General features: G+C 36.8%; 4 protein-coding genes across 6 annotated transcripts in view; 1 reads left to right on the top strand and 3 right to left on the bottom strand.

Moving 5' to 3' along the window:
* MS3_00003992 (uncharacterized protein) overlaps window positions 1-3,214 on the bottom strand; it is a gene marked incomplete at its 5' end in the record, with an annotated part of 19,876 nt that extends 16,662 nt beyond the window's left edge. The window contains 4 exons of the mRNA XM_035731769.2: window positions 1,224-1,412; window positions 2,855-2,945; window positions 2,979-3,062; window positions 3,107-3,214. Coding sequence (XP_035589735.1) covers window positions 1,224-1,412; window positions 2,855-2,945; window positions 2,979-3,062; window positions 3,107-3,214 — 472 coding nt within the window. The remainder of the gene's footprint in view (window positions 1-1,223; window positions 1,413-2,854; window positions 2,946-2,978; window positions 3,063-3,106) is intronic.
* A 26,353-nt stretch (window positions 3,215-29,567) lies between these two features.
* Window positions 29,568-36,506, top strand: MRPL49 (54S ribosomal protein L49, mitochondrial). The gene is made up of 5 exons (XM_051218799.1): window positions 29,568-29,608; window positions 32,323-32,433; window positions 32,468-32,687; window positions 34,272-34,423; window positions 36,299-36,506. Exons 2-5 carry the CDS (start codon window positions 32,377-32,379, stop codon window positions 36,446-36,448), a joined length of 579 nt encoding a protein of 192 aa, XP_051071983.1. The 5' UTR covers window positions 29,568-29,608; window positions 32,323-32,376; the 3' UTR covers window positions 36,449-36,506.
* Window positions 36,186-43,076, bottom strand: MS3_00003990 (uncharacterized protein). 3 transcript variants are annotated; one of them, XM_051211868.1, is made up of 7 exons: window positions 43,010-43,076; window positions 41,821-42,006; window positions 41,713-41,782; window positions 41,533-41,681; window positions 40,109-40,440; window positions 37,034-37,230; window positions 36,186-36,548 (listed from the first exon to the last, which is right to left on the bottom strand). In XM_051211868.1, the coding sequence occupies exons 2-7, from the start codon at window positions 41,930-41,932 to the stop codon at window positions 36,509-36,511; spliced, it is 900 nt and encodes a 299-aa protein (XP_051071980.1). In that variant the 5' UTR covers window positions 41,933-42,006; window positions 43,010-43,076; the 3' UTR covers window positions 36,186-36,508. The 3 variants fall into 3 exon arrangements, with proteins under 3 accessions (XP_051071980.1, XP_051071982.1, XP_051071981.1); XM_051211870.1 differs by having other exon boundaries at window positions 41,516-41,782; window positions 43,010-43,056; XM_051211869.1 differs by having other exon boundaries at window positions 41,533-41,782; window positions 43,010-43,056.
* A 19,785-nt stretch (window positions 43,077-62,861) lies between these two features.
* On the bottom strand, window positions 62,862-66,443 carry MS3_00010434 (uncharacterized protein; the record flags this gene model as incomplete). The annotated part of the gene is made up of 2 exons (XM_051218798.1): window positions 62,862-63,826; window positions 66,353-66,443. The coding sequence occupies 2 exons, from the start codon at window positions 66,441-66,443 to the stop codon at window positions 62,862-62,864; spliced, it is 1,056 nt and encodes a 351-aa protein (XP_051071979.1).
* Between the last annotated feature and the right edge of the window lie 5,646 nt (window positions 66,444-72,089).

Raw genomic sequence — 72,089 nt, 5'->3', positions numbered from 1 at the left:
TATCCAAACTTTTCAGATATATAATTCTAGAAATAACTAACTTCGTATGACTCCCGGAGAACTAATTATCAGCCCACAAACCCTCTCACAAGGGTGAGGTAGCCATATTTCTGCCTGTCAAACACGTTACCGAAATGTTTAGTATTCGAGATGAGATACGTTTTTCCTTTTTCCCGCGGAATTGAAATTTTGCTTTGGAACTAATCTGCACCGGGGTTTGGTCCAACAACACGAAGGAAAGTAGTCTGCTACATTCAGCACCTTGCTTAGAAGTTTCTTCACATTTGGCGAGCTGATAGATGAAAGACCTCAGCATAAATATAGTAAATTCAAATAAACCTCGATATTTCACATAATCAGTCAAGCGGACAAGACAAACGTTTGTATAAAAAACATTAGACATAATGCTTATCAGTTTGTTTCCCATTAGATGGCTGTGAAAGGTCATTTTGAAGCTGAAGAAATATGTTTTTATCACAACTCTATTCACACTATTGCATGCACGAGATAGAACCACTACATGTGTTATGCTGAAACTGAGTACAGGACAATAGATGTATTTAATAAGCTGGATAATAAGTCTAAAAACACCACTGACTAAAATGGTTGGGATGTTAGGGATGTAAACTCACTAAAAACCCTGGCGAACAAACCTGTCCAGCATACGCGTATGTCTAAAAATATTGAAGGCTGGGTTTAAACGCATACTTTTATCTTAGATTTTTTATTTTAATTAGTAATATTTCCGGTTCATTTGGCTATTCAACTAGTTAATTTTCCCTCACTCTGTAACGATATAAAATGTAAAAATTTTAACCCATGGACATTTGTGCTAGATTCTAGGTTGTTTATGAATTGTTGACCTAAACGCGTTGTATAGCATAACATTGCATTAGTTAGAGAGAGATTTGCCCTCCGAGTTTCGTACTTTCGAAGTTCCACTAGACTTGTTAGGTCACTTTATTGGTATAGATTTTTAAACTCAGAGTGATGAAGTTTGAAAATACCCGTATGTCCACAAATATTAGTGGATTCGCATGTGACTAGAGGATCTTTGAATTCATTGCATAGCTCATTGATAAATAAGATTATATGTGTTATTTAATATAAAAAGAGAGTTATAAAACCAAAGTTCATGTGCTAGAATGAAAAACCACAATTTTCAGTCTTAACTACCTGCTAGTTTATAGTTTAAAAGAAAAGGCAAACTTTCATTGGCTCACCTGTAGTTTCTCTGATAACATCCATATTTGTTGGAGATCCAAGACCCGACCTTAATAATAAAGCTGATATAATATTTTGATAAGTAGCCTCTAGTTCCTCCCGTAATTTTGCTCGACTCTCTATAACTTCACGTAATACAGGTTCTAAACGCTTTTCCAGTATGCGATGATGCTCGTTTAGGAATTCATCTGGAAATTATTCGGCAGTTATATTGGAATAATTTGAGCAAAGATATAGGTACGTGATTACTTTTAGGGTTCATATGACACACCAACGCTAAAATGAATCTAGCGTTCAATTGAATGACGTTACATAAACGTTTCATATATATTTGAATCAGTACTCGAGAAGAGATAAAATAATGTTCGTTTTTACCCGGTGATGGATCAAATTAATCAAACCATTCTGGGAGGGGTCGGTCCCAGTGGAGATTTATCTAGCCACAACGCCAAGTTACTCTGCTTCAAGTCATTAGAAAATAATTCGCCTCCCCAATGTCTCTCTGATCAGTGTAATATGGAACGAAATCGTGCCAAAAATTTGTATTGGATAACATTTATTCACCTTATATAATCGACTTACAAATAAATGGTCCCTAATTCTAGGTTTCAGAGCACTTGAAGTAATCATATTTTACACTATTAAGGATTAAAATAAAGGATTACCAAACAGGTCTTGAGCTTTTGCGACAGATATGGGCTAACTCGTGGAAAGCTAAAGTTAATGATGTACATAATTAGTGTAGTTGTCGCACAGTGAACATCTGTAGTTGTTAATTAACTTTGTGTGCTGTCCTATCTTATTTTACGCAATCCTAATTACAATAAATTTTCAAGTCGATTTTTCGTAATTAACTGTATTTAGCTTTCTTAATAAAGAGTTTTGACAATAAAATAGGATCAATTATGGTGGTAAAATGTGTAAATGTGACATTATAAGGATACTTTGCATAACATAATTTGTCAAGTGAATTACAATATACAGTTTACGTATTTGATACTCTTAGAGAAAAGTGGATTATAAACCAGAAATAATACATATTTTTTGCATCTGTCATTTTTAGAAAGGTGGTCACTAGTAGAGCATAAATCAATGCATAAAAGAATGTCCACACTAGTGTTTAATTGCTAAAAAAGTAGACTTCATTGTCCATTTATCATATGAATCACTATGTCTACAAAAGAAGTGTATAACAAAATAACCCCTGAGACGTCAGATTTTAATTATTCCAAAAACAAAGCAGATAAACGAGTAATTCTTCCCATATTTTGCTTCCACGTCAAAGCATGCATCAGAATGAATTAAAAATATAAAGTTTTGCTGATTTCTCTAGATTTAAAAAATTCATTTCCACTTTTTAAGAGGACTCTGTAAGAATGTAACCTAAAACTTCAGAGCCATTAATCCAATGTTTGTGCTCATATGTATATTGAAAGATGAAATTTCAAGTGAACGACCTAGTGATTCACCATTGATCCCATGACAGTCATACATGACTGATGTTGAAGAAGTTAGTGTCATGTAGATGATGTCAGGTTAACCGAGGTCATAAAATCATCAAAATCTTGCGATTTGTAATCAGTGTAAACAAACCAAAAGTTTTATAAAACAAAAGTCGATATTAACTCACCTTTTTTGAGATGATTTATTTCGAAGAATACTTGCATTTTTATTGTATCAACAGATGGTGATTCTTGATCAGTTATCCTGTTAACGCATAACTATACCGAATGATGGATTATAGATCGAGTTACTTCAATCAGTTTCTTTATATCCTCATTATCCAGTGGTTTATCGGGTAGAAATCCAGAAGCAGGATCAAGAACAACTGCTTTGACCTAGAAAATCGTTACGTCGTTGTTGAAATTCATTCACTCAATACAATAAACGCCACAAGGGTCTCAGAGACGTCATGTCCTCTTGAAATACATTGTTGTATTATTTGTTTAATTATTCTAGTAATAACACTTTCAGCTTGAACGTTTGTCATTACTGTTATTTAAATAATTTCATATAAATAAGCACTATAGCAAATACGAAGTTAAACAACAACTATACGTAACCATTTAAGTCTCTGAAGGACTAATTAATAGATGACATGAGTTAGTCCTGGAAATAGACATCTCTCAAATGACCCGACTTTATTTTAAACGCATAAGAAAATGGTGATTCAACCACGTATTGAGGTAAACAGTTCCATTTGTTGATAATTCATTGGTAAAATCAACAGACAAGCAATTCACTTTGGGTTTTTATTCATTTTTATAATGACTTTATAGATACCCTGTTTTTTTACAGACAAGAAAAGTGAGTGGATATCAGATGCATAATTATTGACACATAATTTAATCCGCGCATTATTTAAATAGAACTGTGGTACTTTACCTCACCGAGTTAATTTTACCGTGTCGAATGTTTATTAAGCATCAAGACTACTGTTTTCGCTTTAGTTGGATTTATTTCAGTCAAAGTGATCTCCAAGAGTATCGTATTTCCTTAAAATAATTCATCATCTGTACTTTTTATATACAGTGACAGAAAAGGCAGTGATGTTTTTTCTCTTTGAGTAAATCTTTTATTATTGATTGTAACAGAAGGTGTAAGGGCTTTTTTGCTTTTTTGTGTTAGGTTTTCGTTTTCAACTACGGTAACATATAACCTTAGCGTTTTGTGCCCAGTGAAAATTGCTTTTTAAGACACTTTAAAAACACTTATACTCGAGATCAATTTCTTTGTTGTTCTCTCTGTAAGATCAATGGATAAAGCATCGTCGTGGTGGGTTCGCATGCTTTTTCACGGTGGAGAATGGAATGCAACGTGAGAACTGCAATATGTGTTATCACACAGTGTACGACGGGCTCATACTAGCTTAATACAAACGGTGCTGTAAGCCACTATCACGTTCATTGTGCAAAAGCATGTTGCGCTACAAAGTCTCTGTTGATTCCTGAGGCGATTGAGCTGCTCAATTGTGATGTCTGAATGAACCACTGATTCCTTTGTATATGTTGAATGCTTGATTTCGAACCCCAAATACAGTACATTCGTTTGTGCTTATCTAGTACCTCTTGATCCAATTACATTATTTCTGGGATTCTTAGTTGGTACTATATTTCAAATATCAACATCGCTAGGAAGATGCTTTCAGATCAACGGCTATCAGCAGATGAGCGTTTTCCAGTTTTCGAGCATGTAGCGAGCGTTATCTGGATTCCAGCTATGGATTTCAATAAGACAATCAAAGTGGACCCCATTAGAGAGGTGGGTAAAAAGCACAGTGATATGGGTGTGGTTACAAGAAGAAATAACAAGCACGTGAAGGAGAAAAAATGTTGTAGGAAGCACCAAGGTATATGAATCTACGGATTCAGTTCCGGATATACATATTGCCACAAAACAGACTATGTGGGCGCTAAGCATTAGCGGTGTAGATGTGATCACGACAATAATAATAATAGTAATAACATATTTCTGCAAGGGCAGATATACGTCATTTTTGCAGGCATGATAAGGTAATAATAAGGCAACCGATTGGTTTAGTTTCACCCAGGAAAACAAAATTAAGAAAACAGAGTGAGACCTCCGTGTCTGACAACAAGTCGGACTGCAGGGAGATCATTTCACGAAATAAAACTCCACAGAGTGTTAAGACGCACCTCAATGACAGGTCAGTTATTTTTTATAAGTTAATGGAATCTTCCGAAAAGGATCCAAAGGCTAGATTTGAGCACGACCTCAGCCACATTAAGTCCTTAATAAGCAGGCTACTTCCAGAAACATTTTCAGAAGTTTGCATCTGTCAGCTTTATAGAATAGGACAAAACTGGACCCTGAAAGTACTCGGAAAAACCGCTTCTCAAATATTACCTTTGCTTCCGCTGAAGAAAGAAATCTAATACTGGGAAGGTAACGCTATGTGATCACATCCTGAATATACATCCGTGAGCATCTCAACATAACTAACCGTATTAAGAGACGATCGACAGACGTAGAAATAAATGGGGACCGTCAAAACGGTGAAAAAAACCTCGTACTTAAGGGTCTCTAAATTGTAAACGTTCGAAGCGAAACGATCCCTGAACCATTTTGGGTGGTAAGAGAAAGTTCTCCCCAGAATTAATGGTGCGCCACATAAATGCTCAGAGCCTACAAAATAGGATTGCGGACTTAAGATAATGTTGGACATAGAAAATTCGGATGTCATCGCTCTATCAGAAACCTAGTTAACCTCAGAAGTGTACGATAATGAAGTTCAGTTGGTTGCTTTTTATCCAGTAGAGCTGATACATTAAAGGATAAGGGAGGTGGGATTATCCTGTACAAAACAAATACATTAACCATACGAGCAAACATAAGTCTTGGTGTAATAGCGGTAAAGACGTTGTATTAGGCGACCTTATATTTATTCCCGAACACTTGTAATAGCTCAGGTTGGTTGGTTAAGAGTTGACCCCAAACAACCAAGCTTATGCCGAAACAGTATTGTTCAAGTATTCATTCACTTCCTTATTTTTTATAAGCGTTATATTCCCTAATATCTTATATTGAATGTTGAGAGCCTTTGTTTGTCTGAACAGATAATCCCACGCTCCACTGTGACTGCGCGAAGATCGAAATAAAGACATATTCACTACTTCTCTGGTTTCTTCTATCAATAGCACGAGGGTTACCTTAAGGCACGAAATTGGTGAGCCCTTTTGAACACAAATTCAACCTCATTTCTGTTATTAACATTTTTTTTTACTCAATCGTAAAAGTAGACCTGATTATCCGTAAACTAATTTGAGTATATAACTAGTTTATTCCGTATTATCTTAAGTTATTCGTGTCATAGTAACCACTTTTTGTGCTAACTTTATTGCTATATTTGTCACATACCTCATGTCAGACTCAATAGAAACCCATAATATGGAGGATTTGTCACCAGTGGAGATAGACACTGTTATGACTACGAAATCCCGACTTCCAGAATTTGATCGTAGTGATCCTGAGTTGTGGTTTGCTCAACTAGAGCATTATTTCACGAGACACAATATCAAATCTGAAGGGATTCGCTATAGAGACTTGTGTTCTATCCTTCCTCCTTCAGTCGCCAAAGAAGTCCGTGACTTGATTTTAGATCCACCATCACCACAACCATACACCATCTTAAGACGAGAGATAATGAACCGTTTATCATTATCAGATAGTCAAAGAATCCAAAGACTTTTTCAAGGTGAAACACTAGGTGATCGGTCGCCGTCACAGTTTTTACATCACCTCCAAGTCTTAGTGGGTGCTAACACAGTGGGTGAAGCAGTCCTAAAACAAGGATGGATACAAGCTCTCCCATGCTACGTCCAACACTGTTTGGATGCACAAGATCCTGAAACCTCATTATCTCATTTAGCGCGTATAGCCGATAGAATAATGGAAAGAGGTCCTCCAACTGGATCAGGCACAATAAATCACACACAAAAAGTAGAATCAGCAAAAGACCCCGTAATAGAAGGACTCATTGTGAGTGTTAAGAGTCTCACTGAGGCTGTCACCAGAATGCAAATGGGTCATAGAAACAGGAGCAGGTCACCACAACGACCACGATCCAAGTCACAAAACAGGTCACGAACGTCCAGACAATCTGGGCAGTTTTGTTGGTACCACTGGAAGTTTGGTGTCAACTCAACCAAGTGCATGCAACCATGCGCCTGGCCTAAGCATAATTCTGAGACAGCGGGAAACGAGTAACCCCTCCCCAGGTCGCGACGACTGAGGAGGGGCGCCTAAACAATCGCTTGTTTTATGTTAGAGACAGAAACTCTGGCTTGAATTTCTTGGTGGATACTGGCGCTGCTCTTAGCATCATCCCTCAAAATAAAACTGAGATTAGTCGAGAAACATCATCAATTACACTTCAAGCTGCAAATAAGACTAAAATTGCGACATTTGGGCAGAAAACTTTAACCCTAGATTTGGTGTTCAGGAGGCAATTCCCTTGGGTTTTCACGGTAGCCAACTTAGATCTGGCAATACTGGGGATGGACTTTCTAGAGAGATACGAATTTCTAGTTGACACCAAGAAACGGCGATTAACACTAAAAGAAACTTCGTATTACACAAAAGGCAAAGAAAGTCACATCAGCTCTCTTAACTTGATTCAAACTCCCCAGTAACAACAGCGAAATTCCAAGATATACTCGCGGAATTTCCAAACTTAACTAAACCAAACCCACAGCCTTCTAAAGACAAACTAAAAGTAAGTCACACTATCAAAACCGAAGGTGCACCGGTTTTTGCAAAACCCAGGAGACTAGCACCAGATAAGCTCAAAATCGCTAGGGCCGAGTTTGATTATATGCTACAACTGGGTATTATCCGTCCCTCTGATAGTCAATGGGCATCCCCTTTGCATATGGTCCCAAAGAAGAATGAAGGTGACTGGCGACCGTGCGGGGATTACAGAGCCCTAAACCGTCAAACCGTACCTGATAGGTACCCAATACCTCATATCCAAGATTTCACCAACGGTTTACAGGGTATGAACATATTCACTAAAATTGATTTAGTCAGGGCATATCACAATATCCCGGTGGCTGATGAAGATATTCCCAAGACAGCTATTACTACACCCTTTGGCTTATTCGAGTTTGTACGCATGCCATTCGGCCTGAGAAATGCGGCACAGACATTTCAAAGATTCATAGATAACCTACTTCGAGATATGCCATTTGCGCAGGGGTATATAGACGACTTGTTAATTGCCAGCCCCGATTTGCAATCACACGAACAGCATGTACAAGCAGTGTTGAAAAGACTGGATGAACATGGAATAAACATACATCAAAGTAAGTGTGTTTTCGGTGTTCAAACTTTAGAATTTCTCGGTCACACAATAAGCCCAGAAGGGATTAAACCTATAAAAAAAGAAGTGGATACTATCAAACAATACCCCGTACCTAGTTCTCTAACACAACTGAGAAGTTTTCTAGGCCTAATTAACTTTTATCGCAGATTCATACCAGGTTGTGCACAATTAATGCAACCTTTGACAGATTCACTTAAAGGAAAACCAAAAGAATTCAAACTGTCTTCTGACGCCATCGAAGCTATTAAACAGCTTAAAGACAAACTGGCTCAAGCAACTACGTTGATATATCCGAATTCTCTTTCCCCACTTGCTTTGATGGTGGATGCTTCAGATAAAGCAGTAGGCGGTACCCTTAACCAACTGGTTAAAAACGCCTGGAAACCAATTGTTTTCTTCTCGAAAAGACTCGCTCCAGCCGAAACAAGGTATTCTACCTTCGGGCGAGAACTTCTTGCAATCTACCTGACCATTAAACACTTCCGACACATGTTAGAAGGTAGGGAATTTATAGTCTTTACGGATCACAAACCTCTGACGAATGCTTTAAAAGCGAGAGCCGATAAATACTCACCTCGAGAAGTCCGACACCTTGACTATATATCACAGTTCACAAGCGATATCCGACATGTCAAAGGTCAGGACAATCAGGCGGCAGATGCTTTATCCAGACTAGAAATGAACGTGCTACAGCAGTCCACAGTAAACTTCGAGACGTTGAGAAACGAACAAGAGCAGGATGTAGAATTACAAAACCTGCTAAAAACAAACAATTCAAGTCTTAATTTAAAACAATTCCCATCACCTATCGATGGTATTCTAATTTATTGTGACACAACCAAGGCAATGCCGCGACCTTTCGTTCCCAAAAATATGCGAAAGTTGATATATAATAACTTTCATTCTTTGTCTCATCCTGGCGCGAAAGCTTCAACAAAACTAATCAATGCCAGATATATATGGCCGAATTTACAGAAGGATGTACACAAATGGGTTAGAGAGTGTTCAGCATGCCAACAATCAAAGATTAATCGTCACACAAATTCACCCATAGGTGTTTTCTCGCAACCAGATGCACGTTTTGCCCATGTGCATATCGACTTGGTAGGTCCTTTACCACGTTCAAACGGTTTCAATTATCTTTTTACATGCATTGATCGATTTACCAGATTCCCTATAGCCATCCCGATAGCGGACATCACAGCGGAAACAGTAGCCAAAGTTTTCATGCAGAACTGGGTAACCATTTTTGGTACACCCATAACAATAACGACTGATAGAGGAGCGCAATTCAAATCCGAACTATTTAATAACTTGGCTAAACTTCTAGGCTCCAATAGGATACGCTGCACTGCATATCATCCTCAGGCTAATGGGATGGTAGAACGTTTTCACCGTCAGCTAAAAACCGCCCTTATATCTCACTCAAACCCCAATCAGTGGACAGAATTCCTACCATTAGTTATGTTGGGAATACGAACATCTGTCAAAACTGACGCACAGTGTTCAGCTGCGGAACTGGTTTTCGGAACAACTCTGAGACTACCCGGTGAATTTGTTAACCCTAATACTAACAGTCAAAAACTTAATTTAGAAAATTATGTAGATCAACTACGGGACCACATGTCTAAAATTAAGCCGATTAATACTCGTGAACAATCGCGTGCCGTATATGTACCTAAAGACCTAAGCAATTGCACGCACGTCTGGATAAAATGTGACAAAATAAAAGCACCACTCAGTCCTCCATTTGAAGGTCCTTTCAAAGTCGTCTCAAGAAAATCTAAATATTTCGTGATAGAAAAACACGGAAACATCGACACAGTAAGTATTGATAGGCTAAAGCCGGCTTATCTAGATCATGAACCACCATACGTGTCGTTAGATCGTTTAACTGACAAATCCATTACGGAATCGAAATGCAAAAACGATAAATCTTTACAAATGACTAAAACGGTTCGCTGGGCACATCCGATTAGCCAATCAAGGATGTTGACAGTTTCAGCTGCAGGATAAAATCTAACCACGTAGCTAATCACACCCTGCATCTACTTAAAAATAACTTTTCTCCTCATTCCGCCTCACCTACAACTCCCCAGACCTTTTGCCTTTGATATATAAGTGTTATGTTAAATTTTTTTTAAATACTGGACACAAGCTAGGTATTCCGAAACGATGGCTGCGGATTTTAATCAAATTCATACAACTAACACTGGCAAATACAACGAATTCAAAAAGCAACCCAGGCGAGTTTTATAATTTCTTTTTCTGGTTAATTAACTATGTTGGCTGTACTTCTTATATATCTATATACATTTTTCACGTAGACTGGCTATACATATATACCATATGAACTAATTCTAAAAGTTTTCGGTCGAAGATGTGTTCAGTAGCTTGATACGCTTAATACTACTATTATTAAGTGGTTTTCTAGACAAAACATTTTGGATTAAACCATGGTCAAATACTTATTAAAGTTCTCATCATTTTTTTTCATGTTTAGGAAACTTACATAATGACTTAACCAGTTTTCCTACAGCATGCTTTTTAGTGTGATCATATAACCCATCATTATTGGCAATATTCAAATTTTTTTAAATTTCTGACATTTAAGAATCAATAACCGTGAAGATATAGTACAGTGCGTTATTGTAAGGTTACTATGTTAGCCGCATTGATTCCACATACCTAATTTTAAACACAACTTATAAGGGAACTGTTAAGTAATCACAACATTGAACTAATATGAATATCACAGCTATGCTAACGTTAAACCAATTATTATTAGTGGTCCATACAAAATCCTGGAACTTAACACTAGCGTTATAAAAAAACATGTTATGTCAATAACTTATATATATATATATACCTTTTTTTCTCGTTGGTTTAATTATAACGTAAAATGGAAATCTACCACACTTGTAGTTTTTTTCTATAGCATTATTATTAATAAAAACAAAGAACTTGTACTATTCCAATATGGCACTTTGACATATCAATCTGTCCTCCTGTTATCTTTCTCTCATATCTGAGCAACATATGGCCAACAAACATCGTATTGAAGGGGTTTTGGTGAACGAAAACACTAGCCCCACACGCACTCGAACCTCTGCCCTCCTGGATGCTAGACCGTGTGCCTAGCCATTAGACCACATCAAACCACGGGCGAATGACTGCAATCTTTCCTTTTACCGATTAATCATATATAATACTAACGAGTAATAGGACTTACACATTTCTAAGGTGCAGACAAATTCGTTACTTGGATGAATTGACGAAATATTGCTTCAATATATCATACATACTTAGATCAAACCAGAAAAGAGTATTTGACACAATTGTACTTAATCCTCATAATCTACACAATTTTTTCTCCTCCTTAACCGTATATTCTTTTCCGTTTTGTGGAGTACAACTATGCACCCTTGGTTACGTACCTGGTTATAAAAGGCGGTCGTCATAGGCCCAAGGTCATACATTTGATCGGGTTTGACAATGAGTCCAACTTCTAGCAAGTTTACACTTTTACATATATGCATTATAAAAAATTTTTTTTGTGTTCATACCTTTTCGTACATAAGATGGCTACACTATGTCTATTTTCTTCCAGAATACCAATCCTTTCTGGAGACCAATCACTTACGTGGAACCGAACAATTATAAATTATATTTTTGTATTTCCATTTTGTATCTTATTATTTTTATGCAGGCAGTGGAGCAGTTCTTCAGGTGTGATTGGTTTTCACCATTACCTTTGAAGTAGATTCTTCTTTACTTTTTACTTGAGGGCGACTCAAGAGGCAGGTGAGTAAACACCTGATAGCCGGTCTGAGCATGGAAAAATCGTACGTCACCAACATGGTGTTGGGTAGCCCGCTCGCGGCACTTCCTCAGATATTCTTGTTCCACATTCTCACACTTTCTCTTGAAAGCACGCAGCAAACCGTCAGAGATATTTGTAGAAGAAACCACATGCTACAAAATAAGATGACAAGCTAGTAAATGAGGAGACATCCATGGACTATCGTTGACAGCGTTAGTCGTCACTGATTGTAAGTCAAATAGTGAGCGAGTTGATAATTTTCCCTTGGCATGAGAAATCGAAATAAAGTGTTTTCGATAGATAGGTTAATCGAACCGACGTTCCTACGGAAGTCGATTCTAGGGGGAAGCTAATGTAACAGCTCAGGTTGGTTGGTTAAGAGTTGACCCCAAACAACCAAGCATATACCAAAACAGTATTGTTCAAGTATTCATTCACTTCCTTATTTTGTATAAGCGTTATATTCCCTAATATCTTATATTGAATGTTGAGAGCCTTTGTTTGTCTGAACAGATAATCCCACGCTCCACTGTGACTGCGCGAAGATCGAAATAAAGACATATTCACTACTTCTCTGGTTTCTTCTATCAATAGCACGAGGGTTACCTTAAGGCACGAAACAGTAAAGATCCTACGAGATATGACCTAAAACACTCGTCTCTTAGACCCAGTCTTCACACACGGTGATGGTGCCACTCAAATAATTTACCTCCTAACTTTAAGAAGCACTTATGCGGTTATGCAGTTGTAAAAAAAATAGCCCATCCTTTTATACCCTGAACAGCCCCTATGAATGAGAAACAAGGCTAATCTGGGATAGCCCGGGTTATTTGACGTTTACTAAAACAAAGGATAAAATGTTGGAAAATCGCCATCACCCTTGGAACAACAGACATAACGGGACACTTTAGGTTGGTACGAGATACAGGCGTAATTACTATCCGGCAAGTTCAGTGAACAATTGAAATGAACTTGGCTCAATATGTAATCAAGCCCTCTAAAGGAATATTCCCGTTTATACATTAGAGAACAAGGACGTAGAGTTAGATTCTTAACCTGATTACGGGAAAGATTGGATCTGAAATAACAGAGGATGACCAGGAAACGCAGAGTCTATTGAAGTCTACTTTGGATATACTGTCAGATCTACAGAATGCAGCTGTTCGTGTAATTCTAAAACTACGGGGTTCGCCATAAAAAGAGCGGTATGAAAAGATAGACCTCTTTACTTTGTTCTATCCCAAAATAAGATGTGATCTAGTTTTGTTGTATAGAATACTAAGAAATGATTTCGGACTTAATATACCTTCTTATTTTTCTTTTCAACAGGTCGAGACACACCAGAACACACAATAGGTAAGTAGAAAATCCAAGAACGAACAACATACCCGTGGCATACTGATACTAATATCGGGTAATCAATTGCTGGAATCTGTTACCCGAAACGATGGTGTCCGCATTTTCAATCGACTCATTTAAGAAAAGATTAAGCACTCCTAGAAACCTACAAGAAAAGTAATAATATAAGCTGCAGGCTCTCTGTCCTTATGACACAAATCCGACTCTGAATCTTTTGTATTACAAGACGAATAAATTTGGTTTGGTCAGTGTCTTTCCATAGTGCAACTTCAAGATTCCAGAACTCAACTTGAGAAGAATATTGAGTTGACTTTAAGGGAGGAAAAGGAGAAAACAGAAAAGACGCGCAATACGGTAATATTTTAATAAGCGTGTTTATGTATGCATCGCCGAATGAGTAACAAAGATAAAATAATACGAAATAAATAAAACAAAAAATAACTAAGAAAATAACTTAATAATGCAGTAAGATATGACTGTAGAATGAGTGTTTTTGCAGTCGTAGTTTGGAGTGATGCTATGGAAGTCTCAATTAATTGCAAGCAGTAACCAAATATCAATATGTATGAGTCATTCATACACAGTGAACATAAAAAGAGTGTGAGGAGTTAAATTAAATGTAACACAAGTTATTGTCTTAATTACAAGCTTCTGAATCTTAAGAATAATATTTATTCAGAAGGAAAATGGTGAGAGAGTAAAGGAATGGACAACTAATGAAAGGGTTCAACCATGATAATGATAATTGTGTTGTAATGAACATTGACCTCTGAAGTAAACCAACAATTTAAAAAATAAAAGTAAAATCCTTTAGTGCACTCGGATAAATACGTGTGGATTTATGTAATAGTATACAGAGTGAAACCGGATGTAAGCATAAACATTTGTTCAATAATAATTTGGAATGATATTATGAGAGTCATAGTTAATTGCAATGGATAATCAAATATAAATTTCTATGCGTTATATATATGTAGTGAAGATAAAATTAGTCTGAAAAGTTAATTTGGTTGAGTGTAACATGGGATAGTTTTTTGTTTTCGGTCAAAGACTTTGGACGTTTAGGAATAAAATATGTTTAGAAGGAGAAGAAGAGATGAAAAGAATATCTAATGTGTTGAGGGACCAATAATGATACGCAAGTATATCTTCACCTCGATGACCAGATAGTCATCATATACTTAGAAGAACCTATTCGCAACTGTCAAACTCTAGATAATTCTGTTAGTTTTGGTAAGGCGGCAATAATAATAATATCAATTTATTCCCAAATAGCAGTTCGTGATATTTTCGTGCCTTAAGGTAACCCTCGTGCTATTGATAGAAGAAACCAGAGAAGTAGTGAATATGTCTTTATTTCGATCTTCGCGCAGTCACAGTGGAGCGTGGGATTATCTGTTCAGACAAACAAAGGCTCTCAACATTCAATATAAGATATTAGGGAATATAACGCTTATACAAAATAAGGAAGTGAATGAATACTTGAACAATACTGTTTTGGCATATGCTTGGTTGTTTGGGGTCAACTCTTAACCAACCAACCTGAGCTGTTACATTAGCTTCCCCTAGAATCGACTTCCGTAGGAACGTCGGTTCGATTAACCTATCTATCGAAAACACTTTATTTCGATTTCTCATGCCAAGGGAAAATTATCAACTCGCTCACTATTTGACTTACAATCAGTGACGACTAACGCTGTCAACGATAGTCCATGGATGTCTCCTCATTTACTAGCTTGTCATCTTATTTTGTAGCATGTGATTTCTTCTACAAATATCTCTGACGGTTTGCTGCGTGCTTTCAAGAGAAAGTGTGAGAATGTGGAACAAGAATATCTGAGGAAGTGCCGCGAGCGGGCTACCCAACACCATGTTGGTGACGTACGATTTTTCCATGCTCAGACCGGCTATCAGGTGTTTACTCACCTGCCTCTTGAGTCGCCCTCAAGTAAAAAGTAAAGAAGAATCTACTTCAAAGGTAATGGTGAAAACCAATCACACCTGAAGAACTGCTCCACTGCCTGCATAAAAATAATAAGATACAAAATGGAAATACAAAAATATAATTTATAATTGTTCGGTTCCACGTAAGTGATTGGTCTCCAGAAAGGATTGGTATTCTGGAAGAAAATAGACATAGTGTAGCCATCTTATGTACGAAAAGGTATGAACACAAAAAAAATTTTTTATAATGCATATATGTAAAAGTGTAAACTTGCTAGAAGTTGGACTCATTGTCAAACCCGATCAAATGTATGACCTTGGGCCTATGACGACCGCCTTTTATAACCAGGTACGTAACCAAGGGTGCATAGTTGTACTCCACAAAACGGAAAAGAATATACGGTTAAGGAGGAGAAAAAATTGTGTAGATTATGAGGATTAAGTACAATTGTGTCAAATACTCTTTTCTGGTTTGATCTAAGTATGTATGATATATTGAAGCAATATTTCGTCAATTCATCCAAGTAACGAATTGGTTTGCACCTCAGAAGTGTGTAAGTCCTATTACTCATTAGTATTATGAGTGATTAATTGGTGTAAGGAAATATTCAGTCACTCCCTCCGTGGTCTGATGTGGCTTAACGGCTAAGCACGCGGTCTAGCATCCAGGAGGGCAGAGGTTCGAGTGCGTGTAGGGCCTGCGTTTTTGTTCACCAGACACACCTTCAATACGATGTTTGTTGCCCGTAAGTCGCTCACATGTGAGAGAAAAAATGACAAGAGGACAGATTGATATATCAAAGTGCCATATTGGAAAAGTATAAGTTCTTTGTTTACATTAATATTATTACTATAGAAGAAAAACTACAAGTTTAGTAAATTTCCATTTTACGTTATATTTAAACCAACGAATATATATATATATCAGTTATTGACATAAAATGTCTTTTTATTACGCTAATGTTAAGTTCCAGGACTTTGTATGGACCACTAATAATAATTGGTTAACGTTAACATAGCCATGATAGTCGTATCATCAGTTCAATGTCATGATTACTAAACAGTTCCCTTATAAGTTGTGTTTAAAATTAGGTATGTGGAATCAATGCGGCTAACATAGTAACCTTACAGTAACGCACTGTACTATATCTTCACGGTTATTGATTCTTAAATGTCAGAAATTTAAAAAAATCTGAATACTGCCAATAAAGATGGGTTATATGATCACACTAAAAAGCATGCTGCAGGAAAACTGGTTAAGTCATTACGTAAGTTTCCTAAACATGAAAAAAGATGAGAACTTTAATAAGTATTTGACCATGGTTTAATCCAAAATGTTTTGTCTAGAAAACTACTTATTAATAGTAGTATTAATCGTATCAAGCTACTAAACATATCCTCACCCGAAAACTTTTAGAAGTAGTTCATATGGTATATATGTATAGCCAGTCTACGTGAAAAATGTATATAAATATATAAGAAGTACAGCCAACATAGTTAATTAACCAGAAAAAGAAATTATAAAACTCGCCTGGGTTGCTTTTTGAATTCGTTGTATTTGCCAGTGTTAGTTGTATGAATTTGATTAAAATCCGCAGCCATCGTTTCGGAATACCTAGCTTGTGTCCAGTATTTAAAAAAAATTTAACATAACACTTATATATCAAAGGCAAAAGGTCTGGGGAGTTGTAGGTGAGGCGGAATGAGGAGAAAAGTTATTTTTAAGTAGATGCAGGGTGTGATTAGCTACGTGGTTAGATTTTATCCTGCAGCTGAAACTGTCAACATCCTTGATTGGCTAATCGGATGTGCCCAGCGAACCGTTTTAGTCATTTGTAAAGATTTATCGTTTTTGCATTTCGATTCCGTAATGGATTTGTCAGTTAAACGATCTAACGACACGTATGGTGGTTCATGATCTAGATAAGCCGGCTTTAGCCTATCAATACTTACTGTGTCGATGTTTCCGTGTTTTTCTATCACGAAATATTTAGATTTTCTTGAGACGACTTTGAAAGGACCTTCAAATGGAGGACTGAGTGGTGCTTTTATTTTGTCACATCTTATCCAGACGTGCGTGCAATTGCTTAGGTCTTTAGGCATATATACGGCGCGCGATTGTTCACGAGTATTAATCGGCTTAATTTTAGACATGTGGTCCCGTAGTTGATCTACATAATTTTCTAAATTAAGTTTTTGACTGTTAGTATTAGGGTTAACAAATTCACCGGGTAGTCTCAGAGTTGTTCCGAAAACCAGTTCCGCAGCTGAACACTGTGCGTCAGTTTTGACAGATGTTCGTATTCCCAACATAACTAATGGTAGGAATTCTGTCCACTGATTGGGGTTTGAGTGAGATATAAGGGCGGTTTTTAGCTGACGGTGAAAACGTTCTACCATCCCATTAGCCTGAGGATGATATGCAGTGCAGCGTATCCTGTTGGAGCCTAGAAGTTTAGCCAAGTTATTAAATAGTTCGGATTCGAATAGCGCTCCTCTATCAGTCGTTATTGTTATGGGTGTACCAAAAATGGTTACCCAGTTCTGCATGAAAACCTTGGCTACTGTTTCCGCTGTGATATCCGCTATCGGGATGGCTATAGGGAATCTGGTAAATCGATCAATGCATGTAAAAAGATAATTGAAACCGTTTGAACGTGGTAAAGGACCTACCAAGTCGATATGCACATGGGCAAAACGTGCATCTGGTTGCGAGAAAACACCTATGGGTGAATTTGTGTGACGATTAATCTTTGATTGTTGGCATGCTGAACACTCTCTAACCCATTTGTGTACATCCTTCTGTAAATTCGGCCATATATATCTGGCATTGATTAGTTTTGTTGAAGCTTTTGCGCCTGGATGAGACAAAGAATGAAAGTTATTATATATCAACTTTCGCATACTTTTGGGAACGAAAGGTCGCGGCATTGCCTTGGTCGTGTCACAGTAGATTAGAATACCATCGACAGGTGATGGGAACTGTTTTAAATTAAGACTTGAATTGTTTGTTTTTAGCAGGTTTTGTAATTCTACATCCTGCTCTTGTTCGTTTCTCAACGTCTCGAAGTTTACTGTGGACTGCTGTAGCACGTTCATTTCTAGCCTAGATAAAGCATCTGCCGCCTGATTGTCCTGACCTTTGACATGTCGGATATCGCTTGTGAACTGTGATATATAGTCAAGGTGTCGGACTTCTCGAGGTGAGTATTTATCGGCTCTCGCTTTTAAAGCATTCGTCAGAGGTTTGTGATCCGTAAAGACTATAAATTCCCTACCTTCTAACATGTGTCGGAAGTGTTTAATGGTCAGGTAGATTGCAAGAAGTTCTCGCCCGAAGGTAGAATACCTTGTTTCGGCTGGAGCGAGTCTTTTTGAGAAGAAAACAATTGGTTTCCAGGCGTTTTTAACCAGTTGGTTAAGGGTACCGCCTACTGCTTTATCTGAAGCATCCACCATCAAAGCAAGTGGGGAAAGAGAATTCGGATATATCAACGTAGTTGCTTGAGCCAGTTTGTCTTTAAGCTGTTTAATAGCTTCGATGGCGTCAGAAGACAGTTTGAATTCTTTTGGTTTTCCTTTAAGTGAATCTGTCAAAGGTTGCATTAATTGTGCACAACCTGGTATGAATCTGCGATAAAAGTTAATTAGGCCTAGAAAACTTCTCAGTTGTGTTAGAGAACTAGGTACGGGGTATTGTTTGATAGTATCCACTTCTTTTTTTATAGGTTTAATCCCTTCTGGGCTTATTGTGTGACCGAGAAATTCTAAAGTTTGAACACCGAAAACACACTTACTTTGATGTATGTTTATTCCATGTTCATCCAGTCTTTTCAACACTGCTTGTACATGCTGTTCGTGTGATTGCAAATCGGGGCTGGCAATTAACAAGTCGTCTATATACCCCTGCGCAAATGGCATATCTCGAAGTAGGTTATCTATGAATCTTTGAAATGTCTGTGCCGCATTTCTCAGGCCGAATGGCATGCGTACAAACTCGAATAAGCCAAAGGGTGTAGTAATAGCTGTCTTGGGAATATCTTCATCAGCCACCGGGATATTGTGATATGCCCTGACTAAATCAATTTTAGTGAATATGTTCATACCCTGTAAACCGTTGGTGAAATCTTGGATATGAGGTATTGGGTACCTATCAGGTACGGTTTGACGGTTTAGGGCTCTGTAATCCCCGCACGGTCGCCAGTCACCTTCATTCTTCTTTGGGACCATATGCAAAGGGGATGCCCATTGACTATCAGAGGGACGGATAATACCCAGTTGTAGCATATAATCAAACTCGGCCCTAGCGATTTTGAGCTTATCTGGTGCTAGTCTCCTGGGTTTTGCAAAAACCGGTGCACCTTCGGTTTTGATAGTGTGACTTACTTTTAGTTTGTCTTTAGAAGGCTGTGGGTTTGGTTTAGTTAAGTTTGGAAATTCCGCGAGTATATCTTGGAATTTCGCTGTTGTTACTGGGGGAGTTTGAATCAAGTTAAGAGAGCTGATGTGACTTTCTTTGCCTTTTGTGTAATACGAAGTTTCTTTTAGTGTTAATCGCCGTTTCTTGGTGTCAACTAGAAATTCGTATCTCTCTAGAAAGTCCATCCCCAGTATTGCCAGATCTAAGTTGGCTACCGTGAAAACCCAAGGGAATTGCCTCCTGAACACCAAATCTAGGGTTAAAGTTTTCTGCCCAAATGTCGCAATTTTAGTCTTATTTGCAGCTTGAAGTGTAATTGATGATGTTTCTCGACTAATCTCAGTTTTATTTTGAGGGATGATGCTAAGAGCAGCGCCAGTATCCACCAAGAAATTCAAGCCAGAGTTTCTGTCTCTAACATAAAACAAGCGATTGTTTAGGCGCCCCTCCTCAGTCGTCGCGACCTGGGGAGGGGTTACTCGTTTCCCGCTGTCTCAGAATTATGCTTAGGCCAGGCGCATGGTTGCATGCACTTGGTTGAGTTGACACCAAACTTCCAGTGGTACCAACAAAGCTGCCCAGATTGTCTGGACGTTCGTGACCTGTTTTGTGACTTGGATCGTGGTCGTTGTGGTGACCTGCTCCTGTTTCTATGACCCATTTGCATTCTGGTGACAGCCTCAGTGAGACTCTTAACACTCACAATGAGTCCTTCTATTACGGGGTCTTTTGCTGATTCTACTTTTTGTGTGTGATTTATTGTGCCTGATCCAGTTGGAGGACCTCTTTCCATTATTCTATCGGCTATACGCGCTAAATGAGATAATGAGGTTTCAGGATCTTGTGCATCCAAACAGTGTTGGACGTAGCATGGGAGAGCTTGTATCCATCCTTGTTTTAGGACTGCTTCACCCACTGTGTTAGCACCCACTAAGACTTGGAGGTGATGTAAAAACTGTGACGGCGACCGATCACCTAGTGTTTCACCTTGAAAAAGTCTTTGGATTCTTTGACTATCTGATAATGATAAACGGTTCATTATCTCTCGTCTTAAGATGGTGTATGGTTGTGGTGATGGTGGATCTAAAATCAAGTCACGGACTTCTTTGGCGACTGAAGGAGGAAGGATAGAACACAAGTCTCTATAGCGAATCCCTTCAGATTTGATATTGTGTCTCGTGAAATAATGCTCTAGTTGAGCAAACCACAACTCAGAATCACTACGATCAAATTCCGGAAGTCGAGATTTCGTAGTCATAACAGTGTCTATCTCCACTGGTGAGAAATCATCCAGATTATGGGTTTCTATTGAGTCTGACATGAGGTATGTGACAAATATAGCAATGAAGTTAGCACGAAAAATGGTTACTATAACACGAATACTTAAGATAATACGGAATAAACTAGTTATATACTCAACTTAGTTTACGGATAATCAGGTCTACTTTTACGATTAAGTAAAAAAAATGTTAACAACAGAAATGAGGTTGAATTTGTGTTCAAAAAGGGCTCACCACTTTCGTGCCTTAAGGTAACCCTCGTGCTATTGATAGAAGAAACCAGAGAAGTAGTGAATATGTCTTTATTTCGATCTTCGCGCAGTCACAGTGGAGCGTTGGATTATCTGTTCAGACAAACAAAGGCTCTCGACATTCAATATAAGATATTAGGGAATATAACGCTTATACAAAATAAGGAAGTGAATGAATACTTGAACAATGCTGTTTTGGTATATGCTTGGTTGTTTGGGGTCAACTCTTAACCAACCAACCTAAGCTGTTACAATATGACGCATGCCAATTTGCAGGCAGGATGGAACTGTTACAAAAGATACAATTTTCACTCTAGTAAATTACTTAGTTGGGTTAATATTTTATAAGACACGAAAGTAGGCGTTTTTATTAAGACCAGTACTGTCAATATCAAAATTTACAAGCTTTATGAAGGTTGCGTTGCGACGTGCAACTGATGGTCGAGGAATGAAACATGTGGAGTAAGATGCACTTGAGTAACAGTTTTGTGTTTTATCACTATACAAATGTTGGTACCGTCGAAATAAAAAATCGATGACGATATAGGACTGAGAAGGTAAACTTACATATGGCGAGAATGAGAACGTCCCCAAATTTAACCTTCTGGCATTCCATTAAATACTGTTTTCTAGCTAGAATATTTCGAGGTGACAATGTGCTATTTGTTGACACCCAACCTGGAAATCCTTTATTTACATAAAAATTATAATAATTATAATAATAGGTTTGAGAAGTTACTCGAAATTTAATCTTCGCTACTGGTACGTTGCTCGCCTAGACGTCCAGTTGAGTCCAGAATTTCAATAACAGCCTCCACTATGAGAATAATTTACATCGACAGACACAAATGGTTTGTAACACCAATAAGGAGTGGAATGCCTGGCAGCAGAAGGTTGAGGAGTTCGAACTAAAGAGAACAGGAATGTAAACAGAGAATAATTATAATATCAACTCCAATGAAGGAACGATAAAATTTGCGAGAGAGAACTGATGGATGATGTGGAAATCAAGTAGTTAATGTATAGTTTTTGTTGTCTTTATGGCCCTCAAGTTATTACGTAATTTCTTCGCCAATCAAATATGACTTATTCGCACTTGTACTGTACTAAACCAATGACGTTCGTCCGGTTTGATCAGCCTACCGTCCTACTGGTCCATTGCTCGCCTAGCCCGTCCAGTTGAGTCCAGAATTCCAATAACAGCCTCCACTATGAGAATAATTTATTTCAGATATACTTGGTGTGTATACCAGAAAAACAGACAGCACCACACCATAAAATAGGTAATAACATTTATACACAATAAAGCCAAAATGTGGCTGTGAACGTGGGAGACAGTAGTCAGTGAACTGAACATAACTTAGGAAGAGTAAATCGTACAATGATAATCTATAGATCAAAATAAAGCTTATAATATAGGGAATATAGAAATGTATAATCTAATTACTGAATAGATATACCATAAGAATATATAGATGATATTAGTCCAATAATAGGTTTGAGAAGTTACTTGAAATTTAATCTTCGCTAGGATATAACAGTTTCCTTATTTTGCCAAAGCACTATGTAATTGTACATCAAACAATAAATAGGTCTTCCCCACCGAGTCTTTGTTCACTATATCAGCATCGCACGATTTTACCATATCATATGATATCACCCGAAAAACTAAAATTTAGGTTGTCTGCAAGTGAGTGTCCGAGGGAACTGTTCAAATCTGGTTCTGAAAGTTCGACTCAAACGCATAATTAGAAGCCTATCGATGGAGGAAACATGTATCTAGTTTTCTTGACATTCTCGGTCTTTACTGTCTTCCCACTTATTTTGTTTTATATATATGTTTATACTACTTTTCAATGTTCAGTAACCAGTTTCATTTCCAATAATTTCTGAACGTACAGTGCACTGTACGTTTATTTGTCGTGTAATATTCCAAAGTATTTACATAAACTAATCATATTTATCATATGCATTATAAAGATTGCATTATCTTCGCCCTTGTAACAGTTTCTGACAGTTGTTTCTGCATTCCCCAAATGTTTGTTTGGGCAAGGCTTCCATATTCTTGTGCTCCTTGTCCTTATTATAAATACTGATTGCTGGCTTTGGACACAGCTACCACCTCTAATTTGTGTTATTCCATGTTACGATTAACCCTTATATCATTGCTGCTGTAGGCCTTTCTTTTCGCAGACGTACAGATACCTTAGGAGTTGAATTTTGTACCCGATCTATGCATACTTCGTGATAATAAAACCGTCTTTTAAATACATAATTCTTGTGTTGTTAGAGATTTCGGTAGATTTGGCACTAATCGTGAATTTCAATAATGACTACACCGACTTATTTTAACTTTTGAGCACACTAATGAGCAGTAAATATGTCTTATGATACATTTTTACCTTCCTAATTATATCAACGTAATATGCATATGCGTCTTTAATGTATGTCTCTGTTATTCGTAGTGCAATTATTTCCATGAGATGTAATTATTCACCTTCACATGCTTACCTTGGAAGATTAAAACATGCCTGTCTGTTTATCATGTGTCCATCTACTAGCCTCCGCTTCACTTTAACCGTTTGAAACATATAATCTGTGGCACAAAATTGATATTGATGTGTTGCCGACCCGAGAGCTCTATCTTCAGTGTCTTCCCTGCGTGTTAGCCTATTTTGAATGAACGTGTAACGGAAAAACAAGCTGAAAATTCCTCCAGGGCATTTTATTACACAGTACTGTCAGTAATTTGTCACTTCTCCCTGTCTGCTATTTTAACCTTTATTCGGGACTTTCCTAACCGCACTTTATATTCTTCAGTCTTCTTCATCTGAGCTCTTATTATGTGGCTTTTGTTAAAGACATGCCTTTTGTTACCTAATTCAACTGTTGAATGTTGCCGACCTGTTGATAATAAGGCCGTGTTTGACGAAACTGAAGGTCAGGTCATGGTTCAGTGTATGACGGTCAAACTTTGACGGTCTGCTAGAATCCTTGTACATAGATATCTGATCCCATATTGTTGGTAGTATTTTTATTGATTCTCAGGTATCTAACTCTTGTATTTTACCTACTTCTTTTGTTGATCAGCACGTTAGTTTGTATTAGAGAAACCCTTGACTAAATAGCTCAGGTTTTGTCGTTCGAGGTATTCTACACTTTTGATATAGTTTATTCTCGTTCTTAAATTAGAACTGTCTAAATTGAAAAAAGGGTTTGTGTTTGAATATAATTTAATGTGATTCGCTCGAAAACGCTTCGTAATCTATACAGAAGAACGTCATCTGACCTAACCGAATAAACTTTCGTTCGTTAGTTCTACGTTCAAACCGGCTATTGTTATTTCGGTTGTTACAACACGTGTCCAAAATACTACTGGCGTTTTATTTCTTACTTCCCGTCGTTATCAATGAGACAGATCTATAGAATAATGATAAAGATAAGTTATGGTCTGTGTTAAGTAAGCACTATTCCATCTATTCATACAGCAGTTGATTCAATGTGCCAAATATTTCAAGCCTACATTCTAAGTTTATTGCTGTCTTAAGGAAGATAGTTTTTCTAAGCACTCATGTAAGATAAAAATGGATGTGGAAATGCACCATAAAATCTTAAACTCATTAACAATAATTGGATCTCAGCTTCTCGTTTGACATGGTTGAAAACAATGTACGTGAACTTTATGAGATGTAAGTACAATCTTTGCATGATTTACATGCATCAAATTTAACTGTGTTCAAACGAAAAAGAGTATCCTTTTTAACACAAAAATCTACACTGATCTCAATATTCAGTAGAATATTTTCTTCTTAATCTTGTTCAAGTTATTAGTTAGCCAAACTTGCCTAAGCTTACTATCCAATATCTTAGATTTTTACTATAAGAGGCTAACATCAGTGTACTTTAAGCTTTTATGCTACCCATTTTTATCCATTTTGATAGCACTGTCTTTTTGCGGCTATTAAATTTCATTTCAATTCAGTTAACAACTTATGTTTAAACATGGACACGAATAACACATGAAGGCGACCAGTCCGCCGTTAAGCCCTCATCTGTGGTGTGTAATGTGACAAATGCAATTGCTGCTTTCGCAATATAGAATAAACTTCACGCAAACTGCTTACTAACTTCTCAGCAAGCCAAATAGCGAAAACGTATGTAGTGCATGTTATGTTAATGCTAAAAACATGCTGACGAATAATATTTGTCTTCTGACAGGTTTACGAAAACGATTGCATGCAACTCTGCAAGAAAAAAGCTTGGAAACGGATAAACAATCAGAGGCTTGCACCTGGGTAAGGAACAAGATATTCGACAATACTAGAATCGGTAGAGCAGGCACCAACACCGATGAGGATACATAGAAAATTAAAACGGCCATAAAATCGATGGCGTTAGACCATTCCAACATTCCTCTCAGTTTGTGGAACAAAAATGGCAAAATTCTTAGTGGAAGTCAGGGGGAAGGCTAAAACGTGTGGAGATAGGCCTGACAACCTTATTTTGTAAATAGTTTTCAATGCTATTTGTATTTATTTTGTCAACCTTCCACTGTATGTATATTTAACAATAAATGACTGTCACTGTTGTTTTAGTAAATGACCTTGAACACACTTTCCGTTGTTATTCTAACATAGCGTGACATATTCTTGCTGGCTAACATTTCTACTCACACATCCCTCGTTCTATTTTCGTTTGTGATTGAGTTAGCTGAAGTCTAAATCAAATATTATCATTATTTATAGACTGTAATTGGAATATATCACATTCTACGTGGGATTATATCACTAGAGAGTTCGTCAACCTGCTCAGAATCACCAAGCATTTATAATTGTGGATTTACATTACCGGACCTAATCAGAACACGCAACGTTTGGTCAATTTAAATAACGTCCCAAATTTTTATTGTATTTGTAACAATTAACTGTATATATTAATATTACTATTGATCTTTAGTAACTTTGTTTATACTTTTCGCGTTCATATCTATCAGGTCCACCACAAACGTTTGGAAGTCGAACCTTCGAGGGTCACATGATTTAAACGGTTAGAAGACACAAACCATCAAACTCAACCAAAATTCGTTCATGTAAACTTCACTAGTGCTGTTGCCGTGGAGGGTTATCTAACATCCAGTCACTTGAAGAAATTTGGGAACGCTATGTGGATAATGCAGAATTTTCTACATTCAGAAGGCAGTCTCACAAGATAATCCTCAAGGAATCTCGCGAGATGTGCTTGCACGGAATGAACATTACTGTCCAAGTTATTCCAAGAAACATGAGCCACAATAATGCAGTTTAAAGTAGTTGGGAGTCGAAGTTGAGAAAACAGTCATTAAGGCTTGAGAATATCTTGGTCCCAAAAGTGGTGCAGTCAAACCTCCCTTTCATGCTGGAATCCTTAAACATCTGAACAGGCCACATAATGCAAGGACCAAGCAGAAAAGCAAGTTGACAAAACGTGCAATAGACAGAAACTACATATTCGGAAAATCTTGTATGGGAAGTTTTCCTGGTCATATGAGCAAGTTCCATTCAGGCGAACAGCACGATGACACACATGCATTTTGAATCGAAAGCGTTAACTGCTTATATGTGAGCACTGAGAGTTTACAACAGAAAAACGATGGATTGCGTGAAATGAGTAATGCTAATAATACTAACATGATGGAAATGTCTGAAACATAGGCATCGCAAGTGTTCTAATGGGGTTCATCCACGGCTCAGTACAAGGATCTCTTTTATTTTTTAACCTAAATGACATTACTTCGCAGGCATCGCCTGAGCTATTGCGTATAGATGACGATGCGACACTGTGGCGAGGAGTTTACAACCAGGATCATGAGCCAGCAGGCCAACAGGATATGACTCGATTTCAGAGTTGAGCGGATGACAGTTAGCTTCCTTTCTAAACTTCAAAGTGTAAAGTGGTCCATCTGGGACATGTTGCGGATTACGCGAACAACTCAGATAACTATTATCTAGAGGTTTATAGAGTAGAAAAAGATTTAGTAGTTTTTCCATCCTATATTCCAAACTCTTATAATGAATGCGACAAAAAATGCTCCCGGGAAAAGGTTGAAGAGACTTTTTGACCAACTTTATAGCAAAACTTCACATTCAATCTTCAGTAGTTTTGTTCGGTTCCACTTAGAGCATGGAAGCATTCCTGAGCACCCCCTCGACCACTTATCTAAGTTCAGTTCCAACGGTAACCTTAAGGGCATATAACAGTTAAAAAGGACTACGCTATACGAATGATGAAATTCCGCAATTTCCTGAAGGTTGAAACGGTTCGAGTGACTTCCCAGGAGTTCTTCGTGAAGAAACTTGTCAGAGTGTTAAGGACTCGGCAAAGTATTTTGCCATAATACTCTCCTCAATATGTTGAAACTTCCTAGGTTCCTACCTGAAGGCATTGGCGATACACTGATACTAGGTGAGGAAGTTTGTTAAATAAAAGCTTTTTCTATTATCTGCATGACCACTTGTAGAATTTGCTCATGGGAGGATTAAAAGATCATCTGCTTGGCCTAAGAAACTAAATAGAGGCTGACAGTCAAATTAATAAGACATTGGAAAGTGAGTGTCATTCACTGGTTCTTCTGAGTCTCATTGAATTTTAATAATCTTTACAAGGTCCCGTACCTATTTGACTGACTGTAGATCAAAATGGAGCATCTAGATTTTTCAACCCAGTATCCGAATTCCGCTTGCGTTCGCATAATCATCATAGGTACTTTCATGATTGGTCTCGTCGTACATCTTTTATATTGCTACATATTTTCATACTTAATCTTCCAGTATTTCTAAATAAGGGATCTGAAGCTTTTTATTTCACCTATTTACACAAATTGGATTTTCAGACTCATTTTTATTTTCATTGTTTAAATATAATGACTCCTAAATACTGCCTTTATTCTACTCTTAATAAAGGGCTTAATTGGATTATTCATAGCTCTTACTACGCGAAATCTTATTCTAATGTCAAGTCGTACTTTATATCTTATTAAATAAATTCATGTATTTTCGTCAAGACACTCAGACTTGTAGTGGTGTTCGTTCCTAACCACAAGATCTTTGGAGCTGAGCATATAATTGCTGAGAAGATTTGCTTCCAACATGTAACGCTTAGAGAAGGTCAACGATGGTGAACGCGGGAGGTTTAGTAAGTAAATAAGGACTGGACACACATGGCATTGACCACCACCCAGTGATCAATCAATTGTGAAAATTCTCTTCATACTCACTTTTATGTAACCACTTATATAATCTACTACAAATGCTTATTTTGCATCCTATGAGAAGTTGAGAACCAATTTTCGTGAGGCTTAGGACACATACAAAGCTCTGATAAGCAAGACCGCATTATCATTGAAGAAAAAACAGGTCCTGGATTCGCAAAATGGTTCCAAAAGGTTGCCATGAGATGAACTCAGAGAAATGATTGAGTCCCACAACTTCTAAATCAGTTAAACAAACTGAAATTCGAAAATAATGTTGTTGATAAAGCTAATACTTTACCATAATATTTCGGTGTTCTCCACCGACGAAGGCGAAACGACAAACATCTATTCCAAAAATAGTGCATCGTCTCGTGTCTATTGAGAACGAAGTTTATTTATGACTACCTCACGAGTACAGAGACCCTGACGATATCCATCTTTGAATCGTGGGAGCATCAACAAGTTTGATTGCCGGACCACCGCCAATACTGTAGATGTCTTTTGAGCAGTCGAAACTGCCAAGATATTGGGAGGAAGCATTAATGAGTCCGACTATGAAACTGGGTGTAAAGATTTGATCACTAACTATTGATCAGTCAGCGCAACTGTTGCTGAAGTCCTATTGGACTTGTGTTAGGACCGTTTCACGCTACTTGATTTTGAACGAAAATGGACTTGCAGCGTGGCGTCGAGTCCCAATTGACTATGAACACCGCTACCAAGGAACACGTGCCAAAGAAATCAGAAGGCGTAGGTTGAACGTAACCAGATTTATTTCGTTGGCGATCTCGTGGTATCGAACGAATAGCAAGATCGTGCCAAGAAATGGTACAAGCGGAAACAGGAAAGTGGAGTACGTGCGAACGAAGCTAAGAACCGCGGAATAATGATGGAAGGTAATGGAAGCACAAAATGGCTGTAATTAGCACGGTTAAACAAAAGCACGTTTAAACAAGTACTGGTATAGTTGGTTATAATAATGATTGTTTTCATTAAACCAGTCGTGTTCTCGTGATAAAAGTGAGTCACAACAGACTGATGACCGTGGTCAAACTAATGAAGAAGATTACTGGGGCTGTCATTTTTCGTCGACTTGAAGGGGTATTAAATCTTCACAGTGATGGGAATCGGAAAGTTTAACACAGGTCACTTGATATGCCATTCCTATCTTTAATGACTGAAGGTTGAAACACCATAAAGCGCCAGATCCGACCTGTGCGTTGCGTCTAGTATTCGTAAGGGTAAAACATTATTCCGTTTCATATTCATACGTCAGATATAATAATGCATAATTCTTATTAAAATTACAGCAGTGCAACTTCTGTTTTTCAAACCATAATCGGATACTTGACATTGTTTTGATTGCTGGATTTGTAGTGAGATATTGAACCCTCATAACACTGAAATCTCATGCAAAAAGAATAGGTAAATGAAGTCAAACTTTTGGGAAATATGCGAGACACTGATTAAAAATTCTGATGTCGATTCTCTGATGTTGCCACCGAGATTCACTCTTTTCAACCAGGATGATGAGACAATGAGGTATTTCGCCTAAATATCCATTGTGTGGCGATCATTCGACTGATGTCGTAAGCGTAAAAATCCGACTTTGATAGTTTAATCGTGTTATACGAATTTCATCCCAGCGACTTTTGGGTCGTGCTTTACTTGTCGATAGTAAGACTGGTTGAAAAAGTAAAGTGATTTATTCATAACAGGACATCGGAGTATGAAAGAAGGCTGTAAGAGAGTGGCATCCGTCAAATCACCACGGCTTTCAGATCGAGGTCTTATACGCGGTCCAACTGGGTGGCTTCAAGCGGTGTCAGACATGGCTCAGAATAATAACCAGTGGCAGTTCTGGTGTAGTTCTTTAATAATTTTAAAATGAACTCACCTGACTGAACGAAACTTTTTTCGGCCGTATTTTTAAATGAACTATATCCTTCGTCAAATACTATTTTCGTTTATCCAATTATTGACTGAATGACTCACTTCGTTATTTCGTAATATCAGTTCATTTTTGTTGGACATCATTTTCGGTGCCCAAATTTATCCGAAAACACATACTATAAATAAGCAAGAAAAGTGGTGGAAGCTCACGTGTAAAGTATGGTTTACGGCTTTCTACCTAATTATGTTTACAGACATCCAAAGTGATGTCCCTTGCGTTTCTCAATTGACGCTGGGTGAAACTATAATTTATGGACGAACCAATTATATTTACGATAACAGATCTTGGATTTCGACGTTAAATGCGACGACGTGTTTCTTTATTCTCTCGCGACCTTACGGAGCCGTTTGGCCGAACAGCACATAGACGACTGTTAACGGGGATCAATTCTAAAAGTGATTGTTCTCATACTTGGTGCTTTGCCTACACCTGTCAGTCTACAAGAACTTACCGTTGGGTCGCCAGAAAATTGGAGGGTTTACCGACGGCTTCCCGTTTCGGCTTGTTGAGGTCAAGTGGATGGTCATACTAGGATCCTGTATGTGTTTCAGAGACACAGCATACATCAATGGTACGAGATTCTAGGGTCTTAGCCAAGAAGGCCTGTTGTTCGACTTGAATTAGGGTGCGCACGTTGGAGGCTCCAAAGTATAGTTTAGAGTGAGGTGCTAGTTGACCTGGGGCAGTGTTTTGCGCATTAGAACCATTGGTTCTGGAGACACTTGAAGAGGAAGCCAAAAGGGGAATTTTAGTGTTGAAAGTCGATGTAAGAGAAATAATGGGAATTGATTGTGAATACAGTGATCTTGAGTGCTGTTAGAGGTATGAGAGCGGTTGCCACTTCCCGATTGCTCACACTGTGGGGGGGGGTCCTTCTAGAGATAAATGAAAAAAATGGGGTCGGAGTTGCTCTTAGTGACCCGAGAGCGTGTCCAAGGGACAACTGTTTGAAGCTGGTCACGCACGACTTTTTTGTGGGTGATTTTTGCGTTAGATTCGTACTTGTTGAGACCTTACCGCCGGAGACGGAAATCCGTGAGATAAAACGAGCTGTGCATTTCTAGGGTCGGGGTTTTCTAACCCCACCCTTTGTAGGAAGGCAGCATCGCTGTCATGCTGGTTACCTGAGGAAATACTCTTCTGCCGTCACACCTATGTACAGTCAGCAGTATAGCTTCTCCCTCGGAACTTGAATTTGCTGCTTCTGGTCTTACCGCACTTCAACCGATCTGCTTAACATAGTAGGACCTTGAGGGACGATTGTTCCAACCGATATGGCCCGATTGGTTCATCACGATAGGCGAACCCGACCACCACGTCAAGATAGCAGCAATGGTCGGGAGGTTACAGAATAAAAAACATCTTCGTTCATTGCAAAATATTTTGTTGAGACCTGTTTTAGAGGTCATGTCAAGTCAGCCTTTATAATGTTATACAAAAGTGTTCCAGTGCTTATGCTAAGATTGACTGTAGCCTTGACCATGCGAAAACTAAAACTCACTTCATGTGTTCAAAACAATATGTTCTTACTCTTACCCTACCTTGGTAGTATTGATTTATGCAGTGCGGTTTTCATATTATGTTCTTTATTATTATCTTTGTCTTCGTTCACCTTCTAATTTGTCCAGCTGACCTTTTATTCTTTCATAGGCAATGCTTTATTAAGTAGTAGGTGTTGTCAGATTGTTCGAAATGCATTTGGCAAGTACATCGCGTATTTCTGATTACCTTCGTCCTCATTTGTTTATCAAAAAGTAGTCTATTTTGTTGATTGATTTCCTTCTCCTTTCACAGTAACTGCGATTGAAAATTTGGGTTATTCATACCTATCTTAGAAATCATGGTGATTCCATTCTTTAGGTTAAATAATACATATGTTGTCTCATTGTGCTAGTAAAGTTATTTGTAATTTTTGGTATCACTTGTATTTTTGGTACTAAGCAAACTTCTAACGCTGATTCATTTTGATACTATAATTACGTATGTATCTTACAGGTGGGTATTTTACTCACAGGACTTAAGTACAATACGTAACGTGCAGCAGGAAATATGCTTTCTGGAATTATCTTGTGCAGGAGAATGTTCAAATATGCTTCAACCATCCAAGTTAGTTTTTTAGAAACTTGAGTCATTAATTCAGGTCTGCAATAGACATGTAAGAGTTCAATGGTGGCCGACGTTAGAAAATCCATGGGTCGAAGACTCTTTGACTGATGATGATCTACTGAAGAGAAAACCAGTGGATTATGAGATTAGTCAAGCAGAATATGTATGGGTAGAAAAAATTTTGAAGAACACTAAAATCCCGTTTCCCAAAAATATTGTGGCTCCTACTCCTAGTGGCTGGATACCCCCAATCCGTATGCAAGCATTACTTTATTTTTAATGCTTTAACTTAATTCTTCTCACAAAACAGATTGCAACGAATTTCAAAGTCTAGATGATTATTTCCAAGTTCTTTTTGTCGTAGCAATAGTTTTTCGAATTATTTTTACTGCCTACTAAAGTCGAGTAATGGACATAAATTTACATAAATAAGTAGGCGGTATCACGTGTCAGTCAGTTAATAGGAAATGTTTTGCAAGGTTCATAATAACAGTTGAAACACCTAAAACAAAATAAATTCCATTTATTCATTGATAAGTTATTGATTATCAATTCTGTCGTATTGATGAAGTGTGAAAAGATACTACAAAATGATGTCTGTTACAAATGACTACTCAGATTTCCACCAAGTGTGACAAAAGCCATCGTGATTTGCATTGTGCCTAAAATATGTTTACGTCTAGGTGCCATCTAAAATCTTCAGACGTTGGAATATAGTTGTGAATCGGACTTTCCATGCTATATAATTCGACCCATCCCCAATCGCAGTTCTTCAGTCCCACGATCGTTCATTCATAAACATAAGCTAGCTGTCTAAATCAATTTTGAGATTGCCAAAACCTAATAATGTTAATTGTTTTAAAGCTATACGTCCTCAAGAGTTGTCAGGAAACAATTGCACTGATACCATGTTAGATTACACTTGATCATATACATATTTAGTCTAGACATTAATTTTTGTGATGATTACTGATATTTCACAGTTCCTTGAAATCGGGAAATATTATCGGGACTTACCAGCTTTTTATTTGAAACTACTTCATCCAAGTATTTTAACTTTAATAAACGTATACTGTAAAAGTTCAGATATTTTCTGCTAGATGATGAGTCATCCGTACAGAATTCGTAGTAGCAACCACTTATCCCCCGCTCTATGATGTTGAGATTTAGATCAATCAATCAACTAATTTAATCTGATGACTGACATCAGCTAAGTGGGTCACAAGAGCCCGACTCCTTGATCGGTTATAGCAATACAAATAAGAAATTCAAATACTGGTGACTAAAACGTCTGTATTTGTGCGTAGTTTAGTGGACCTTCCGGACGTTGACAACACGTAATGCCTACTTTAGAGGCTTGAATGCATATCCACGCAATCCTGACTGACCATACTGTGTCATTCATTGATCCTCAGTAAGGCCTTCCGTTTGTGATAGCATCGAGGATTGGTAGTTCATGCTAGCATCCGTTGGTTCATCTGGATCCTTCAAATGAAGCCATATGGATCCTACAGTTCATTGGCGAGCCAATATCAAACATGAAGCAAAATCGTATTCCCGTTTATAAGGATTACTTCGAAAAAAATCAACCTAAACATGATCGTGCTTTCATTTAAACCGTATCATCTAACAACTTTATCACCCGATTTACCACTTCCTGACAGAAATATCATTTTGTTTTATGTAAAGCACATCATAGTTTTTTTTATCAATCATCTTGTAGGAAGTATATGCGATAAACGCTAAATGGTATAGATTTTAGGATTGATATTGTTTTTTCCTCCATTGTATTTTATTGGTAAATATTGTACACTTCCTCTTATGCTTTTTTCTGCTAGCTGAACTATCAAAGGATGTACCCTATTCTGTCCGAAGGTCGAAAAATCACATGCTACCTGTTTATTACACAGAAAAACAGAGAAAGAAAAAAGAGCATACACATGGGACTCGACAGCTGACAGTCATTAGGCATGTTGATGGAGATATGCAAGTAAGTTACACCTACATTCCAAAGTAATAAAAGTAGAGTTCAATAAATACATGAGTTATTGTAAAATGCTTATTATGCACTATACTCTCTATTTGACCAAGTGGTAAACTTATAAATTACAAACGACTATCAACCTATAACCTTAGGGTAGGATTTTATTCTGTAGACTGCAGGCATTATGGCATTGCAGTCTGTCATTGAAAGGTGTATTAAAAAAGTATATTACCCTTGAATAGGTTTGTTACTCGAGCACTACTGGTTGAGTCAGAGCTTACGGTGAACTTTTATCAGAATTGTCAATTTAAAGTGGTTTTTTCAGGGCTGTCCACTTTTATTTAACATTGTAATAGACATTCTTTTGGAAATAACGCTCTCACTGTCCAACTTTTCAGGGGATGGTTTTGTATCAGGAGATTCACTTCACTTGGAATTCGCAGATATATTTCTGTTTGGTGAAAATGCTGACAAAATATGGAACCTTCGAACCATCTTAAGCAACAAGGCAAAGATGTTTGGGGTGTGATTCTCTTCCTTCAAATGCAAAATTTTACTTCAGGATTGACCTATTCCAGCGCTTGGATTAGTAATAGGAAGTAAAGTGATTAAGTGCGTCTCACCTATCTTAAAATTCTCATCGATGCTGATGGGCTGGTGTCTGATGAAATCTCGGTGCAGATTCAGAAGCCTCGATTGACTTTTGCTAACTTTTGGCGTCGGTGTGACATCCGTCTACCAAACAGAGGATGAGTTTATTGCTTATCAGTTCGTTCTGTTCTACGTCATTGGTGTGGAACACTGTCACTAAGCGGATACTCGTAGTTTGCCAGTATATGACCTTCGAAGCATCGTTTGTGTGTTTTTGGACAACTGAGTGGATAATGCCGAGATGGGAAATTGGTTGATGTGGTGAATATTTATCTACGGAGGTAGTTGGAACATGTGCCCAACCAATGTCTATCTCTATGGGCGACGTTGTTTAGTATAAGGGTAGGTTGGGAGAAACGCAGGGTAGCACCATTCCATGAAGTCGTTGGCGTATGGACTCAGCAGTATCTGCTTCGGTCTGGGCACCCGGGTAGTATCATAGCCCTCACACAATTAAAATGAAATGACAGTGGACTCAGCCATGTTAGTAGGTGTAAACCACTTGGTTGGGGTCTGTGTGGTTGTGGTAACCAATGGATAAAGATTTTAGGTGACTACTCAGAATCGTTTGCAATGCGCAAATGCCTTCACTCCCTTTTTTCCTGAAACCCCCTTATGACTTTTTCTCGATACCCAATCTTTTCTACCACTACTCCTGGATTTGTCTTGAAATAATCTTATCTCGCTGTGCTAACAGAATATGACAACTTGAACCGATGACCATATGTGTAAGGTTATACATTGAGTATGACTAAGGTATTTCACATTTTCTTATTAAATAAAATGGATATTTTACAGCACGTTTTTAAGAGGAATTCACCTCAAAAAATATATACGAATTCTCCAGCATACTAAACATTACAAGCGCTTTACGAAAATTGGTCTAATTTACTTGTGTTTTTGTTATCACAAGGACATCTACTTGCATACTTCTTAAATTATAGATAATAAAAAACTACGGTATCTTTACATTAACTCAGGACAACATAAAATAGCTCAGGTTTTGCCACAGATACCTAATATCACATTACATAGTTAAAACAAGTTGTATGAATTCCTTAGCATCCAATCGTTTTAAGAAAAAACGGTTTTTGAAGTAAATCAATAAGTCAACCCATTTACTATAAACGTAATAAATCATTTATTCAGTGATAAGCTTAGGGAATCGAAGTGGATTCTTTTGTTTACATGTTTATGAAAGAATGACAACCATTTTTTACAATATTACAGGCTCTGGCTGATGATCTCCGGACGCTTCTTCAACCGAAATGCGAAGCTGGGTTGTTTCTTTGCCAAGTAGATGAAGTAACACGTTGTATAAAAATTGAAGGGTTATTTCAAGAAGAGGTAGCTAAATTTCTTCTTAGTAAGGGGTTTTGAGAGTTGTACAAAAGTAATCATGTATATACTAAATAAACAATGTTCTCGCTATACAAAATTTTATTCTATGACAGCTTCATCCCACGGTCCATGGATAGTCCTGTTAGGAAGAAACAAAATCGAAAATTTGTGAGGGATTGTGATCACACAATATTAAATTTTTTTCAGGGTCTATATCGTTTATTGTGCTCGTGTCAGTGCAGTTTTTAATGGAGCACTTATTTTAAACAGTAGCTTGTTTATATAAACAAACCGACCCTAAACACACACAAGCATCATTGTGGAAACTAATGGTACTAGAATCATAATGTACACAATAAAGGTCTCAAACATCTACAATGACGTGACATTTTCTACCAAAGACTACTAAGTTTCTATTCAACCGATGTCAAATGATAGATTGTTTGTAACTGGTGCAGGATCATATGATAAAAAAACTCATGTTTTGACATGGAAAGTCTCTAGAAGATTAAAATACTGAATTTTACAACGGCTTAACAAGTTATGAGTATTTAGAACTTGTAAGAAAAATAAGTTACAATGAAAAATGCAACTTGGAATTCGACATTTGATTGACTCACAAACCTTTTAATTTTTTGCATTCTTAATAAGTAGCACGGTCCAACAAAATTAATACACAGAGTAGATGTTATGAGTGCGCAAAGGAAGATGCATCTATATTCGAATGATACTCCACTGTAAACTATCGGCCAGGCAGTCAGAAGAATTGTAGAACCAGATAATATGGTTAAGCATATTTGTGCTCCATCACCTCCATTATTCTGAAATGCGAATAAAAGTCAATAACAATATAAAAGTATTTTAGAGAACGTCTTTTTGTGCTATCTTTATGTATTTTGTAGATTAATTAGCTTCAGTGAATTAGAAACTACATTTAGGTTGGTGTCACATGAATTATGGAATAAATGTATGTAATTGATTGCCCTGTATACTGTTTTTTTGTATAATAAATGACGTTGTCTTTTGAGACATGAAATTGATTTGCCTAATATTGAGTTGAGTAACTGTGAGGTTGACCCATGGGTGAACTCGAGGAAGCTCAGAAAGTGCCGAAGACATTCCATCTAGTCATCCTTTGGAAGAACATTCCAGGATCTCTGCGTATACCTTCCCTATTAGACAAATAATAAAAACCACTGTTCACTGACTGGATAACTATAATGATGATTTCGCCTTCACTAAAAACTATAAATACCTGGGAGTTTTGTACTATATTTGACACTTTGGAATGGCATTCTTCTCACTCGTCTTCTCATTTGCAGCTTGGAGGGTTCTAGCGTTCGAGTGCTCAAGTTGTACGTGGTATATCAAAGAATCTAAGTTCTAGACATAATAGTATCCAAACTTTTAACAATGTTAGTCAAACACTTCGATTATCTTCATTTTAGTATTTGTAGTATGATTAATTCTTCGTCTACCACGTCGTACCTGTTGTTAAGCAGAATTATTGAAACAGGACGATTAAGTGGCTTTCTCAATCTAGGATTTATAGTCTTCTTACATGTCAGCGCTAAGAAACTTATTCTACTGCAGTATGAACAAATTTGTACAGATTTTCTAATACTTAAACGATGTACACAATTTGCTTCACATAAAAACGCGTGAGACAACGTTTTGGACCTTCACTGTTTTGATTCGGTTATGCAACTGTCTATTGTACTATACGTATTAATATTTGTACACAAACTTCATTAAGTTAAACTAAAACTACAGCTCTAACTAAACTCACTACACGAAAAATGCTCTTAAATTCTCCTAATTTACTGGATTTCGAAAACATTGAAAGCTGTATCCCTACACTGGGATGTGTCGAAATTATCTTTGATAGACTATACAACAAAACCATATAGCAACTCTTACAATCAATCTCGATTATGATTAATTTTGTTTAAGCCCTTTTATTAACTCAACAGACAATGGTATTCGAACAGTAACAATTCGCATATTTCTTTCTACTATTATGATCACTATCTTATCTGTATAAACGTGTACGCTTGATCACATGACAGCCTACACACATATCTCTTTCTAGCTTAAATGTTGATCGCTTACATATCACTCGATGATTCGTTCTCTTTCCTCATGTATATATGTACTCAAATCATATTATTAGCCTTCGCCTTACCTAGCTGCGCCCTATTAGATTTGACTATAAATTTGCCTCTGTATTTGCTCGCATACACAAATTCGCTCAGTGTGCTTATAGGTTTGTGATCCGTGCTATCCGCTAATAAATTGTAGTTGCCGCTTCTCATTGCCTTCTGATTTCAAACACCGTTAGGATTTATATAATAACAGTTGCATAGATGATTGATATACGAGGCAAAGGCGCTACAACCATACTTACCGATCCCATACAACTGTAATCCTTGGTTTGAAAATTGGGATTCACTATGTCAAATAGGAAACCTTATGGAATTCTGAGGATGCGTACCTTGCTACTAAAGACGCTTCAGTCATGATCACACAGATGAATAGATGCTTTTATAAAACACATTGGGGCCTACAGACAACATAATTCTACAAGACTATCGTGAAAAATATGGCTTTCCGAATATCGGGGTAAGATGTGAAAATATTAACTATGGCGTTAGCAATTGAGTAATGCCACATTTACATTATCCACCACTTTGCGCTGATGCCAGTTTTAGAGTGGAGAATGAAGTGGACGAATTTATGAGCCAGTTATAGCAGACTTATTGTGCGCGAAATCTGCATACAGAGACCTTTGGTGTTCACTAACATACCGTAGTTGTGCTACCCGCTAGATATTCTCTTGCTAATGAAAGGAAAATTATACTGTCCAGTGACTGGCTGTGCTCTGTTCTATGAATATGAAGCGCAGCATTTAAGGGTAAAAATAATTAAGCGTATACTGCCTATTTGATTAAAAGGTTTCTTTGGAGGACCAATCGTGTGGTGGGTCTACTGGATAAAATTATTTAATTTAATAATAAAATTTCGGGTAAACCGTTCAGTCGTTTGGTACCGACTGCAGTGAACGAATCATGTGTTAGTATGACATTCTGGAAGTCTAAAAAAGGGAGTAACAAGATTAGGAAATGATGACTGTAAGGATGGTCAAATAAGGCTAAGAGATATTAGCCCACCAAATCGGTTATTAGTTTTATTCGTTTACACAAGTGTAAACACTAGATATTTCAGACTATAGGAATTGTTGATGCAAAATTTTAAAAAATATAGGTTAAAATTATCAGCAGAGTTAGATGGTAGTTAGCAGTGCAATCTAGAGCGTGTTTCTCCACACTTGGAGCTCGTCAGTTGGATGTACCTGCATCAGAGTTGATGTTCACCTCGGGACTTGAACCCAGCACAATTCACTTCAAACGCCACCGCATTATCCATCTAGATACCTTGTAAATCTGCTTATAATGCTTATGACTCAACGGCAATATTGAGGTGAACCGGACATATGCCAGAACAGACTGATCGGTTACCCTAAAGTTTATTTACCTGTGAAATCAATAATAGAAGTAATTTGGATTAGTCTATGCTGTCCAATGCTCCACACACAGTTTCATCTGCTTAACCTATCAACATTTGCATTGAAATGAAAAACATTGAAAATATACAATATAAACAGTAGCAATCATTTGAAACAAAGGTAGCTGTACTTACGCGAAACCTTCTTGTTAATGCTGGCCATAATGCTAGTAAAGTGACGGCAGTGGAAAGCAATGCGAAAGTATGATAAGGGTCAGGTAAACGACTAGCCAAGCAGAGAGCAGCTAACAAAGCAGAACTCAGAGAAATAGTATTCGACCCAGGCTTTCGAGGATGACCTTTCCAATGAGTCTTATAATCAAAACATGTCCAATACACAAGAAGAAAAAAAGTACACATGGCGTATATAGAGTCCGTGCTTACGCTCGATAGGAGAGAGTGCAGAACAGGAGCAAGCAGAAAGCAAAATGTAAAAAATACCATGCCCGACTTGATTTCAGGTATGACTGAAAATAAAAATCATAAGTGATATATAACAACAGAAGGAAACTTCAGTACTCATATACGAAAGTATCAAGTGTAGTGATGATACTGTTAGGTTAGCAGTAAGGATATATCTCGAAATATCCTATGATTCACATCAGCTGTCTACTTAGATTAGACAATGGTTGACGCAAAAGCAGAGGAAATCGGTAAACTTCACTGAGTCACTTTTACGTGTAGTCGACTCTTTTGCATAACCAAGTAGAATTTCAAAAGATCATGTATAATTTTTAGCATTATAGTCCAATATGTCTATTTTCAATTTAAAAGCTGAGATAATGCCGAAGATTTGACCTAATAACTACCTTAATCGAGTGATGTACAAAGTGGTTCCGTTCAATTACCTGTGAAATTTTATTTATTTAATATTGATATCTCATATGTATGGATATCGACTTACTATGCAAATGGCCTACTCATTTGCATAGTGGTCTTATCTTTGATCTTAAATTAATCAGGGACTTATGTCAATAACTCAATCTCGTGAGCAGCCATCACTCACCCATGTCATATATTGCTCATTAACTATCAGTCAAGATTCTTTTCCGTCGACTGACAATCGATGACTTATTGGTCAGATCACTGAGGATCTTCTAGATAAGAGTGTACTCAGACTTGCAGATTGCTTTTGTGTTCATAACTAGATATTTGCTCATCTTTCCACAGGTAGGCTACTTGTCACTCAGTAAATTAAACGCTAAAAGCTGAACAGATTTCTGACTTGTAATCATATGTAGATCATCTGCTATTATTATCTATTACATTAATATTCCCTTATCAACAGGAAGTTTATGTACAAACTAAGGTCACAAGGGGTAGAAATGTCGGATTGTTAGTCCCAATTAAACTTAACCCCCATAATATTATAGATATTGAAGCACCAAGAATGTAGTGTTTCTCATCACCATGAACTGTTTAAGCCTTATTAAAAAGCTACAATATTCCAGAGTAACATGTGGGTAATTAGTTAAATTCTAATTTGTCTTACAGTTTATAAGTATTTATTCATAAAACCTTAACATATAAAATCGAACTTACGTGAAGCTTATAGTTACCTTTATGAAATTGTCTTTCATTTTCCTCTTTCATTGACCAAAACAAGGCATATCCAATAGTTATAAACAAGAAAAGGTAAAGATTGAGATACTGTGGAGAAATCCAGCCGAACAGTAGATAAAAGTAGATAATTACAAACAAAGACAAACTGTACTAAAGTAGAGATGAATAAAACATACCAACAGAGTTGTTGATAAATGCTGCCAGCAGCGATTATAACATCACGTGCTCGAAGTTTGGGTAGAAACACTATTTCTTGATAACCAGATAAATTAATTGCAACTAACGGTTCTCTTTTAATTCAGACAAGAAATCTGAATCTACATAATTATCAGGTAGACCACGATTGTTGTATAGACAGTAGTTCCACTTTTTTGTGGGAGGAGAGTTCTCAAACATAGCTGTTTACTCACCAATCTTCGCACACCAGAAAATCACTAACCGATACATGTATTTTAATCACTCGGAGAATGCTAGAAGTGGAGTGGAAAGTATTTAAACAATAAAATTAGGTTTACGAATAAAACCAATTTATAAGATTGAAACAACCGCATAAAGAACTTATTATCTGTAAACATGAAAAGGTATAAAGCCGTAAACCATACTTTACACGTGAGCTTCCACCACTTTTCTTACTTATTTATAGTATATGTGTTTTCGGATAAATTTGGGCACCGAAAATGATGTCCAACAAAAATGAACTGATATTACGAAATAACGAAGTGAGTCATTCAGTCAATAATTGGATAAACGAAAATAGTATTTGACGAAGGATATAGTTCATTTAAAAATACGGCCGAAAAAAGTTTCGTTCAGTCAGGTGAGTTCATTTTAAAATTATTAAAGAACTACACCAGAACTGCCACTGGTTATTATTCTGAGCCATGTCTGACACCGCTTGAAGCCACCCAGTTGGACCGCGTATAAGACCTCGATCTGAAAGCCGTGGTGATTTGACGGATGCCACTCTCTTACAGCCTTCTTTCATACTCCGATGTCCTGTTGTGAATAAATCACTTTACTTTTTCAACCAGTCTTACTATCGACAAGTAAAGCACGACCCAAAAGTCGCTGGGATGAAATTCGTATAACACGATTAAACTATCAAAGTCGGATTTTTACGCTTACGACATCAGTCGAATGATCGCCACACAATGGATATTTAGGCGAAATACCTCATTGTCTCATCATCCTGGTTGAAAAGAGTGAATCTCGGTGGCAACATCAGAGAATCGACATCAGAATTTTTAATCAGTGTCTCGCATATTTCCCAAAAGTTTGACTTCATTTACCTATTCTTTTTGCATGAGATTTTAGTGTTATGAGGGTTCAATATCTCACTACAAATCCAGCAATCAAAACAATGTCAAGTATCCGATTATGGTTTGAAAAACAGAAGTTGCACTGCTGTAATTTTAATAAGAATTATGCATTATTATATCTGACGTATGAATATGAAACGGAATAATGTTTTACCCTTACGAATACTAGACGCAACGCACAGGTCGGATCTGGCGCTTTATGGTGTTTCAACCTTCAGTCATTAAAGATAGGAATGGCATATCAAGTGACCTGTGTTAAACTTTCCGATTCCCATCACTGTGAAGATTTAATACCCCTTCAAGTCGACGAAAAATGACAGCCCCAGTAATCTTCTTCATTAGTTTGACCACGGTCATCAGTCTGTTGTGACTCACTTTTATCACGAGAACACGACTGGTTTAATGAAAACAATCATTATTATAACCAACTATACCAGTACTTGTTTAAACGTGCTTTTGTTTAACCGTGCTAATTACAGCCATTTTGTGCTTCCATTACCTTCCATCATTATTCCGCGGTTCTTAGCTTCGTTCGCACGTACTCCACTTTCCTGTTTCCGCTTGTACCATTTCTTGGCACGATCTTGCTATTCGTTCGATACCACGAGATCGCCAACGAAATAAATCTGGTTACGTTCAACCTACGCCTTCTGATTTCTTTGGCACGTGTTCCTTGGTAGCGGTGTTCATAGTCAACTGGGACTCGACGCCACGCTACAACTGGTGAGCCAAATTTTGGAACACGCTCCAACCTCTGGTCTAAGCTTCCAAAGAAGTCAATTCGGCGAGTCTATAGTTTATCTATCCACGTCTGTCGTATATTTTCATTTTATCTTTTGATATATAATATACTCGACATGACGGATAGCGACAAGAATAGTATTAATGTCATAGACTCAGACGTACAGGCCATTCACTTTCGACCTGTATCATTCATTCCCTACGACCCAGAGGTTTGGTTTGCTGCATTAGAGTCTCAGTTTGAGACTCGTCGCATTACGAGCCAAAGGCAAAAGTACGCCTTCGCTCTCCAATCACTACCCGGGGACCATTTAGTAGCTGTACGTAAGGTTTTCCTCAATTCCAACGTGCCTAATGTTCACGATCGCCTCAAAGAGGTAATTCTCCGACACTTCCTCCCATCGAGGGAGGAACGATTGAGGACATTGTTAGCACGTCACCCCCCGGGTGATGCTAAACCAAGCCACCACCTCACGCGCCTGCAATCTCTTGCAGGATCAACAGCATCTGACTCGGAGATAGTAAAGGAATTGTGGCTCGAGTCATTACCAGCCCACATCCAACCTACTGTGACGGCCCTGCTCGAGGACTCACCGCTTAACCAGGTAGTCCTCATAGCAGACAGAATTTTGGCGAGGACTAGTAACAGACACAGCTATGTAGTTGCTTCAACGGCACGTCCTAAAGTAGACATGGACGCCGGTCACTCTTCAGCTCATGGCGACAGGGACGGGTGTATTCACACACGTCTTAGTTTTCGAGACCGTTGTAACGTACCCCAACCCTACGTCCCCCAAGCTCGCTCAAGTTCTCGCAAACCCGTCACCACTCGCCCAAAAAGGCATCTTCCAAGCCACGCCGAAAGGCGGCTTCGGAAGCGAATGAAAGTTGGTGCTGGTTCCATAGGTCCATCGGGTCTGGCGCCCGCCGAGGCGGGAAACGCCAACGCTGGCGAGTTAAAGCGGCCTTACTCACCGGTCTTTCACCCCAGGTTGGTTGCTTATTCTATGTGCACGACACAGGAGCCCAAGTTTCTGTCGTATCACGGGGTTGCAGCAAGTCACAAGCCACAGTGCTTCGACTACGTGCTGCGAATGGCTCAGTCATTCCTACCTACGGTACACGACAACTCGCGGTCAACCTGGGCAACCGACGACGGTATCTGTGGGCGTTCATCATTGCTGATGTTCCTACAGCACTATGAATTGCTTGTCGATTCACGTAGGCTGCAGCTAATCGATACTTCGTCGAACAGTAAATTCATGGGCTGCAAAGCCCACATGAACGTGTACCGAACCCTCAGCACTTTTTACTCGCGTGACGATAAATTCCACGCTTTATTCGAGAAATTCCCTGTACTCACTAAACCGCTCGAGGAGCTTCCATCGGTGACCAATCATGTGGTGCACCACATAGTCACCCGCGGACCGCCAGTCACGGCACGATCTCACGGATTTTGCACCGGACAAATTAGCTTTCGCCAAACGTGAGTTTGACAATTTACTAGCTACTGGTATTATTCGTCCTTCTCACAGTCCATGGGTCTCTCCTCTTCACATGGTGAGCAAAAAAGACGGCGTTAGTTGGAGACCATGAGGCGACTACCGAGCTCTAAACGTAGTTACGCGCTTTGATAGCTACCCCATCCCCCACATACACGACATCACGGCATCGCTCAAGGGCACGACTATCTTTTCTAAGATCGACCTGGTACGAGCATATCATCAGATCCCAGTAGCTCTTGAAGATATCGAAAAAACTGGTATCACGACTCCTTTCGGTTTGTTTGAGTTCCTACGAATACCTTTTGGATTACGGAATGCTGCTCAAACTTTTCAAAGGTTTATCGATAGCACTGTACGAGACCTAGATTTTGTTCACGTCTATATTGATGACCTGCTAATAGCATCATCAAACGTAGATGAACATTATCAACATCTTACGCTATTATTCCAACGCCTTTCGGATAATGGAACAGTAGTTAACCCGGACAAGTGCGAGTTGGGTAAACGAGAACTAATATTTCTGGGTCACGTTATCAAGCAAGAGGGTATTCTACCTTGCGAGGACAAAGTGCAAGCAGTAAAGGAGTACAACGTGCCGTCCTAACTCAAGGAACTGAAGGCTTTTCTCGGTTTGGTTGACTTCTACCATCGTCTCATCTTACACGCGGCAGAACGGTTACGACCACTAACCGACTTACTTCACGGCAACCCACGCAGATTAGAAATGAACGATTCTGTACGTACTGCATTCACAAAGATCAAAACGGCTCTTCTGCAAGCCACTCTTCTCGCCTATCACGATCCATCAGCCACGCTTAGTATAGCGGTTGATGCATCCGATGTTGCTATAGGAGCAGCCATGCAACAAAACATCTCCGGTAGTTGGCAACCCTTCGAGTTTTCCTCACGATGCCTTACTCCCACGGAGACGAGATATAGCGCTTTTGGTCGCGAGCTGCTAGCAGCCTGCTGCGCCATCAAGCATTTCCGGCACACAGAAGGTCGCAATTTCATTTTATTCACCGACCATAAGCCCTTAACGTATGCTTTGCATACCAAGTCTGACCGCTACTCACCCGAGAGTGCAGACATTTGGACTATATCTCCCAGTTCACGACAGACCTTCGTCACATCAAAGGCAAGTCGAACTGTGTTGCCGATGCTCTATCACGAATCTAAACGAATGCAGTTACTCTACCGGTGCTCGATCTTCCTGCTATGGCCGCCGCGCAAGTAAACGATCCCAGCTGTACAAAAGCACCACACTCTACGTCCCTCCAGTATCAGGAAGCACCCCTAGCCACGACTTCTGGCACCATCCTATGAGATACTCCTACCGGTCTTCCTCGACCCATCGTACCGCTTCACCAGATGGCCCGAAGCTATACCCATCACGGCGGAGACAGTTGCTCACTGCTTTGTAGAATGATGGATAGCTCTATATGGTTGCCCTCGACGGTCACGACTGACCGAGGACAACAACTTGAGTCCGCATTATTCTCCTCACTTACTCGGCTGCTTGGTACGGAACGCATACGCATTACCACCTACCATCCAGCTTCTAATGGTTTAGTTGAAAGGTTTCACCGCCAACTTAAAAGTGCTCTTCGAGCACAAGAAAATGACAATTGGTACGAAACCTTACCACTCTCCCTCTTGAGTATTCGAACGAGCTTGAAGGCAGATATCCAATGTTCCGCCGCTGAACTGGTGTACGGCACGACAAGCTGGTCAAAAAGTCTCTTCAACGTTACTATTACGAGGTTTTCCCTGGAGTATTTTTTGTCGCATTCATTATAAGAGTTTGGAATATAGGATGGAAAAACTACTAAATCTTTTTCTACTCTATAAACCTCTAGATAATAGTTACCTGAGTTGTTCGCGTAATCCGCAACATGTCTCAGATGGACCACTTTACACTTTGAAGTGTAGAAAGGAAGCTAACTGTCATCCGCTCAACTCTGAAATCGAGTCATATCCTGTTGGCCTGCTGGCTCATGATCCTGGTTGTAAACTCCTCGCCACAGTGTCGCATCGTCATCTATACGCAATAGCTCAGGCGATGCCTGCGAAGTAATGTCATTTAGGTTAAAAAATAAAAGAGATCCTTGTACTGAGCCGTGGATGAACCCCATTAGAACACTTGCGATGCCTATGTTTCAGACATTTCCATCATGTTAGTATTATTAGCATTACTCATTTCACGCAATCCATCGTTTTTCTGTTGTAAACTCTCAGTGCTCACATATAAGCAGTTAACGCTTTCGATTCAAAATGCATGTGTGTCATCGTGCTGTTCGCCTGAATGGAACTTGCTCATATGACCAGGAAAACTTCCCATACAAGATTTTCCGAATATGTAGTTTCTGTCTATTGCACGTTTTGTCAACTTGCTTTTCTGCTTGGTCCTTGCATTATGTGGCCTGTTCAGATGTTTAAGGATTCCAGCATGAAAGGGAGGTTTGACTGCACCACTTTTGGGACCAAGATATTCTCAAGCCTTAATGACTGTTTTCTCAACTTCGACTCCCAACTACTTTAAACTGCATTATTGTGGCTCATGTTTCTTGGAATAACTTGGACAGTAATGTTCATTCCGTGCAAGCACATCTCGCGAGATTCCTTGAGGATTATCTTGTGAGACTGCCTTCTGAATGTAGAAAATTCTGCATTATCCACATAGCGTTCCCAAATTTCTTCAAGTGACTGGATGTTAGATAACCCTCCACGGCAACAGCACTAGTGAAGTTTACATGAACGAATTTTGGTTGAGTTTGATGGTTTGTGTCTTCTAACCGTTTAAATCATGTGACCCTCGAAGGTTCGACTTCCAAACGTTTGTGGTGGACCTGATAGATATGAACGCGAAAAGTATAAACAAAGTTACTAAAGATCAATAGTAATATTAATATATACAGTTAATTGTTACAAATACAATAAAAATTTGGGACGTTATTTAAATTGACCAAACGTTGCGTGTTCTGATTAGGTCCGGTAATGTAAATCCACAATTATAAATGCTTGGTGATTCTGAGCAGGTTGACGAACTCTCTAGTGATATAATCCCACGTAGAATGTGATATATTCCAATTACAGTCTATAAATAATGATAATATTTGATTTAGACTTCAGCTAACTCAATCACAAACGAAAATAGAACGAGGGATGTGTGAGTAGAAATGTTAGCCAGCAAGAATATGTCACGCTATGTTAGAATAACAACGGAAAGTGTGTTCAAGGTCATTTACTAAAACAACAGTGACAGTCATTTATTGTTAAATATACATACAGTGGAAGGTTGACAAAATAAATACAAATAGCATTGAAAACTATTTACAAAATAAGGTTGTCAGGCCTATCTCCACACGTTTTAGCCTTCCCCCAGAGTGTCCGGAGGTAACACTGGTTATGTTAAAAAAATGTAAGGATATGATATATACATGTATAGAAAAATAATATTTACAGTTGTAGCTAACAAAAATGTGGAGATGAGTATGAAATGTAGCAGAGATGTAGTATAGCATAATAAACACACACACAAAAAATCAAGACCCTGTCATTTAATGTCTTGGTTGGCTAACAATGATAATAATAATGTGCAAAACTGCTAATGACCCAAAAAAATGAACTGTTTATTTTTGTGTGCAATAAACGAGTAATTAAATAGGGTTTACTCGTGTATTATAGTAACAAAATTTTTTTTATTTATAAAAATAATAAATGTGACAAAACGAATAATTGTGGAAAAATGTGATTATGTACACTGTGGAAAGGAAGAAAATTTCTTTTCTTAGATGGGATTGATAGTGTAGGTCCTCGCTGATTACTTGCTTTGATTGTTTTAGTTTTTTTATATGGCAAAATGTACGTAACGCTTTGGTTTTTTTATAAGTCTCCCAGAACGTGTTAAACAAGAGGGTATATTGCTAAGTTTGTCCTCTTCCTCTTGTTTCTTAGCAATTGATGGAAGTGATTGTTTGTTCGCAATATTGTCTTCTGTGGCTTGAGGGACTTCGCAGAAAGCTGGTTTTATTCGGTCTATGGAAATTGTCTCATTGTTCCCATTTTTGTTGATAATGAAATATTTGTGAGTGCGTTTTATTACTTTATAAGGGCCTTCATATGGTGGTGTCAGTGGCTTTTTCACCGCGTCTACTCGAACAAAAACAAATTTGCACGTTTCTAAATGTTTATCGAGATGGACTCGGTTGTTGTGTTCTCTAGGTGGTATTGCTCTGATGTTCTGCATCATTTGTAGTAATCTGCTTACAAAACGAGAAGGGTCTCCTGGCGTTGTGGGTTCATTCTTGACCAGTTGTCCTGGTAACGTTAATGTCGTGCCATAGACTAGTTCAGCGGCCGTGCATCCGATGTCTTCCTTTACTGACGAGCGAATCCCAAGGAGAACGAGCGGTAAAGCATCGCTCCATCTTGAAGAGTCCGGTTGTGCCATCAGAGAGCTTTTTAGTTGGCGATGGAATCTTTCGACCATGCCATTAGCTGCCGGATGATAAGCTGTCGTTTTAACACGATTTACTCCAAGAAGTTTGGTGAACTCGTGAAATAGGACGGATTGTAATTGGGGACCGCGATCTGTTGTGATTGTTGATGGTACGCCAAAGTTGGATATCCAGTGGTCGAGGAAAACTGAAGCCACTGTCTCTGCCGATGTGTCTTTAATGGGGCATGCTATGGCCCATCTTGTGAACCTATCTATTGCTGTGAGGATATGTGTGAAAGAGTTTGATGGTGGCAGAGGCCCAACTAAATCTAAATGCACGTGCTGGAAGCGTTTGTCAGGGATAGGGAACTTCCCAATTGGACTGGAGGTGTGTTTCTGTGTTTTACTGCGTTGTCATTGGAGGCAGCTACGTGTCCATCGTTTAACATCCGAGTTAATTTTAGGCCACACAAAACGTTCGGTAATGAGCTTTCTTGTTGCTCGGATGTCTGGATGTGAAAGACCGTGCAAGTGCTGAAATATTTTTCGTCGGTAAGCGTGTGGGACAAACGGACGATTGTTGCCTGTTGAAGTGTCGCACATGATGAATGCATCTGAAAGAGGAATTGGTACAGGTTTGAGATCTAAGCTAGACTTTTCCTTGCAGACTTTCAATTCTGCATCGTCTGCTTGTAATTTAGCCAAGGTTTCAAGGCTGATGTCATGATTGAGTACCATCGTATTGATATCCCTCCTAGATAGTGCATCTGCAACAATGTTCGTATGACCTTTGATAAACCTGATGTCTGTGGCAAATTGGGAGATATAATCAAGTTGTCTTGCTTCTCGTGGGGAGTGTTTGTCATACGATGTGCTAAAAGAATGGCAAAGGGGTTTGCGATCTGTCATAATGATTAAATCACGAACCTGCAGCGAAAAGTTGAAATGTTTTACTGCTAAATACATAGCTAAGAGTTCGCGTCCAAAAGTACTATAACGTTCCTGGGCTGGTGACAGTCTTTTGGAGAAAAACGCTATGGGAGTAGTCATGTTGTTTACCTGTTGTTGTAATACTGCCCCGACGGCTTTTTGAGATGCATCCGTAGACAAAATTAAGTGGGTTGTGGGGTCAGTATTTAGATGATGTAGCATGGTGGCATTAGCTTCCATCAACTTTGCTTTTTCGAATGCTGTTTTGGCGTCAGGGGGCAGGTTGAATGTTTGATTCTTCTCTCTCTTCGTACTTTTTTTGTCGGCTTTCAGCAGATCGGTTAATGGCTGTAACACTTCAGCACAACGTGGTAAGAAGCGGCGATAAAAATCACACGTACCGAGGAAGCGTCGTAATGGCTTCACAGAGGTTGGTTCGGGGTAGTTAGTGATAGCTTCAACTTTCGTCTGAAGTGGTGTGATACCTTGTGAGTCGACGTAATGTCCCAAAAACTCCAAGGCTGGGACTGCGAATATGCATTTCGAAGGATTGATGACAACACCATGTTCTTTAAAACGATCAAAAAGGATCTGGACATGTTGGATGTGCTCCTCTAAAGATGAGCTTGCAATCAGAACATCGTCGATGTAGGCAAACACGAAATCAAGGCCTCTTGTTACGTCATCCATGAAGCGTTGGGATGTCTGCGCAGCGTTTTTCAGTCCGAATGGCATCCTTAGAAACTCAAACAAACCAAAAGGTGTTATTATGGCTGTTTTCTCAATGTCTTCCGGTGCCATTGGAATTTGGTGATATGCTCGCACTAGGTCGAGCTTCGAAAAAATGCATTGACCGTGTAGGTTTAATGAAAAATCGTGTATATGTGGAATTGGGTACTTGTCGGGAATGGTTTGATTGTTTAATCGTCGATAGTCACCACACGGACGCCAATCTTGGTCTTTCTTTGGTACCATATGTAACGGCGAGGCCCAAGGACTGTTGGGTGGTCTGATAATACCAAGTTGCGTCATGTGTTCGAATTCTCTTTTAGCTACTTGCAACTTGCTTGGCGGTAGTCTACTCGCCCTGGCGCTAATAGGTGGACCGGTGGTAATGATGTGGTGTTGCACCTGATGTGGATTACATTCCTTTTGATAATCTGATTTCGTGATGCATTCGTATTCTGACAGAATGTCGTTGAAAACGTTGTTCGCAGGTTTCATTACCCGTACACCATGGGTTTCATAGTCGTTGGAAGGTGTACCATCTACCTGTAAACGTGTATTTGCGTCGATTAATCTCTTCTTGGTCATATCTACTAACAAATTGTAGGCACTGAGGAAATCGGCTCCGAGGATGGGTCGTTTGACTTGGGCAACTATGAAAACCCATATGAATCGTCTTCGGAGTCCGAGGTCTAATATAAGAGATTGCTCTCCGTAAGTTTTGATAATTGATTCGTTAGTCACAATGAGAGACAGCTTGGTGTTTGTTGTCTTCGGGAGAGGTGAAGTGGGATAATGCTAATTTCTGCTCCTGTATCGACTAAAAAGTCCGAGCCAGAAACGCGATCCCTGATGTGAAAGAGGCGGCTAACTTGTTGGCCAGTAACAGACGCCGCCATTACTGTCTGGCCGGCTCGTTTCCCTGATAATCTGGCTTGTTTGTCGTAAAGTTGCACGGTTTAGTGCAACGACGTGCCTTATCCCCGAAAGTCGCATGATACCAGCGAGTGTCCGCTGCCCGTTTGGATGACCTTGTGCGAGGTCTGGACCTTGATCGCTTTCTCGAGATCGATCTGGAAGGACGAGAGTGGATCGTGGCAATTGTCGCCTGCAACGATGCTACTTGCTGAGTTAAGTGTGCTATTTGCTGCTGAATGTCCAGAGGGGGGTTCATAGAATCTCTACTAGAGGTTTGTACCGCGTTGATTCCGCGACTATCGGGATATATTTCCGTCATCTTATCAGCCATGTCAGCTAGATCGTCGAGGATGACAGAGGTTCCTGAAATACTGAGAATTTGTCTAACACTATGTGGTAACCTTTGTAACCACATTTGCTTAAGTAGTGTCTCGTCTAATTTGTATGGGCCGGCTAGCTGTCGCATGTGTCGGAGCAACTGTGAAGGTCTCTTATCCCCTAGTTCGCACGAGGTAAGCAGTTGTTGTAAACGTTTTTTGTCTGACAGCGATGTGCGTTGGGTTACTGCAGCTTTTATCTTGTCATAAGGGTCAGTTTCTGGTACGTTGTCAATCAGGTCACCGACTTCCGTTGCTACTTCTATAGGTAGTGCACCGACGACGTGGGCATATTGGGTAGCTTGCGAACGTATACCCCTCGCCAAAAATAGTGCCTCAACTTGTGCAAACCGAATTCTAAGGTTGTTGACACCGTATGTTGGTAATCTTAGTTCAGAAATAACGTTGATTGAGTTTAAAACATTATCTTCTGACTGTGATGAATTAAAGGGGTTGGTTGATGGGCTATCTATATCAATAAGTTTATTAGGAGAGTTCATAATGTCAAAAACAAAAATGGTGTGTCGTGCCAAATAATAATAATAAAAAAAATGTAGATGTATATATAGTAGATGTTTATAAAAAAAATCGAGGCTCACCAAATAATTGTGGTGGACCTGACAGATATGAACGCGAAAAGTATAAACAAAGTTACTAAAGATCAATAGTAATATTAATATATACAGTTAATTGTTACAAATACAATAAAAATTTGGGACGTTATTTAAATTGACCAAACGTTGCGTGTTCTGATTAGGTCCGGTAATGTAAATCCACAATTATAAATGCTTGGTGATTCTGAGCAGGTTGACGAACTCTCTAGTGATATAATCCCACGTAGAATGTGATATATTCCAATTACAGTCTATAAATAATGATAATATTTGATTTAGACTTCAGCTAACTCAATCACAAACGAAAATAGAACGAGGGATGTGTGAGTAGAAATGTTAGCCAGCAAGAATATGTCACGCTATGTTAGAATAACAACGGAAAGTGTGTTCAAGGTCATTTACTAAAACAACAGTGACAGTCATTTATTGTTAAATATACATACAGTGGAAGGTTGACAAAATAAATACAAATAGCATTGAAAACTATTTACAAAATAAGGTTGTCAGGCCTATCTCCACACGTTTTAGCCTTCCCCCTGACTTCCACTAAGAATTTTGCCATTTTTGTTCCACAAACTGAGAGGAATGTTGGAATGGTCTAACGCCATCGATTTTATGGCCGTTTTAATTTTCTATGTATCCTCATCGGTGTTGGTGCCTGCTCTACCGATTCTAGTATTGTCGAATATCTTGTTCCTTACCCAGGTGCAAGCCTCTGATTGTTTATCCGTTTCCAAGCTTTTTCTTGCAGAGTTGCATGCAATCGTTTTCGTAAACCTGTCAGAAGACAAATATTATTCGTCAGCATGTTTTTAGCATTAACATAACATGCACTACATACGTTTTCGCTATTTGGCTTGCTGAGAAGTTAGTAAGCAGTTTGCGTGAAGTTTATTCTATATTGCGAAAGCAGCAATTGCATTTGTCACATTACACACCACAGATGAGGGCTTAACGGCGGACTGGTCGCCTTCATGTGTTATTCGTGTCCATGTTTAAACATAAGTTGTTAACTGAATTGAAATGAAATTTAATAGCCGCAAAAAGACAGTGCTATCAAAATGGATAAAAATGGGTAGCATAAAAGCTTAAAGTACACTGATGTTAGCCTCTTATAGTAAAAATCTAAGATATTGGATAGTAAGCTTAGGCAAGTTTGGCTAACTAATAACTTGAACAAGATTAAGAAGAAAATATTCTACTGAATATTGAGATCAGTGTAGATTTTTGTGTTAAAAAGGATACTCTTTTTCGTTTGAACACAGTTAAATTTGATGCATGTAAATCATGCAAAGATTGTACTTACATCTCATAAAGTTCACGTACATTGTTTTCAACCATGTCAAACGAGAAGCTGAGATCCAATTATTGTTAATGAGTTTAAGATTTTATGGTGCATTTCCACATCCATTTTTATCTTACATGAGTGCTTAGAAAAACTATCTTCCTTAAGACAGCAATAAACTTAGAATGTAGGCTTGAAATATTTGGCACATTGAATCAACTGCTGTATGAATAGATGGAATAGTGCTTACTTAACACAGACCATAACTTATCTTTATCATTATTCTATAGATCTGTCTCATTGATAACGACGGGAAGTAAGAAATAAAACGCCAGTAGTATTTTGGACACGTGTTGTAACAACCGAAATAACAATAGCCGGTTTGAACGTAGAACTAACGAACGAAAGTTTATTCGGTTAGGTCAGATGACGTTCTTCTGTATAGATTACGAAGCGTTTTCGAGCGAATCACATTAAATTATATTCAAACACAAACCCTTTTTCAATTTAGACAGTTCTAATTTAAGAACGAGAATAAACTATATCAAAAGTGTAGAATACCTCGAACGACAAAACCTGAGCTATTTAGTCAAGGGTTTCTCTAATACAAACTAACGTGCTGATCAACAAAAGAAGTAGGTAAAATACAAGAGTTAGATACCTGAGAATCAATAAAAATACTACCAACAATATGGGATCAGATATCTATGTACAAGGATTCTAGCAGACCGTCAAAGTTTGACCGTCATACACTGAACCATGACCTGACCTTCAGTTTCGTCAAACACGGCCTTATTATCAACAGGTCGGCAACATTCAACAGTTGAATTAGGTAACAAAAGGCATGTCTTTAACAAAAGCCACATAATAAGAGCTCAGATGAAGAAGACTGAAGAATATAAAGTGCGGTTAGGAAAGTCCCGAATAAAGGTTAAAATAGCAGACAGGGAGAAGTGACAAATTACTGACAGTACTGTGTAATAAAATGCCCTGGAGGAATTTTCAGCTTGTTTTTTCCGTTACACGTTCATTCAAAATAGGCTAACACGCAGGGAAGACACTGAAGATAGAGCTCTCGGGTCGGCAACACATCAATATCAATTTTGTGCCACAGATTATATGTTTCAAACGGTTAAAGTGAAGCGGAGGCTAGTAGATGGACACATGATAAACAGACAGGCATGTTTTAATCTTCCAAGGTAAGCATGTGAAGGTGAATAATTACATCTCATGGAAATAATTGCACTACGAATAACAGAGACATACATTAAAGACGCATATGCATATTACGTTGATATAATTAGGAAGGTAAAAATGTATCATAAGACATATTTACTGCTCATTAGTGTGCTCAAAAGTTAAAATAAGTCGGTGTAGTCATTATTGAAATTCACGATTAGTGCCAAATCTACCGAAATCTCTAACAACACAAGAATTATGTATTTAAAAGACGGTTTTATTATCACGAAGTATGCATAGATCGGGTACAAAATTCAACTCCTAAGGTATCTGTACGTCTGCGAAAAGAAAGGCCTACAGCAGTAATGATATAAGGGTTAATCGTAACATGGAATAACACAAATTAGAGGTGGTAGCTGTGTCCAAAGCCAGCAATCAGTATTTATAATAAGGACAAGGAGCACAAGAATATGGAAGCCTTGCCCAAACAAACATTTGGGGAATGCAGAAACAACTGTCAGAAACTGTTACAAGGGCGAAGATAATGCAATCTTTATAATGCATATGATAAATATGATTAGTTTATGTAAATACTTTGGAATATTACACGACAAATAAACGTACAGTGCACTGTACGTTCAGAAATTATTGGAAATGAAACTGGTTACTGAACATTGAAAAGTAGTATAAACATATATATAAAACAAAATAAGTGGGAAGACAGTAAAGACCGAGAATGTCAAGAAAACTAGATACATGTTTCCTCCATCGATAGGCTTCTAATTATGCGTTTGAGTCGAACTTTCAGAACCAGATTTGAACAGTTCCCTCGGACACTCACTTGCAGACAACCTAAATTTTAGTTTTTTCGGGTGATATCATATGATATGGTAAAATCGTGCGATGCTGATATAGTGAACAAAGACTCGGTGGGGAAGACCTATTTATTGTTTGATGTACAATTACATAGTGCTTTGGCAAAATAAGGAAACTGTTATATCCTAGCGAAGATTAAATTTCAAGTAACTTCTCAAACCTATTATTGGACTAATATCATCTATATATTCTTATGGTATATCTATTCAGTAATTAGATTATACATTTCTATATTCCCTATATTATAAGCTTTATTTTGATCTATAGATTATCATTGTACGATTTACTCTTCCTAAGTTATGTTCAGTTCACTGACTACTGTCTCCCACGTTCACAGCCACATTTTGGCTTTATTGTGTATAAATGTTATTACCTATTTTATGGTGTGGTGCTGTCTGTTTTTCTGGTATACACACCAAGTATATCTGAAATAAATTATTCTCATAGTGGAGGCTGTTATTGGAATTCTGGACTCAACTGGACGGGCTAGGCGAGCAATGGACCAGTAGGACGGTAGGCTGATCAAACCGGACGAACGTCATTGGTTTAGTACAGTACAAGTGCGAATAAGTCATATTTGATTGGCGAAGAAATTACGTAATAACTTGAGGGCCATAAAGACAACAAAAACTATACATTAACTACTTGATTTCCACATCATCCATCAGTTCTCTCTCGCAAATTTTATCGTTCCTTCATTGGAGTTGATATTATAATTATTCTCTGTTTACATTCCTGTTCTCTTTAGTTCGAACTCCTCAACCTTCTGCTGCCAGGCATTCCACTCCTTATTGGTGTTACAAACCATTTGTGTCTGTCGATGTAAATAGCATGCACCACACTGATACCCCAGCCTTGAACATATACGTATAATAAATTTTCCCTTGCCTCAAATACAGAAACCATCAGAGATAAGAGTCATGCATAGCGAAAAGGGATTATGAGTTCACCAGGTTGTCTATCAGATAAATCCGAGAAGTATCACATGCACAAGATAACAGTTTTTGATGATAATTTCTGATTTATGGCAGTCACTTTGTTTACTTCTTTGATTAAGTAGATTAGGTATCACTAGCTAGCGCCTGCAGAATCATATATTTTAAGGAAATTGATTATGATAACACATACTTAATTCATGCTTCAAATAAGAGAAAGTTTGTTTTCGATTTTTCATGTTGTGAGATAATGTATGATGCACAGAATGCAAATAGCAGATATTTGACTAGGTCCTAATACATTTTACTCACTGAAGGGTGTTACATATTAGATCTACGCAATCATTGTCAAACTAATCTCATAATTTTTGTTAATGAGTGCTAGAAATAACTTGGCAGCAAGGTAATCAAGAACACATTTTTAAGTCCATGAAAATCTTGGCTATTATAAGATTCAAGCTATTTTTATAACCTTAAATCGTTCTCGGTAATCTTCAATCTATTTCAGTATTAGAGGTTACGTGACAAATTGTCCATATATATATATATATATATATATATATATATATATATATATATATATATCAAAATGCATTGAGCACATGCATCACACTTTTCTGATTAGATCAGTCTTCTTATGACCTTGTCAAATTATACTTATTGGTGGCACAAACAGGCTAGTATACAGTAGTATAATAGGTACATTTACTTAAAAATTACTTATTTTGTGTTAATGACTGAAGTAGAATTCCAAATTTCGGTGAATTATCAGAAAAAGTTACTAAACTAAAATTTCTGAATTGAGCAAACTCGTGAACGAGAACCCAGTGAACTGATAAAAACGGAGAAAAAGGTGTGTTTTTCCCTTCAGAGTTGCCCTTTTATATTCAGTGAACAACAACGACAATGAACAGAAGAGTTCAAATTGAAGCAATCATTACCAACTCCTGATAAACTATTAAAGCAGCTCAAAATTACTTATTTACGCCTGTTACCTCTCGTGGAGGAGAATAGGCCGCTCACCACCATTCTCCATCCATCCCTGTCCTGGGCTATCCTTTCCAGTTCTTTCTAGTTGCTATTCATCCTTTTCATGTCTGCATTCAATTTTCGATGCAGTATTTTCTTCGGTCTTCCTCTTTTCTGTTTCCCTTAACGATTCCAAGTTAGGGCTTGCTTAGTGATGCGGTTAGATGATTTCCTCAATGTGTATCGTATCCACTTCTAACGTCATTTCCTAATTTCCCCTTCATTTGGAAACTGGTTTATAGTCTCTCAAAGCAGAGTATTACTGATGGTATCCAGCCAATGGATATTGAGTATCTTACGTAGAAAATAGTTTATAAATACTTGTTCTAATTTGATAATGGTTCTAGTGGTTCTCCACGCTTCAACTCCGTACGATAGAACTGTATTTATGTTCGTATTGAAGATTGTGACTTTGGTATTGGTTGACAGTTTTTTTAAGTTCTATATGTTCTTCAATTGTGGGGATGCGGCATTTGCTTTGCCAGTTCTCACCTTTACATCTGCATCCGATCCTCCACGTTCATCGATGATGATGTCTAGGTACGTGAATATTTCCACCTCTTCCATAGTTTCGCCATCTAGTGTGATTGTGTTGGTATTCTCCGTGTTGTACTTTAGGATGTTGCTTTTTCCCTTGTGTATGTTGGGGCTTAGTGATACAGAGGCTGCTGCTACACTGATAATCTTCACCTGCATTTGTTTTGCGTATGGGAGAGAAGGGTCAGGTCATCTGCGAAGTCTAAATCTTTTAATTGATGTGGAAATAGGAGTTTATCAATGTCCAGTCTCTCTATAAATAGATTTCCAAAAAGCTTGAAATTCTTATGTTTAGTTTGAAAGTTAACAATAACAATACTAACTTTTATACGATAAGGTCGTTAGTTAGAAATTATCTATTATATAGCTCATAATATAACCCATTGGTCTCACTCGGTTTAAGTGCATATCAGTACTATTGTCCGAGAGTTAACTGCTACTCTAAAGCAAAATAATCACAAAAGAGAAGATCATCGTATGGGAATAAACAGATTTTTTTAAACAACATTTCGAAAGATTACTATCTTCTTAGATCAAACGTATTGTTCAATAATGAGAAAATATGGTCGCTCGAAGTAAAACTTTCATGTGGAGTGTAAATTGCTGAAAGATTGTTTTCAATACTATTAAAATCAGTGATCTTAAAGAGTAAGTGATAAGTAATTTCCTAAATTGAGTAGTTATGTAAGCATTTTAAATTGATACTGGTCATATTAGTCATGCAATAGCATTTAATCACGTTGTAGCCTACTGTGGAAGGTTTCGCCTGTTCTAGCTCGTCGGTTCAGAAGTCATAGTTTTTGTTACATCTGCATACGGTTAAATGCATTCTTTATCCAAGCCATCATTTTCTTCTTCCTTTAATAGCTTTAGATTGTTCCGTTAGAAGATACACGGTTATCAGTATTTTCCGATTCTGCCATATCCAAGTTATTTTCTCGAGTTTTAATTTTAAAGAGAAGTTTGTTGTCATGCCAAAGAAATTGGTTCAATTATCTATAAAATGTAGTTTATTATCTCCAAATATAGTATTATTGGTATCAGATATGTAACTAAATATAAGAGTATGCATTTGTTTATATGCATGAAACTACACAGAAACTACCATACTGATTTAAGCTTTAACATATTAAAGGAGAAAGGCGAAATAAAAAGGGATATATTTAACTGTGATTTCCAACTTCAAAAAAAGACAACAAAAGTGAGTTTAACTGTACTGATTTACTTTGATTTCAAATATACTACCCAGTTAATGCATTTATTAATCACTGCTTTGTTTGGTATCCAAGTTAACAAGTCTATAATATCATCAATAGATCTGGATATGTCGTCAATGGCTCAAGTATTTCATACTATATTTTTTAATTCGGTGTTTCTTGTTCGTCATTGACTTTATATTATATTAAAATTGGTGTATTTCGTGAATGACTATGTCCTAATGATGTTCAAACTATCATAATTGCAAGTTTAATGAAACTACAGTACAAAATATTAACAAGAGAGGCCGTTAAGTAGAACTAAAACACCGAATATGAAAAAATTGCTAACACCCAAGCATGTACTACGTTAGAATAAAGTTTAAAATTGTAGTGCAATATAACAGAATGTACTATCAATCTGTATGTTAGTTTTATCGTAGATACTCGGTGTGGGGTGGCATGTCAGGCTACTGAATAACTCAGAGGAGTTAGGGTATTTTGGTAGCGTGGAATGACTGAACTGTGATTATCCTTAATTCATTGAACGTACAGACACAGCCATGACACAAATAAAGACAGCACTTGCGACAAAACAACAACACTTAGTACAAAATGTGAAGAATTAACATTTGGAAGTATTATTGATAGCACTAAATAGACAAATAAAATAGTACCTGCAGACGGACCGTAATTTTGACGGAGGATTTCCTAATGAGAATCACACACTATGAATCCCTATGGAAGTTATGGAGGGAATTTAATTGTTTGATCACATATACTACGTTTTCTTTATCATTATCAACAAAGTCGATGAGTGTTATTAAAATAATGTTAAGATCAATGCCAAACAATATTACCAAAACTTTCAGAAGCTACTACGTACTTTATGAGGCGGAAACTTGGAGAAAAACGAAAGCAATCATCCAGAAGATGCAAGTGTTTATTAACAGTTGTCTACGCAAAATACTTCGGATCCGTTGACCAGACATTATCAGCAACAGCCTACTATGGGAGAGAACAATTCAAATCCCAGCTGAAGAAGAAATCAGGAAGAAGCGCTGAAAGTGGATAGAACACACATTGAGGAAAGCACTCAACTGTGTCACAAGGCAGGCCCTCACATGGAATCCTGAATGCCAAAGGAGGAGAGGAAAACCAAAGAATACATTACACAGAGAAATGGAGACATACATGAGAAGAATGAACAACAATTGGATAGAACTCGAAAGGAAGGCTCAGTACAGATTGGGTTGGAGAATTCTGGTCGGTGGCCTATGCTCCACTGAGAGTAACAGGCGTTAGTAAGTAAGTAAATAAGTACGTATGTGAAAATTCAATCAATACAGAATTGAATATCATCTAATTGCTTAGTTTGATTATTTACTCATTAGACTGAAGCCTATATTGGGAGAGTGAGTTTACAAAATAGAAATTCCATGAGAGAGAGATAGAGACAGAGAGAGAGAGAGTAGAAATAAGTATTTGACGGCCTGTCAGTCAGTTACAACGTAGGACCAGGCACATACATGCATCAATCCAAGCTGCCAGACCTCATTAGCACAGCAAGACAAACACCGGATTCATAGAAGCAGTTAACTCAATGGTGCAATATATGAAGGAAAGATTTTTCGTAAGGATATAGTACAGGAAAAAAGAATTAGTTCGTAGAAAGAAAGACCCAAAATAATTGACGGTATAAAGTTAGTTCAATGTTCTCATGGTTATTTATTTTTACACTTAAAATTATACTTTATAAAAATTCATTTATTACTTATTCTATGGAATAATTTATGGGAAAAACACTTCTTTCTTTCTTTCTCAATTTGATAATTTTTATTTATATTTTATTATAATTTCATAATAGTTTCAATATATGCAATGTGAATAACTGAACACCTTTATTTGTGTAAAATTCTAAATTAAGAAGCTATTACGAGTTCACTTAATCTGCGAACGAGAAACAAGACTCAGTGATCAAAGACCAGTAAGCTAGCTATTGATGCGTCTCAGCCCCGCTAACTAAAGGGAGAAGTCCAAGCTTGGAATGAGGAAGTATATTCTACAAACAGCCAGAAACGAGCGATAACAACAAACACAATTCAAACGTATATATACAGTACAAAACCGTCTTTGGGAAGAGTTACCAAATAGCATACTAAAAGACGCAACAGACCAACAGCATTTAAGATATTTCCCAGTGGGAAATACGACATGAAGGTGACAAGAGCGCTATCGGCGCGAAAACAAAGAAATTCAAATGTTCTAAATAAAGTTACAAAATTAGGTCCTTTCCCAAGTGAGTTCTGGGGATCTAACATCCCCAACAATAATCATTACTTTCAAGTATTATGTTGAATGATTTATTGTTTTTTACTTTTTTTTAAAAAACAAAAAAAAATACATTCTCATTACTACAACATAAATCATGATTAATATCTTTCTGTTTTACCAAAAAAGTTTATATAACAAATACTTAGCAATTATAGTATTAATTAAATTGAAATTGAATATAAAATAGTTAGATTAATGTTTTTAATAAGTACAAGTTAAAATATACACTGAATATTCAATTGTTAACTAGTTTATATGTAATACATTGTATTAAAATATATAACATTTTTGTAAACTTAATGTTGAAAGTGTATTTTAATTTGTCTTACTATCAACTTCATATTTATGTTTTACTAATTTCTTTTACGATTTCTTCGTTATAATCATTTCTCATGAATTCGGTTTTCATCATCATCATCATCATCATCATCATCATCATCATCATCATCATCATCATCATCATCATCATCATCATCATCATCATCATCATCATCATCATCATCATCATCATCATCATCATCATCATCATCATCATCATCATCATCATCATCATCATCATCATCATCATCATCATCATCATCATCATCATCATCATCATCATCATCATCATCATCATCATCATCATCATCATCATCATCATCATCATCATCATCATCATCATCATCATCATCATCATCATCATCATCATCATCATCATCATCATCATCATCATCATCATCATCATCATCATCATCATCATCATCATCATCATCATCATCATCATCATCATCATCATCATCATCATCATCATCATCATCATCATCATCATCATCATCATCATCATCATCATCATCATCATCATCATCATCATCATCATCATCATCATCATCATCATCATCATCATCATCATCATCATCATCATCATCATCATCATCATCACCGTCGTCTTTTTTGATATCCTCCTCCTCTTCCTCATCATAATCACTATTGATATTTAAACTTTCCACATCGTTATTCTCACTCTTTTTTGATTTCGTAAATATTTTTACCCAAGGAGGTTTATCATTTAATCGATGTGAATAACCTAATTTCCATTCAGATCTCGATCGTAAATATAAAATTTCATCTCTTAGTTGACAAATGATCATTGGCCAACAACAGCCAACTAGGCAGCATAAATCACTTAGACAATTACCTTCCAGTTTATGTTTACGTCGAATTTTCATACGTAGTAATAATATGATAAGCATATGAAATGGCAATAATATGATAGAAAATATAAGCGCTATTAACCATGGTAATGACAATGTATAATGATAAATTTCAGCAATTGCAAATGGACAACAACATAAACAACACCAACAATTACCTGCAAAATACAAGATAATAATTTTATTTAAAAATGCCAACACAGTATATATGAGTGAATTAAATGTTATTACTTATCAGTCTCGCACGCGAGCGCTTAACCACTAGACCACCAAGCCGGCATCCAACGGTGTTAATGTCTAACTTCAACCAATCCACGAAATTGCGCCACCGTCACCAGTGTCTTCAATGAGCTGATATCTCACAACAAACCTGGTTGAACTCCATTGGTCACGACTTCTCACTAGAACTCCAAGAGTGTCTCTTGAAGTCAGTCACTAGTGAGCAGAAGATTATTATCAGAAGGAATTGACTCATGATTTCAACTATTGAAATTACTACAATCTCCACAAAAACTTTGTGATAAATGTTATTGTGTAAATATTACTTATTATAGTAAACAAAATGATTCATTTTAATAATTTAAAATTGTGTGAATCAGTAATCACATAAAATCAATATTTTTATAATATTAGTAATAATTTATATTATTAGTACTAACAATTACCTAGTTCAATGTATAGTGAACCTTCCAATATTGTAAGGTTATAAAAATGAAAATGAATTACAAAATTTACTATATGATTCTATGGATTTGACTTGAAACTTTAGTTTATTGTGAATAATTCTGTATACCTTGTTGTTTACAGTTCAAATAAGAGGTTATTATTTTAATGAAAAGAATATTGTTTTAAGGTTTCTTGTTTTAATTATTTTAAAGATAAGTGTTAAAGAAGATTTCAAGTAATGATAAATAGTAGTAGTAGTAGTAGTAGTGGTAGTAGTAGTAGTATAATTTCATTTGAATGTTTGGTGTATATTATTTACCATAAAAGTAATAAAAACATTAAATAAATTAATGCCAACAAAGATATAATCAATCTAAAATTACGTTTATATTGGTGAATAGAAGAACGATTTAGTTAAGATTAAGTTTCATAATTAATTATTAAGAGAAAATGAAAAGAAAAGTAGATTTATCAGACAGGTTTTTAATAACACCTAGCAACAAAAATATACTCAATTTATATAATAAAGATAAATGTAAGATGTTTAATAACTATTTTGTTTTGAACATTGTATGTAATACTTCTAAAGAGCAATTTAAGCAACATAATGCTTATAACCATAACTTATCTTTCGAAATTGTTTCATTTTTTTTATTTTATTTGAACACATAAATATTGGTACAAGAGAGCGCCAAATATATATGCGCCACACAAAACAATGAGAATTCGAAGAGAAAAAGAAGAACAATAACGAACAGATTAGTGTAAGGTAGTGTAATAATAGTAGTAATAATAGGGGAAACGGAAAGGTACAATCAGAAGAAATCTTTCAGTTAAGGAAGAGACAACCACGTTTTATGAAGAAAGTAAAAGAAGGTTACAGCAGGATCGCCACTGGCTTCTATTCTGAGCCATATCTGATAACGTCTCTAGCCACTGTGTTGCACCATCTCTCGGACCCTAGCCAGGGTGTCGTGAAGGACCAACAGAAGCCAGCACTTTGCAGCTTTCCTTCATGGTATCGTGGTATGAAAGAAAGCTGCAAAGTGCTGGCTTCTGTTGGTCCTTCACGACTCGCTGGCTGGGAGTCAAAGTTTTCTGTGATTAACCCAATTACATTTGTATAACTGATATATCTTAAAAACTATATAGAGAAAATATCTTCAAAAAAATTACAATAGTTTCAGTTTGTGAGTATAGAAAAAGTAAAACCTGATATATATCACTTTTATAATGATAAAAAAAGCACTGGGTAAGTTTTGGAAAAAAATAAGACAAGTATTTTGTAGCTGGGAAATGTGAGAATTTTGAACTATTATCATAGGGTAAATTATAACTAAAATTACTGTGTTGTTCAAATCATTCTTTACAAATATCACATAAAGTCTGCAAAAATATTTATGAAACATGTTGCATTTATTTTTACTGTAAAAATTGAGTGTTTAGGTATTGAGAGTTATTGGTGATTGTTTATTTGGTTTAATAACCTTATCTATCAAATGGTTTATTTCACTATTTTATTAACTCATAAACCACTTAAATATATATATATATATATATATATATATACTACTGATCAACTTCAAACTGAATGTTCCTTTTGAAACGATGCTGTGATAAGCCTGAAATTGACATAAGTCTAAATCGTTCATTACTGGGACAAGTGAAATGAACTGATCATTTTCATTTTTAACAACTATGTTTTTAATACATTAAATTGTACCTTATCAATAGATAACATCTGATATGTTTATTTCAACAACTAAAGCCATAACGACTGAATAGACTACAATTATACTTTTCCATTATATTTCATACCAGCGCTTAATTTAGTTTCTAAACTGACATATATATATATGTTAAACCTAGACTACTTCACTGGACTTGTAATAATTTCTATTGCAACAATTATGATATAATAGTCAACGTATATTACATCAGAATATTCCTAATACACTTTGATTTATCGAAACTGATTAACACTATGAATGAGTAATGTATAACGTATTGGAACTTACTACAATTTTCATAACAAGATACGGAATATGTATTCCACTGTTTATATTTTCTTTCATGATTCATTTGATTTGGTTGACAACAACATCCCATTATTATTCCATCAAATAATGAATTTACAAAGTATTATAAAGTTATTCATATTTAATTAGTACTAACCTGTTTAATCACATTTCCATATACGATTATCATGTTATAAATTGATTTTTTTTTGTATTTAAAATACTAAAATCAATAATCGATCAAATAACCACTGATTAAGTAAATCAGTCTTAATTTATAAATCATTTTGTTAATGTGTATTTGCTTTTAGGTAAAATGGGAGTTTAATCTAATTCGTCTTTTTTTTCAAATAAATTTTGTAAATGTACAACACTAAGAAGAAATGGCTCTAAAAAAATTAATGGCCAGTTATATTTGGGTGAAATAATTTGAAACGTCGGATCATATTTTTTTTGTTTTTAAGATGTTTCTAAGTGAAAACTAATAAAAGTCAATCAAATCAGATGTCAAACAAACAAACAAAAAGTTATCATATCACCTCTAACATTAAAATAGATTCAGACTTATTAGGGCAATTTAAAAGTTTAAAAAAAAGTTATTTTTCCATATTTGAAGAGAATTAGATATTTTAGTAACTAGGGCTTGCAAAATTTCGAAATTATCTTGAATTTCAGATTCATTGAAGTTAGACATTAATAACGTTGAATTCTAGTACAGTTGTCTAAAGTTAAACTGGTCTCATGTGAGACTTAACATCTTGGGTTCAACTCCTAAATGTGAGTTTGTGGAGTTCCACTACTAGTATTACATAACCATTCAATCATTCCAGATTTTCATTGGTATTTCAATTTGAATCAGTTCAAAATTTCAATGAAATCGTCAAATTTAGCGTTTAGAGCCATTTCTACACATTCAATTCTATCTTATTTTATAACACATCATATTTACAAAAGAATTTCCCATTTTTAAAACATATCGTTTATACCTTAATACTACTTAATACTACTGCCAGAATATTTTTGCAATAATATTTCTTATTAGGAATGTATGTGTCATTTTATGCTTTGGAAAGTATTTCAGCCTACTTTAATTTGAATACTTTCTATTTTAAGTATATATATATATACATAAAAGTGAAAATAATTACATTTTATTATTATTGTTTTAATTAATATGAAAATATTTAATTCATTTTTAAATTGGAATCCAAAATTTGATTTATCAACAACTATCATTGAATAGATAAGATATGGTTTATGAGGACTATGTTAGTAATGCTATGTTCGTTTATATATTATCTTAGAAACTATGAGTAGTAAATATACTTAAATATCACTATTCGTAATGATCTGATACCTAAATAGAGCTTAGTAACAGTAGATCTGAAAAAAAAACAAAGAGGTCTCAGACCTGGGTATGGATATGTTAAAGACTAATGCACTTCTTAGCAGCTTTTAAAACACACGGATTTATAATGACCTTTAAATGTAATAATATTAGTTAATCTTACGACAGAATTCTGCTCCGTCAGCCTAGACATGTAGGAACAGTATTTATGCTGAAGGATGTGCTCAAAATATATGTGAACCATATTAATGCATTTTATTCGATAACTTATGGTCATTGTCGAGTTTATTGTGAGCTTTCTTCGAAATTGTTAATATCGCCTAGTGCTTATCAAAGTTGTATGTTCTGCAGCTATGACGTAAGTGAGACATCTGTACGTTAAAAAAAGAATATACTGTACAACAGTTCGCTCTATTTTGTTCGATCCTAATGAAGTATATCCTATGAAAGTGGGTATTTATAGGCTAAAAGTTTTCGATCGCACTTATCTTTGAAATGTTACTTGGATATCGTAAAACAAGTAGCTGTCCATTACCTAGGCAATGCAGTAAAGTACTAGTCACATGTAACAAGTTAATTTTTGACCAGAGTATGAGTAGATTGGAAGAAAGCTGAGAGGAGCTAAACTTGGTATCCGTGTATGAAAGTCATAAACAGTTTGATCTAGATCATATTGGTATTTAGAAACTACCCCTGGGAAGTGGTCTACGCGGTAACTACGAAAAGCAAGATTCTCCGTTGCAACAATCGGATCACACTTGACGGCGAAGATTTGGAAGATGTAAAAACCTTTACATATTTGGACAGCATAATTGATGAACACGGTGGATCTGATGCAGATGTGAATGCGCGGATCGGCAAAGCAATAGCAACATATTTACAACTGAAGAACATCTGGAACTCAAAACAACTGTCAACCAACATCAAGGTCAGAATTTTCAATACAAATGTCAAGACAGTTCTACTGTATGGGGCGGAAACTTGGAGAACTACGAAAGCCATCATCCAGAAAATACAGGTGTTTATTAACAGTTGTCTATGCAAAATACTTCGGATCCGTTGACCAGACATTATCAGCAAAATCCTACTATGGGAGAGAACAATTCAAATCCCAACGGAGGAAGAAATCAGGAAGAAGCGCTGAAAGTGGATAGAACACATATTGAGGAAAGCACTCAACTGTGTCACAAGGCAGGCCCTCACATGGAATCCTCAAGGCCATAGGAGGAGAGGAAAACCAAAGAATACATTACACAGAGAAATGGAGACATACATGAGAAGAATGAACAACAATTGGATAGAACTCGAAAGGAAGGCTCAGTACAGATTGGGTTGGAGAATTCTGGTCGATGGCCTATGCTCTATTGAGAGTAACAAGCGTACGTACGTCAGTAAAGTAAATAATGTCTATATTATCTTCATCTTTTTTCTTTTCGAACCATATTATTCTGTATTTGATGTTTCTCATTATTATTATTATTATTATTATTATTATTATTGATGCTACTACTATTATTTCATCTCTTTTTGTTGATAGGACAATTTGATCCTTAACATAATTTTTTTTTACCAGGGTCCACATTGATTATGGCTGGTTACTTAATTTTATTTAGTTTTGTTTTGACTTGGTAATTAATATTTTTTAAAAATAATAAACATCATACTTATATGAATGAATTACTTAATGAATTAATTAAAAATCTTACAAGTAGATCAAAAAAAAAAATTTTTTTTTGTCTTTAGGTAAAAACTACAATCATATGACTTTTTATTTTTTTTCTTTTTCAAAAAATCTAAGGATCTGTAAATGTTTCACTTTTATATGAATATTATTTTATGAATAATGATTTATTGCCATTTAAGTAATTGTTTATGTTTTTTGTTTTCTTGTAATTTTTTTTTTGGTATTTTATTTGATTGTAACTAATTTTGACGCATGTTTACTCTTATTTTAATGATTATAATTACTATATTTAGTTATGTTGTTATGGAATATAAGTTGTTAATAATAAGATACATAAGTATATATTGATTAGCAATTATAATTTAGTTAATATAATTCTTATTTCAATTAACTAATCATTTATGAATCCTACTGGATGGAGATAAAATTTGGAGAATGATCACAACTATTATGAGAATAGTATAAGTATTTTTATAAACTATTGTCTAGATAAAATATTCAATGTTCGTTGTTGGCCAGATATCATCAGCAACAATCTATTGTGAGAGAAAGAGAGAGGATAAATCAATATGCAAATGAAGAGGAAATTAGGAAAAGATATTGGAAATGAATAGGATACACATTGAGGAAATCATCAAACTGCATTACAAAGAAAGCCCTAACTTGAAATTTTAAAGGTGACCGGAAGAACAGAGGAAACATTGTTAACAATCGGAAGAAAATATGAAAAGGATGAATAGCAAATGGATAGGATTGTCTAGAACAGAGTTGAATGGAGAATAGTGGTGGGCAGTCTATTCTCCTTCACGACGGGTAACACGCAAAAGTGAATGAGTGAATCATTTACGAAATCAGACTAACATGATTATAAATTATTGCATGCACTTGACTGGTCTTTAGATCTTTAAAGCCATTCAGAAATAACTCTTCAATTTGATGTATTTACATATTAGTATCTATTGTCACTGTCAACATATTTAAGAAAGTAATTACTTCCATTATGATTTCGGTTTGTATTTAATAAATTCATGTAAACTGTCAGCAATGGATAAAATAATCTCAATCAAAGAAATGTTTTCAGAACATTTGTAACTCTTTCAGTTGTAGTATCTTAACCGTAATTATGTATTCTTACTAATTTAATTGATAAAACTTTTATATTTGAAGGTAAAGATGTATTCGTCACTGCACTTATTTATCACTTTATATATCTCAACTGAACTTACAGCCCAAATTTCAAAGAGTAATTCACGAAACTGTAACTAAATTCGACTGAGACATTACTGAAACTTTGATTTCAGAAAAATATTTCTCAATAACCTCATATCATTTAAATGAGTATATAAATTCAGACTGTTAGTCCATCAGGCTTTTCATATAAGAGCTTAGTCGTAAATAGAACATCCATTTGGCATTATATGATATTTAGCTTCGTGCAATATTATATTTTACTATTCCAAGATATATTATAAAATTGATGAATTGTCTTCAGTCGAAAACAGGATGTTTAATGTTGTCAAATATTCTTCACTTTGTATGTCGAACAAAGTAGGTTGATCATCCTCATCAATAAACTTAATCTTTTACATAAACTTGTACTTGGTTAATGAGTTGCATGACAAAAGGGAGTTCATATCAAACAACCCTATAAGAAACAAACTTGAATGAAATATAAGTTGGAGATATTAACAAAGCAAGTGATGTGATTCAACCGGGAAAATGTATGAAGTTCCTAATGTGATACTTGATCTTTGTAACTGGCATGACTTTTTAAAAAAACCTAGTGCACTTCTTCGTATGCTTCAAAAGTAGGTATCAATTTACTTTATTCTTTTCTAGTACGGTATAATATTTCTGTGTTTATTATGGTTTATTTATCAAAAAGAATCAAGACAATAAGCTCCCAAAATTGATTACAGAATAAAAGTAACAAACTACATAATTTACAATGATTATAACCACTGTGTCAACTTCCACACTAAATATCTTTTTAGTAGGACCAGTTTTCTGAAGATTGAATGTATAACATTAATTATACATAAACGTATTAGATATAATGAATAGAGAAGTATATTTATTCGTCGGAATCATATGAAAAAGTAACAGAGTTCAAAGTAATCGGTATGAAACCCTAGATTGAGGTTTCACGTTATGTTGTACTCACCCGCATCATGAGCTCATAGGGCACTGATACTCCCTGGAAGATTTGACCCGTTTCTCAGTCAAAGACGTTACCACTGAGCTATTCGGGCAGCGATAGATCTCTTGTAGGACAAAGGCGAATTTCCGAATAACTGATTATTAAGTAGTGAACAATGTCATATATGTTAGATCTTTCTTAGTGCTGATGTAAATCCGTCGATTCAATTGTTATGTGACCACTAGACGTACCTTTCGGTTACCTTCAGCCAACTCGAATCTCAACTTATTCCAAGTGATATCGTGTAACTAAGCCTGGCAGGCACATCGTAAATTGATCATTAAACATTTTTAACACAAGGAAGGAGTCGATATATGTAACATTGGTCATTATTCAGTGGTCAATTATTCATAAAAATACGAAAGATTAACAGTATAGAGTTTTGGAGATTGTTGAGTTTCATTGAAACCACGAATCAATCATTGTTAGACCATCATTGAAAACCTTGAAGCATCAAACGCCCATTTCGTTCCAGTACGAGAATCTTTAGTGAAACTGAAGGCTC

The sequence above is a fragment of the Schistosoma haematobium genome, chromosome ZW, assembly GCF_000699445.3.
Source record: "Schistosoma haematobium chromosome ZW, whole genome shotgun sequence".
Classification (NCBI taxonomy): Eukaryota; Metazoa; Platyhelminthes; class Trematoda; order Strigeidida; family Schistosomatidae; genus Schistosoma; species Schistosoma haematobium.
This window is presented reverse-complemented; position numbering and strand designations above follow the sequence as displayed.

Coding starts and splice junctions, on each gene's coding strand:
- MS3_00003990 (XM_051211868.1), bottom strand. CDS start 41,932: ATGTTTGAGAACTCTCCTCCCACAAAAAAGTGGAACTACTGTCTATAC. Junction 40,441..41,532: donor TGAAAGACAATTTCATAAAG/GTAACTATAAGC, acceptor TTTTATTTTCAG/TCATACCTGAAATCAAGTCG. Junction 37,231..40,108: donor CATTAACAAGAAGGTTTCGC/GTAAGTACAGCT, acceptor TTCGCATTTCAG/AATAATGGAGGTGATGGAGC.
- MRPL49 (XM_051218799.1), top strand. CDS start 32,377: ATGCTTTCTGGAATTATCTTGTGCAGGAGAATGTTCAAATATGCTTCA. Junction 32,434..32,467: donor AATATGCTTCAACCATCCAA/GTTAGTTTTTTA, acceptor TCATTAATTCAG/GTCTGCAATAGACATGTAAG. Junction 32,688..34,271: donor TGGCTGGATACCCCCAATCC/GTATGCAAGCAT, acceptor TTTTTCTGCTAG/CTGAACTATCAAAGGATGTA.